Below are 72089 nucleotides of genomic sequence, written 5' to 3'. Positions count from 1 at the left end.
TGCCTCTGAGTCACCAGGAGAAGATCTGGATTTAGGCTCCCTGTCCCCAGCTCCTGGGAAAGACTGTTGTCCATTGCTCCCTGGAGCTTTCACTATAGGGGAAGCCACTGAGTTGGAGAAGGAAGGGTGTTTGTCTAGACCCAGCTTCCCACTCACTCTGTAACTGGATTTGCAAAATCTCAAATATCACCCAAACAGGATCCCTTTGTAAGGGCTGGTTCTGGACTGGAAGTCCAGGGGGCTGGGAAGGCATCAGCTAAAGATTAAATGGGAGAGGTGAGCAGGGAAATAAATGGAAAGGAAAACACTGAAATGGGTAGTTTCTGTAATAGTTTCCGTGATCAGTTCAGGGTGATTACCTTACCCTAAAACATAATGGATTGCTACCAAACTAACAATAGGTTTTGAAAATAACTGCTAACATTCTGAGTTACTAACATTTACTTCTTTTAGAACTTAACTCTGTTAACAGGGAATTTACAAGCCTTTCATTTTGTACATACATATATTTATGTATTTTGTATCTGGTAGATATATTATACATGTTTGTATTTTACACATATACATTATATATATATGTAAATACACATAAATAAATATGTATATATAAGCATATTCATACATATTTATTTATAAAATTAGCTAACCCTCAGTTCAGTGCAGTCACACAGTCATGTCCAATTCTATGCGACCCCATGGACTGCAGCATGCCAGGCTTCCTTTTCCAACACCAATTCCCAGAACTTGCTCAAACTCATGTTCATTGAGTCAGTGATGCCATCCAATCACTGCATCCTCTGTTGTCCTCTCCTCCTCCTGCCTTCAATCTTTCCCAGCATCAGGGTCTTTTCCAATAAGTCAGTTCTCCACATCAGGTGGCCAGAGTATTGGAGTTTCAGCTTCAACATCAGTCTTTTCAATCAATATTCAGGACTGATTTCCTTTAGGATTGATTGGTTTGATCTTGCAGTCCAAGGGACTCTCAAGAGTCTTCTCCAATACCACAGTTCAATAGCATCAATTCTTCAGCATTCAGCTTTCTTTACAGTCCAACTCTCACATCCATACATGACTACTGGAAAAACCATAGCTTTGACTAGACAGACCTTTGTTGGCAAAGTAATGTCTCTGCTTTTTAATATGCTATCTAGGTTGGTCATAGCTTTTCTTCCAAGGAGCAAGCATCTTTTATTTATTTATTTATTTATTTTTAATTTATTAGCTTTCATCCAGTTATTTTATTTTATTTTTTTTAAATTTTATTTTGTTTTGATGCATGGCTGCAGTCACCATCTGCAGTGATTTAAGAGCCCAAGAAAATAGTCTCTCACTGTTTCCATTGTTTCCCTATCTATCTGCCAAGAAATGGTGGGACCAGATGCCATGATCTTCGTTTTTTGAATGTTGAGTTATAAGCCAGTTTTTTTACTCTCCTCTTTCACTTTCATCAAGAGGCTCTTTAGTTCCTCTTTACTTTCTGCCATAAGGGTGGTGTCATCTGCATATCTGACATTATTGATATTTCTCCTGACGATCTTGATTCCAGCTTGTGATTTATGCAGCCCAGTATTTTGTATGATGTACTCTGCATGTAAGTTATATGAGCAGGATGACAATATACAGCCTTGACGTACTCTTTTCCCAATTTGCAACCAGTCTGTTGTTCCATGTCCTGTCCTAACTGTTGCTTCTTGACCTGCATACAGATTTCTCAGGAGGCAGGTAAGGTGGTCATCTCTTTAAGAATTTGCCACAGTTTGTTGTGATCTACACAATCAAGGGCTTTGGTGTAGTCCATAAAGCAGAAGTAGATGTTTTTCTGGAATTCTCTTCTTTTTCTATGATCCAAGAGATGTTGGCAATTTGATCTCTGGTTCCTCTGCCTTTTCTAAATCCAGATTGGACAGCTGGAATTTCAGGGTTCACGTAATGTTGGAGCCTTGCATGGAGAATCTTGAGCATTACTTTGCTAGAGTGTGAGATGAGTGCAACTGAGCAGTAGTTTGAACATTCTTTGGCATTCCCCTTCTTTGGGATTGGAATGAAAACTGACCCTTTCCAGTCCTGTGGCCACTGCTGAGTTTTCCAGATTTGCTGGCATATTGAGTGCAGCACTTTCACAGCATCATCTTTTAGGATTTGAAATAGCTCAACTGGAATTCCATCACCTCTACTAGCTTTGTTTGTAGTAATGCTTCCCAAGGCCCACTTGACTATAGCCCACCAGGCTCCTCTGCCCATGGGATTCTCCAGGCAAGCATACTGAAATCGGTTGCCATTTCCTACTCCAGGGTACCTTCCTGATCTAGGGATCAAACCCAAGTCTCTTATGTTTCCTGTATTAGCAGGCAGGTTCTTTTTCTTCAAGAAAATTAGAGATACTAAGGGAACATTTCATGCAAAGATGGACACAATAAAGGACAGAAATGGTATGGACCTAACAGAAGCAGGAAAGATTAAGAAGAGGTGGCAAGAATACACAGAACTATACAGAAAAGATCTTCATGACCCAGATAACCACGATGGTATGATCACTGACCTAGAGCCAGACATGCTGGAGTGTGAAGTCAAGTGGGCCTTAGGAAGCATCACTATGAACAAAGCTAGTCAAGGTGATGGAATTCCAGTTGAGCTATTTCAAATCCTAAAAGATGATGCTGTGAAAGTGCTGTACTCAATATGCCAGCAAATTTGGAAAACTCAGCAGTGGCCACAGGATTGGAAATGGTCAGTTTTCATTCCAATCCCAAAGAAACGCAATACCAAAGAATGCTCAAACTACTGCACACTTGCACTCATCTCACACTCTAGCAAAGTAATGCTCAAAATTCTCCAAGCCAGGCTCCAACAGTACGTGAACCATGAACTTCCAGCTGTCAAAGATGGATTTAGAAAAGGCAGAGGAACCAGAGATCAAATTGCCAACATCCGTTGGATCACAGAAAAAAAAAGAGAATTCCAGAAAAACATCTGCTACTGCTGCTACTTAGTTGCTTCAGTCGTGTCTGACTCTGTGCAACCCCATAGACAGCAGCCCACCAGGCTTCCCTGTCCCTGGGATTCTCCAGGCAAGAACACTGGAGTGGGTTGCCATCGCCTTCTCCAATGCATGAAAGGAAAAAGTGAAAGTGAAGTCGTTCAGTCGTGTCCGACTCTGCGACCCCATGGACTGCAGCCTACTGCTTTATTGATTACACCAAAGCCTTTGACTATGTGGATCACAACAAACTGTGGCAAATTCTTAAAGAGATGACCACCTTACCTGCCTCCTGAGAAATCTGTATGCAGGTCAAGAAGCAACAGTTAGGACAGGACATGGAACAACAGACTGGTTCCAAATTGGAAAAAGAGTACATCAAGGCTGTATATTGTCACCCTGCTTATGTAACTTACATGCAAAGTACATCATACAAAATACTGGGCTGCATAAATCACAAGCTGGAATCAAGATCATCAGGAGAAATATCAATAACGTCAGATATGCAGATGACACCACCCTTATGGCAGAAAGTAAAGAGGGCAAGCAGATCCAATCAGTCCATTCTAAAGGAGAAGGGTGCCCACTTTCACCATTACTATTCAACATAGTTTTGGAAGTTTTGGCCACAGCAATCAGAACAGAAAAAGAAATAAAAGGAATCCAAATTGGAAAAGAAGAAGTAAAGCTCTCACTGTTTGCAGATGACATGATCCTCTACATAGAAAACCCTAAAGACTCCACCAGAAAATTACTAGAACTTATCAATGACTATAGTAAAGTTGCAGGATATAAAATCAACACCCAGAAATCCCTTGCATTCCTATACACTAATAATGAGAAAACAGAAAGAGAAATTAAGGAAACAATTCCATTCACCATTGCAATGGAAAGAATAAAATACTTAGGAATATATCTACCTAAAGAAACTAAAGACCTATTTATAGAAAACTATAAAACACTGGTGAAAGAAATCAAAGAGGACACTAATAGATGGAGAAATATACCATGTTCATGGATTGGAAGAATCAATATAGTGAAAATGAGTATACTACCCAAAGCAATCTATAGATTCAATGCAATCCCTATCAAGCTACCAACAGCATTCTTCACAGAGCTCGAACAAATAATTTCACAATTTGTATGGAAATACAAAAAACCTCGAATAGCCAAAGCGATCTTGAGAAAGAAGAATGGAACTGGAGGAATCAACCTACCTGACTTCAGGCTCTACTACAAAGCCACAGTTATCAAGACAGTATGGTACTGGCACAAAGACAGAAATATAGATCAATGGAACAAAATAGAAAGCCCAGAGATAAATCCACGCACATATGGACACCTTATCTTTGACAAAGGAGGCAAGAATATACAATGGATTAAAGACAATCTCTTTAACAAGTGGTGCTGGGAACTCTGGTCAACCACTTGTAAAAGAATGAAACTAGAACGCTTTCTAACACCATACACAAAAATAAACTCAAAATGGATTAAAGATCTAAACGTAAGACCAGAAACTATAAAACTCCTAGAGGAGAACATAGGCAAAACACTCTCTGACATACATCACAGCAGGATCCTCTATGACCCACCTCCCAGAATATTGGAAATAAAAGCAAAAATAAACAAATGGGACCTAATTAACCTTAAAAGCTTCTGCACATCAAAGGAAACTATTAGCAAGGTGAAAAGACAGCCTTCAGAATGGGAGAAGATAATAGCAAATGAAGCAACTGACAAACAACTAATCTCGAGAATATACAAGCAACTCCTACAGCTCAACTCCAGAAAAATAAATGACCCAATCAAAAAATGGGCCAAAGAACTAAATAGACATTTCTCCAAAGACATACAGATGGCTAACAAACACATGAAAAGATGCTCAACATCACTCATTATCAGAGAAATGCAAATCAAAACCACTATGAGGTACCATTTCACACCAGTCAGAATGGCTGCGACCCAAAAGTCTACAAGTAATAAATGCTGGAGAGGGTGTGGAGAAAAGGGAACCCTCTTACACTGTTGGTGGGAATGCAAACTAGTACAGCCACTATGGAGAACAGTGTGGAGATTCCTTAAAAAACTGGAAATAGAACTGCCTTATGACCCAGCAATCCCACTGCTGGGCATACACACTGAGGAAACCAGAAGGGAAAGAGACACGTGTACCCCAATGTTCATCGCAGCACTGTTTCTAATAGCCAGGACATGGAAGCAACCTAGATGTCCATCAGCAGATGAATGGATAAGAAAGCTATGGTACATATACACAATGGAGTATTACTCAGCCATTAAAAAGAATACATTTGAATCAGTTCTAATGAGGTGGATGAAACTGGAGCCTATTATACAGAGTGAAGTAAGCCAGAAAGAAAAACACCAATACAGTATACTAACGCATATATATGGAATTTAGAAAGATGGTAACAATAACCCTGTGTACGAGACAGCAAAAGAGACACTGATGTATAGAACAGTCTTACGGACTCTGTGGGAGAGGGAGAGGGTGGGAAGATTTGGGAGAATGGCATTGAAACATGTGTAATATCATGTATGAAACGAGTTGCCAGTCCAGGTTCGATGCACGATACTGGATGCTTGGGGCTGGTGCATTGGGATGACCCAGAGGGATGGAATGGGGAGGGAAGAGGGAGGTGGGTTCGGGATGGGGAACACATGTATACCTGTGGCGGATTCATTTTGATATTTGGCAAAACTAATACAGTTATGTAAAGTCTAAAAATAAAATTAAATTAAAAAAAAAAGAAAAAAAAAAAGAATTGATCGCTAAAAATATATTTAACAGCCAAAAAAAATAAAAATAAATAAAGGAGATCAGCCCTGGGATTTCTTTGGAAGGAATGATGCTAAAGCTGAAACTCCAGTACTATGGCCACCTCATGCGAAGAGTTGACTCATTGGAAAAGACTCTGATGCTGGGAAGGATTGGGGGCAGGAGAAAAGGGGACAACAGAGGAAGAGATGGCTGAATGGCATCACCGACTCAATGGACGTGAGTTTGAGTGAACTCCAGGAGTTGGTGATGGACAGGGAGGCCTGGTGTGCTGCGATTCATGGGGTTGCAAAGAGTCGGACATGACTGAACGACTGAACTGAGCTGAACTGAACTGAAAGAGGAACTAAAGAGCCTCTTGATGAAAGTGAAAGAGGAGAGTAAAAAAACTGGCTTATAACTCAACATTCAAAAAATGAAGATCATGGCATCTGGTCCCATCACTTCTTGGCAAATAGATAGGGAAACAATGGAAACAGTGAGAGACTTTATTTTCTTGGGCTCCTAAATCACTGCAGATGGTGACTGCAGCCATGAAATTAAAAGATGCTTGCTCCTTGGAAGAAAAGCTATGACCAACCTAGATAGCATATTAAAAAGCAGAGACATTACTTTGCCAACAAAGGTCTGTCTAGTCAAAGCTATGGTTTTTCCAGTAGTCATGCATGGATGTAAGAGTTGGACCATAAAAAGAAAGCTGAATGCTGAAGAATTGATGCTATTGAACTGTGGTGTTGGAGAAGTCTCTTGAGAGTCCCTTGGACTGCAAGATCAAACCAATAAATCCTAAAGAAAATCAGTCCTGAATATTGATTGAAGGGACTGATGTTGAAGCTGAAACTCGAATACTCTGGCCACCTGATGTGAAGAAGTGACTTATTGGAAAAGACCCTGATGCTGGGAAAGATTGAAGGCAGGAGGAGGAGAGGACAACAGAGGATGCAGTATTGGATGGCATCACCGACTCAATGAACATGAGTTTGAGCAAGTTCTGGGAGTTGGTGGTGGACAGGGAAGCCTGGCGTGCTGCAGTTCATGGGGTCACAAAGAGTCAGACATGACTGAGCAACTGAACTGAAATGACTGACCTGGGAAGATGATCACCATTCAAGTACCAGGGAATCTTTGCAGGACAACCCTTGATGCCTCAGTGCAGAGGGAGCAAAGCTTTCACTTGCAGGGTATATTAGGTTTTTCAAAGAAACAGCACCAGTGGACTATATCAGTATATATAAAAAGTATATAGGTGTGTAGAGATTTGGTTCACACGATTATGAAGGCTGAAAAGTCCCACGATTTGTTTTCTGCAAGCTGGAGGCCCAGGAAAGCCAGTCGTGTCATTCCCATCCAAACCCAAAGGCCTAAGAACTGGAGCCAAGGTGAAACCCCTGTCTGGGCCCCACGACCCGAGAACCAGGAGTACTAATGTCCAAGAGCATTAGACAATGGATGTCCCAGGTCAGTAGAGAGCACTTTTTCCCTTTCTCTGCCTTTTTGTTCTATTCAGGCCCTCAGTGGTTTGGATAATGCCTAACCACAGTGGTGAGGGTGATCTTCTCTACTCAGTCTACTGATTCGTATGCTAATATCTTCCAGAAACACCCTCCAGAAGCACCTAGAGAAATGTTTTATTTTTTTTAAATATCAAGATATTCTTTAACTGTACTGACGGGAGAATTTTGTGAACAGTGGTCAGATCAGTATCAAGGAAAGCAAATAAGCTGATGTTTCACACACTGCAGAGTTTAGAGGCCAATGTTTGCAGATGAAAATGAAGAGAAATCCCCCACAACTGAAGTGCTAAACAATGACTTAGAAATAATATTGTGCCAGATAGCTCAGCATCCTTTAGCCCAATCAAGTTGACACCTAAAATGTTTTAATTTTTAAATGTGAATTCTCACATGGATTAGAAGTTGCCTGATCAACAGAATATGTACACACTCATCTCACATAACCGGTGGAATTACTCAGAGCTGTCATCCTGAGCTCAAGATTCCTTCATGGTGAAAATTCATCTCTATAGAAACTGTAGGACTGTAATTCATCTCCATAGGAACAATGGATTATATTCATTGGAAAGACTGATGCTAACGCTGAAGCTCAATACTTGGGCCACCTGATGTGAAGAGCCAACTCATTGGAAAAGACCTTGATGCTGGGAAAGATTGAGGGAAAGAGGAGAAGGGGGTGACAGGATGAGATGCTTGAACGGCATCAGAGACTCAGGGAACGTGAACTTGCACAAACTCCGGGAGATAGCGGAGGACAGGGAAGCCTGACCTGCTGCAGTCCATGGGGGTCACAGAGAGTCCGACACAACTTAGCAACTGAACAGCAAAATAGGAACTATCTGCCTTTGGTCACCTAGGCCCAAGCATAATCAATTTCTCATTGGAACATTCCTCTAGCTTGTAAGGATTCTGGGTTTACTGTGGACAGAATGGTCTACAATCTGATTTTTGCTTTGATAAAAAAAGTGACATTTCTTGTTTCCACATCACAGAATACAGCAGCAAGAACATTTATCCACTTCTCCTATGTCTTAAAAGTCCATGCAAATATAAAAACAAGCCAACATAGCCAATGACCAAAATCAGTATTAATTAATTGGTTTTAGTTAATAAATCCTATAGCTATGCCCTCGAGTAGAAAGGCATGACCAGCTAGGGGCAAGTATGCCTTTGGAAAAAAAACTTTCCTGATGAAGGCTGGCATGGGTGTTTGTCCACAATGGATGTGACCATGACTTTTTTCAGAATTAGTGGCTACAGAGGCCTGGGCAGGGAGTCTGAAGTCAGTCTTCTTGCCAGTCCTGTCACTTCCCATTTTGGAAACCCCATCCGTTCAAAGACACAGTAAGCAAGCAATTCTTCAGGTAGACTCATGTCGTGGTAAGAGGACCAGCTGGAGCAGCTGGCTCTGTTGTGAAACCTCATCCCCCTCCTGTTTTCAAATGGGGGTGGAATGCCCCACCTCTGAGGCAAGTCAGCAGCAGGTGTCAGAGCAAGGGTGTTGATACAACAATATTGGCACAGCAAAAGCACTGTTTACTATACACATTACGGCTTTTGTGCACTCAAGGTGAAACAAAATAAAAGCACTGTTTACTATACACATTACGGCTTTTGTACACTCAAGGTGAAACAAAATAAAAGCAGTTAACTAGCCCATGTTATGGTCCTCTAAGAAATACAGAAACATTCCCACTTCAACTATATAGCATATAGAAGTCACAGTATATGAACCCAAGGGGACTGCCGTTTAAGATTTAACACCCGCCCCTGGCCTTCCATTCCTGGGTGAGTACGTGCTTGCTTTGTGTTTCATTTACGTTTCAGCATTGGTAAACTCAACTTTCATTTATATAAATGCACACTTTACAACAGGATGTTGTAGCAGTCTCAAAGGTTCTATTCACCATTATTTGAAATAGATTTATTCCCCTTCAATGACTCCTGCCAGAAAAAAATGCCAGCGCTTTTTTTTTTTTTTTCTTTTCTTCATGAGGCAGGAGCCACTTTGGGGTTGATGCAGCCCAGTTATTCTCTAATGTATAAATTACACTTATTTAGTCCTGGGGAGGAAAGTGGCTGGTATGTACATACAGGTCTCACCCTCTCAGGGGCTCTTTTATGTGATTTCATGTATGTCTCACTAAACCCCATGAGATACGTCATGTTATGGGTCTCATTTTAATAACGTTTAATAATTAAGAAATGAAAGCACAAGCAAAGTCCTGTCCTCATCTAGCAAGTAGTGTACCTGGGGGTTCAGCTCTCCTGTTATGAAAGCCAGTGCTCCTTTCAGGACACCACACTGCCTGCTTCCATTATGTGTGTGTGTGCTGAGTTGCTTCAGGCGTGTCTGACTCTTTCTGACCCCAGGGACTGTAGCCTGCTAGGCTCCTCCGTCCATGGGCTTCTCCAGGCAAGAATACTGGGGTGGGTTGCCATTTCCTCCTCCAGGGGATCCTCCCAGACCAGGGATCGAACCCACGTCTCTTGCATCTTCTACACTGGTAGGTGGATTCTTTACTGCTGAGCCACCAGGGAAGCCCTCCTCCATTTTAACACCTGTGTTTATTGTTCTTCTCTCACTTCCCCAGTCCCCCACATCAAATATAGGGTAAACCATACTATGGATGTGGTGTTTTTAAAGGGCAGGGAGTGCCAAAGAAGAAACTAAGCCCCTAGATTAAAAAAAAAGAAAAAAAGGTAATAAAGTAGAGTTATTGGGAAACCTTGTAAAACGAGGAAAGAGAGAGTCAGGGATACAAGGGATGAAGAGGAGAGAAAAGGGAAAAACTTGAAATGCTGAGGACTGGTTTCAATTTATTTTGAAATGAAGGTCAATGAGAACTAATACCATTTATTTTCTGATTTCTTGTAACTTCCCCACTGGTTGTGTTTTTTGTTATCCTAGTCTTGTACCTACTTGACGGGAGAAAAAAAAGTCCTTTCAAAGATTAAAGAATTTTCCTGTGGCTCTGCTGAGCTGAAAAGCAATTGGAAATTGAATTAGGGGTATAGTGTGTCTGACACCTGGTGAAAGTGAAAGTGAAGTCGCTCAGTCGTGTCCGACTCTTTGCGACCCCATGGACTGTAGCCCACCAAGCTCCTTCGTTCATGGGATTTTCCAGGCAAGAATACTAGAGTGGGTTGCCATTTTCTTCACCAGGACATCTGCCTGACCCAGGGATTGAATACAGGTCTCCCGCATTGTAGGCAGATGCTTTACCGTTGGAGCCACCAGGGAATGAAGACATCTGGTGGAAGCACCTAAATGGAACAGCAGGCAACGACCTTGGAAAAGGGCAGATTTGATCACCCCAAGACTTTGGGATAAGAAGAAAAGAGTTGCTCTATTCTTTTCAATAATAAAATGAGTTAGTTGACATTTTTTGAGTATTTCCATATTCCCAAAACTGTTGTAGGCATATGCTATCTTTTCATTTAATTCTCATAGAATCCCACGTGATCAGTTCAGTTCAGTTCAGTCGCTCAGTAGTGTCCGACTCTCTGCGACCCCATGAATTGCAGCACCCCAGGCCTCCCTGTCCATCACCATCTCCTTGAGTTCACTCAAACTCACGTCCATTGAATCGGTGATGCCGTCCAGCCATCTCATCCTCTGTCGTCCCCTTCTCCTCCTGCCCCCAATCCCTCCCAGCATCAGAGTCTGTTCCAATGAGTCAACTCTTTGCATGAGGTGGCCAAAGTACTGGACTTTCAGCTTTAGCATCATTCCTTCCAAAGTAATGCCAGGGCTGATCTCCTTCAGAATGGACTGGTTGGATCTCCTTGCAGTCCAAGGGACTCTCAAGAGTCTTCTCCAACACCACAGTTCAAAAGCATCAATTCTTTGGTGCTCAGCTTTCTTCACAGTCCAACTCTCACATCCATACATGACCACTGGAAAAACCATAGCCTTGACTAGACAGACCTTTGTTGCCAAAGTAATGTCTCTGCTTTTGAATATGCTATCTAGGTTGGTCATAACTTTCTTTCCAAGGAGTAAACGTCTTTTAATTTCATGGCTGCAGCCACCATCTGCAGTGATTTTGGAGCCCCCAAAAATAAAGTTTGACACTGTTTCCACTGTTTCCCCATCTATTTCCCATGAAGTGATGGGACCAGATGCCATGATCTTAGTTTTCTGAATGTTGAGCTTTAAGCCACCTTTTTCACTCACCTCTTTCACCTTCATCAAGAGGCTTTTTAGTTCCTCTTCACTTTCTGCCATAAGGGTGATGTCATCTGCATATCTGAGGTTATTGATATTTCTCCCGGCAATCTTGATTCCAGCTTGTGCTTCTTCCAGCCCAGCATTTCTCATGATGTATTCTGCAGAGAAATTAAATAAGCAGGGTGACAATATACAGCCTTGACATACTCCTTTTCCTATTTGGAACCAGTCTGTTGTTCCATGTCCAGTTCTAACTGTTGCTTCCTGACCTGCATACAGGTTTCTCAAGAGGCAGGTCAGGTGGTCTGGTATTCCCATCTTTTTCAGAATTTTCCACAGTTTATTGTGATCCACACAGTCAAAGGCTTTTGCATAGTCAATAAAGCAGAAATAGATGTTTTTCTGGAACTCTCTTGCTTTTTCGATGATGCAGCAGATGTTGGCAATTTGATCTCTGGTTCCTCTGCCTTTTCTAAAACCAGCTTGAACAACTGGAAGTTCACAGTTCACGTATTGCTGAAGCCTGGCTTTGAGAATTTTGAGCATTACTTTACTAGCGTGTGAGATGTACTGTTATTATCCCCATTTTTATAGAGAAAGAAACTGGGTCCCAGAGGAATAACTTGCCCACAATTATGTCAGCTTTTTTTTTTTTTTTTGGAGTCTTTTTTTTTTCTCTTCTCACCTCCCATATTTTCAACCATTTCTTGAAGGAGAAATAGGAATTTACTTACCTTCCTCTTACTCTTTAATCCAATAAAATTTAGCTTTCATCCCTTCCACTTGCCCCCAACAATATACACAAAGGGACCTTTGAGAAGCATTGCCTATGACCTCGACTTCCAACTCCAGTGATCTGTTTTTATTCCTCATCCTGTTTCACTTCTCTGAAGCATTTCATAATGTTGATACTTTTACTCCCTTTAAATGCACGGGAGCCTCCTATGCCTGGCTTTGCTCCCGTTTCACTGGCCACTTGCTTTCAATCCTCTTTTCACATTTTTGGACAGTTTCTGGCTCTGTCCTTTACCTCCTCTCTTCTAGTTACAACAAGTGGGTCTCAGTAAGACATCAGAGGTGGAAACAGAAGGACATCAAAATCATCAGGGAGAGTTTTTAAATTATTCATTCCCTCTTCCAAGATCCTGGGTGGTAGGATACACCCCACATCCTGTTGCGGAGTGGGGGCAGGGAGATGTATGTTACCCTTATGGAAATGCCAGTGAATTTAACCAAGTAGACATTTGAGAAGAAAGAGCTCATCTTTCTTCCTTTTTTTTTTTCCCCCAAAAGGTTATACCTCCCTCACTCCCACCTCCAAAATAGATGCTATCAAGAATCATGTTTGCTTTCCTTTCCCTCAGTTTTAAAAGTCTTTTACTTTGTGCATGTTGAAAATAATGAAAAGAGGGAAATAGAGATGGGGAAGAGAAAGGAGAGCAATGGATGGCCCCGGCAGTGTGTTTCTGAGGGACAACATTAGGGTAAATATATAAAGGGAGCTGTAGCCCTAGAATCCACATCTGTTCATCACAGAGAAGTGGGCTGAGACATGTAATAAAGTCGGATGAGTCCAGGATGTTCTGCTATGGGGAGGAGCTGGGTTATCTCATCTGAGATGAGAAAGGAGTATTTGAAATTTCAGCCTTCATGTGTACAAGCGATTCCCTCCCTTAATTCCCCTTCACTTAAAAATAACGGTAAATCACCTACTTGACTAGTTGTGTGTCAATGAGCCTAGTTCGTTAAATAGTCTTTATGAATAGTAAAACTTCTCTTTATTGGGCCATGTAATTTACTAAGAACTCTATGGGTATTCAGAGAAGGCAATGGCACCCCACTCCAGTACTCTTGCCTGGAAAATCCCATGGATGAAGGAGCCTGGTGGGCTGCAGTCCATGGGGTCGCGAAGAGTTGGACACGACTGAGCGACTTCACTTTCACTTTTCACTTTCATGCATTGGAGAAGGAAATGGCAACCCACTCCAGAGTTCTTGCCTGGAGAATCCCAGGGACGGGGGAGCCTGGTGGGCTGCCGTCTATGGGGTCGCACAGAGTCGGACATGACTGAAGCAACTTTGCAGCAGCAGCAGCTATGGGTATTATCTCACTTAATCTATCCAACAACTCCATGAAGAAGATACTATAATTTTATTTCTTTTGCAAAGAAGTCAAGAATCTTGCCAGGCACATTTATCCAGAGAAAACTCTAATTTGAAAAGATGCATGCACCCCAGTGTTCATAGCAGCACTATTTACAACAGCCAAGACATGGGTACAACTTAAACATCCATTGACATAAGACTGGATAAAGAAAATATGATACAATGGAATACTACTCAGACATATAAAATAATGAAATAATGCCATTTTTAATATGGGTGGACCTCGAGATTATCATACTAAGTGAGGTAAGTCAGACAAAGACAAATATCATATTATATCACTTATATGTGGAATCTGAGATATAATACAAATGAATTTATTTACAAAACAGAAATAGACTCACAGACATGGAAAAGAAACTTATGGTTACCAAAGGTGAGTAGGGTAGGGATGGATAAAACTAGAAGTTTGAGATTACCAGGTACAAGGTACTATATGTAAAACAAGATAAACAACAAGGTGTCTGACTGTACAGCACAGGGAACTATATTCAGTATTGTTAATACTCTATAATGGAAAAGAATATGAAATATGTGTGTGTGTATATAACTGAATCTCTTTGCTGTACACCAGAAACTAACACAACATTGTACATCAACTATATTTCAATTTAAAAAATAAAATAAGAATCTTGCCAGGGAAGAGTAGAGCAAGGATTTGAACCAGGGTCAGTTCAGCCTGTTCACTTAAGCAATGTTATTCCACACCTAAATATTATTACCCCATGTCATTAGTCATCCAGGAAATACAAATGAAACCCAGAGTGAGATGCTAGTACACACTCATCCGAGTGGCTGAAATTAAGACTGGCAACACCAAGTGTTGGAAAGGATGTAGTGCAACTCTAACTCATAAATCGTCGATGAGAGTATAAAATGCTCTGAGCACTTTGGAAGAAGTTTGGCAGTTTCTAGCAAATTTAAATATGCACTTGCCCTTTGACTCAGCAATCTCACTTCTATATATTTATCCAAGAAAAGTGTATGTACACATCAAGATGGACATATTTAAGAATGTACATAGCAGCTTTTATTCACAATAGCCCCAAACTGGAAACAGCCTCAGAAGAGATCTTAGACCCAGGTAACTTTGCAATTTCAGCCTGGTAAGACCCTGAACAGAGAACTCAGTTTAACCCACAGAAACCTTGAGACAACAAACATGTGTTGTTTTAAGTCACTAAGTTGGCAGTTACTTGCGATGCAGCAATAGGAAATAAATATTCCCTCCTGTCTCTTCCTTCCTTCCTTACTCTTCTCAATGCTTCAGTCACTCTGAACTTTTCCTCAGTTTCTTATTGACTGTGATTTTGCAAGGAATGCGCACTTTGCCTCTTTCTTCTTGTTGAACATCACCCACCCTTCAGCACCCGGATCAACTAGTCCTTTCCTGGAAGCCTTGACTGATTGTCCCGCACGGACTTCATTCCTTTCTGTTCTGTACTCCACCACCCCTTGTGAACTCTCTCTCTCTTTCTGTGTCTCCTCCCTCCTTCTCTCTCTTCCCTCCTTCCCTCTCTTCCCTATCTCTCTCTGTTTCTCTCTTTCTCTCTCTCTCATATGTGATTTAACTGAGACCAAGAACTTACATTATTCACATTCATGACACTTAGAACTAGGACAGTGCTTAGAACATAGAAGCCATTCCGTACATTGTTGTTGGGTTAATGCACCTATTATTTCCCATTCAAATGCTTCTGAAGTTTTTTTAGTTTAACAAATATTTATTTTGAGGGCCTCTTATAGCTGCCATGGACAATAAAAAGACTAGGGGGTCATGTTCCCTGTTTCAAGGAGGAGGCATAAGGTTTGCACACAAACAGTAATTCTAAGAGGCAGAACATGACCTGTGTCACCTAAAGAACTGAATCTGCACTGCGGGGGTCTCACGGAGCACGAGATGGGGTTCCGCAGGATGGAAGCGAGCACATAGTTCATCTTCCAGCCTCATCTGTGCTTTAGGGAGGAACATCTTTCCATCTTTATGAAACAGGTTGGAACAAGGAAGGGAAAAAAGGCTGCTCTTATCTCTCAGGTATAATAGATGGCTGGTGAGTTCCGCTCTCCCCACCATCTGCTGCTCTTCTGGGCAGGCTGGAGCAGGACAGCTGTGAAAAGGCGTAGCGGAAGAGGCAGGTCACAGAGGGAGAGAGGAAGGGGTGTTGGGCAATGTCAGCTTTGCCCTAAGACACTGTGGACAGCAGGGCCCTGAGAGCGACGCGGAGCCACAGAGACGTGCAGGATGCGATATGCGGTGCGACTCATATTGCGGGCTCAGCTGCTGCTGGTGTGAAACCCAAGAAAACGTCCCCGCAGCTGCTGATGTCAGCATCGCATCATGAGGCCTGCTTGCATTGTGAGTCAGACACCCACATCCTGTTGCCTTACAATCACATTCATTTTATTCTTTGAATGATGTAGGGAAGAGGATATGTCTTTTTTCATTTTTTCCAATAGTCGTCTTATTTTTTTTAGCAGAAAGAAGATGTGGGTAGTAAGTTCTGCAGAAATCCACCAAATGTGGGCCAGGCTTATTTCCCCCATAAAGCTCCAAAACCTGTGCCACAAGCCAATTGGTAACTCAACAGGCTTAATCATTTGGTATCACTTAAGCACGTTCTTCTTCCAAAAACTCTCCTCTAGTTACTTTGTACCATTCAAATAAACTTGCCGAGAATTACAAAGAACATCTGTAATATTAAAATCCACTTAAACTTTAAATGAATTAAAACATTTTGATCCAGTTGTTTCTCTGAGCTTACAAAATGTTGTGAATATAAAGTTGCCATTATGTTTAACTCAACTCCATGTTTTTTGAATCTTAGCCACTGAATTAACCAGGCTCAAGCAGTTAGCAGATAATTGGATCAATGTAGGTGCCCATAGTGAGCTCTTTATTTTGAATTGAAATTTTTTAGCTCTGGAGGGGAGAGGAGGATGGAAAAAGAAGTCAAGACTTATTGGAAATAAACCAAGACTGTACTAAAACTTACGCTGTTTTCTCTGGTTTGGGAGTATTTCCTCTGTTCATACTTCTTTGAATCACTTATGAGCTAAATTTGATAGTACCCCGGTTACCTGGGGTAAGTGTCACAGAGAAGAACCCACCTTGTCAGCCACCTCACTGGGGGACCTTCCAACACTTTCCCCAGTTTCTAATGCACTCATTATAGCGATGATGAAACATGTCTTGGCAAAACATCTCCGTATTCAGAAGTAGAACAGCTCCAATGTTCTTGATTCTATTTTAGACTTGTACTAAAGTTATCTGCCCACCGCAGTCTGACTTTTTTAAGCCTCATCTGATTTTTTCGAACTTAGTTTGGTCAGCCATACTAATTTCATAGGATAGAGAGATAATATTGCCTTCCAGAGTTGGAGCTAAATATTAGTGACTATACTGTGGTGTTGCTGCTGCTGCTGCTGCTAAGTCACTTCAGTCATATCCAACTCTGCATGACCCCATAGATGGCAGCCCACCAGGCTCCCCCGTCCCTGGGATTCTCCAGGCAAGAACACTGGAGTGGGGTGCCATCGCCGTCTCCGATACTGTGTTAAGCCATACATTTTCAAACCTGGTGGTCTCATTTATGTTGGTAGATGCTTCTGAGGCCAGCATTGGTTTTCTCACAAAATGGCACATGAAACATAGCTTATAAAAATATACTCTCATGATTTGGAAGGTATCAAGGAGTCCTTACAAAATGTTCTACATTTTGCTTCTGTTCCTTCACTAGTTTTAACCTTTGTCAGTGGACTTTTATAATGAACCATAAACTGACTAAACTAAATTCCAGAGCTTCAGAGATCATTTGTGATGGGAAACAGAACAAATAAAATGGATATTATGCAAACCAGATAATCCTTCACTTTCATAAATTAATCTCACACACACAAAAAATCATCATACTTTACTGTATAGTAACATCCCTTTTGGAAGTAGGTAGATCAACTGATAAATGAAAAACCATTTTTGATTTTCCAATGAAGGGATACTTTTTCACTCATCAAATATTTTAGGTTTGGAAACATTGATTTTTGTATAGCTGAGTTTGTTTTTTCACATCCCTCTGAAAGTTAATAAATAAAAATAATAACATTATGAACTGCAAACTTTATAAATCCAGTATGATTGAATAGACATAAGATCATTATGCTAAAATAGCATTAGATAGCTATTGTACTAAATCAGGTCAACTGTTTAAGAAAAGTAAGTCGCCAAAGATTATTCTAATAGCAGGGACTTATTTAGGAATATCATATTTACTTGAAGCTCTGAAAATAAACTAGTATCTATTCAGTTTTCATACTTTAGATTGTTGTACTTACTTTCAGAGGCACATAATATATAAAAGAGGTGTTTATTATATTTGTTTAAAAGATAGGTTTAGAAATCAGAACAAATCTGAGTTAAAAACCAGCTCCTCCACTTACCCAATGCAAGTTATTAATTACCATTGAGTCTTAGTATCCTCATCTGAAAAAGATCACCAAATTTGTTTCTTAGAGTTGTTTTTGAAAGGAAAAAAATAACATATTTTTGGATATAGAAGACCTATCATGGTACTTAGCATGTATATGTGTGTGTGTGTGTGTATATATATATATATAGAGAGAGAGAGAGAGAGAGAGAGAGACGGAGAAGGCAATGGCGTCCCATTCCAGTACTCTTGCCTGGAAAATCCCATGGATGGAGGAGCCTGGAAGGCTGCAGTCCATGGGGTCACTAAGGGTCGGACACGACTGAGCAACTTCACTTTCACTTTTCACTTTCATGCGTTGGAGAAGGAAATGGCAACCCACTCCAGTGTTCTTGCCTGGAGAATCCCAGGGATGGGGGAGCCTGGTGGGCTGCCGTCTATGGGGTTGCACAGAGTCGCACTCAACTGAAGTGACTTAGCAGCACAGAGAGAGAGAGAGAGAGAGAGATCATATATGTGTTTGTATTTATTTTACATATGTACTAACTGCAGACTAATTTCTGAATATATTCCCAAGATAAACTGGAATGGATTTACTAAATACTAAATAAATAGCGGAGTCCATTTTATGCCAGTAAACCAGGGAATAAGAAGTATTGTCATGCACTGGAGAAAATAAGATTCATTTACTCTTAGCCACTGTGCCAACACCTTGAGAAAGCTCACGGAGCCTCTTCCTGTCCGCCTGGGTCCCCTGACCTACAAAGACGTGCCAGGCAAACATACTCTGGCTCATCTCTCAGCCAGTTCACCCAAACAAAGAGTGGAAGCATCCTACGTTAGTCAGGGTTCTCCAGAGAAACAGAACCAATAGGATGTGTATGAACAGAGAAGTTTTATTTTAAGGAATTGACTCACGTGATTATGGAAGCTGCAAAACTGAACTCTGCAGGTGGGCCAGCAAGCTGGAGAGCCAGGGGAAAGCCAAGTTGCAGTTCAAGTCAGAGCCTGTCTATTAAGGCCTTGAACTGACTGGATGAAGCCCACTTACTTTATGGAAGGCAATCTGCTTTAGTCAGTATCTACTGAATCGAATGTTCATCTCATCTCAAAATACAGAAACATCTTCACAGAAAGAGCTACAAAAATGTTTGACCAAATATCTGGGTACTGCAGCCTTGTCAAGCTGACACATAAAATTCACCATCACCCATTCCATGGACATCATCCTCAACAGTTAAGATTACAAATGTGTAGAAATGTGTACAAACTTTGAATCTTCAATTTATCAGCTCTGTGAAAATTCTGTGGAGTTTCTAAGCCTTATCTGTAAAACAGGAACTGAATGCCCACAGCAAAGGATTGTTAGAATTATTGTAAGAAAAAAGTTATATCACAATGCAGGTGATCTGTTTAGAATTATACCCAGCATACACTACACATTCAATAATGAGTAGCATCTTTTCCTGGTGAAGACAAAACAAGAAGTTTGGTTAAAAGGAGACAAGACCTGAAGATCTTCTGATGATTCTGTCTTACTTGGCTCCTGGACCAATCTCAAATTATAATTCCTCTAAGTAATGCCTTTTTTGTTGTTGTTGTAAAAATAAAATAAATAAAACACTCCATTTCCTATTTTGTAAAATGCACTTCCCACCCAATCTGTCTTCCTGTACCTTTTCCCTCATGTCTCTCTGCTCATTGCTATTCTCTTCTACATATTTTCGTTCCAGAGAATTGCTAGGTGTAGGTCAGTAGATGTCACAGGGATAACAAAGGTAAGGAAAAACTTTCTGCACTTCTCTCCTTGTAAACACAAAAATTAATCATGCTTTCTTTATCAGTAAAGAGGCCAAACAAGTTAACCCTGCACTTGAACTTATTCCCCCCAAATAAAGTGTTGAGGTGGGAATGTTGATGAATGTATTCAAACAGAAATGTAATAGTGTGACTTTCAAAAGCAGATCACTGTCTTCATTTCCTTACAATTGGACCCACCAGTATGCACACAAACACACAATCACAGTTCACACCAGTGTTACAGAATGTCTTAGCAATGGCCTGTTTTTACCCAAATGGAGACTAGCAGTTTCATTTGTGTGCTAATCCTCAAATTAACTTTGCAACAATCCATTCTCTATCCCAACCTACATCATCAGGAAAGTATGCTGCCACTGCTGCTAAGTCGTGTCCGACTCTGTGCGACCCCAAAGATGGCAGCCCACCAGGCTCCCCCGTCCCTGGGATTCTCCAGGCAAGAACACTGGCGTGGGTTGCCATTTCCTTCTCCAATGCATGAAAGTGAAAAGTGAAAGTGAAGTCACCCAGTCGTGTCCGACTCTCAGGGACCCCCTGGACTGCAGCCCACCAGGCTCCTCCATCCATGAGATTCTCCAGGCAAGAGTACTGGAGTGGGGTGCCATTGCCTTCTCCGAGGAAAGTATGAGTGACTGAGTAAAAAATGTTTGACCTCAGACTTTTCCCAAGTTTACTATAATTATATATGCATGTGGACATTGCTCCTAGACCGGGTAGTTCAGATGAGAAATTATAATTAGCCTTCGTATCCAGGTAGTTTAAAATAACAACAGCTACTGAGCGTTTAGTATGTGCCAGATACTTTTCTAGTAATATGTGTTTGTAATTTAATTTTCATAACAACACTCTGAACAAGGAATTATTATTAGGTTCATGGCACAGAGGGAGGGCTTCCCAGGTGGCACTAGTGGTAAAGAACTCACCTGCAATGCAGGAGACATAAGGGATGTGGGTTCGATCCCTGGATCAGGAAGATCCCCTGGATGAGGAAATGGCAACTCACTCCAGTATTCTTGCCTGGAGAATCCCATGGACAGAGGAGCCTGGTGGGCTATGGTCCATGGGGTGAACCACAGATGGGGGTTCCCAGGTGGCTAAGTGGAAAAGAATCCACCTGCTGGTTTTGATCCCTGGGTCGGAAAGATTCCCTGGAGAAGGGGACATGGCAACCCACTCCAGTGTTCTTGCCTGGAAAATCCCATGGATAGTGGAGCCTGGTGGGCTACAGTCTGTGGGGTCACAAAGTGTTGTACCTGACTGAGCATGCACACATGCATACCACAGATGAGAAAACTGAAGCTTTTAAAGATAAGGCGCTGGACAAGGTCACAACAGTAGTAGGTGCTAGAAACAGGCTTCAAGTCAGGCATTCAGGTTGCAGCAGTCCAGGCACCAACTTCCCCCATCTTCAAGGTTAGGACTTGAAGAACCCACTGGCTCATTTTGTAGAAGATGACCCTGAGGCAAAGCAAATGCAAAGTTCCCTAAAATACTAGACACATACAAGATGTCTGTCCTACCATCAATGTTTTCTTCTCTAAAGGGAGACAGTAGCCAGGAGAGCAATAGGAAATTGTTCACTTCAGTGGAAAGCCAGACCCAGATAGGGAGATTAGAAGCCTGTTACAAACATAGCTTTGGGGCTGATGGAAGAGAGAATGTGAAGCATATAGATAAAAGGGCAGAGAACCTTAAAGAGGTGAAGATTTTAATTTCTCAGTTTCCTTTTTCTCTGCATTATTCTAGAAAGGATAGCTGAAGGCTGGGAAGTTCTGTTTGAGCTTTGGTGTCAAGCCTGAGCCCAGATCCCTGGTGTACGAGGATCGTAAAGCAAGACTTAATCAAGTATTTCCACTCCACGCTTAGATTAAAATATCGGCCTTTTTTTTTCTCCTTTCTGGATATACTGTTTTGAACTCTTCCAACACTTAATTGCCACAATGAGAAATAATAAGAAAATTAATAATAAAACGATGCTTTTAAGATTTTCCTGACAAGTTTGAAAAGCAGATCTAGCTGTAGACGCTTAGCAGTGATGAACTATTGAACCCTGGGGAGTGACTGGTTGATCCTTGGGAACAAGTTACAGTCACCCACAGCTGATGACTTCCAAGGAAGTCATATGGTGACAGTTAAGTATCAGCCTTCAGTTCAAATAATTTATTTTATATTTTGCCCAGTTCACTTGGGAAATTTCTGTACCTTACATGTAAGTCAATAAAGCATAGCTCTCAAAAATTTAGAGAAACATTTATCAGTTTTATTTGAAAATTGAGACGATGGGAATTTGACTAACATAACTCCAGGGGGGAAAAAATAGAGAAAAAAATTGAATCACTTATAATGTTAAAAATCCACTCTTTCAGTTTTGTTCCAAGTATCACAATCTGAGGAAGGATAGTTCATTTGTGTTCGGTTATTTATTCAATCGATCTTTAAAATAATTTTAAAGTACTTCCTTTCTCAGTACCATCCCCAGGCATAAGCACAAATCAAAAGAAAATATTAATTAAATTGCATAACAATCAATACTGTTACAATTTTACAGCTTAAAATTGTACATGAAAATAGCTTTTTAAAAAAATGCTACCATATTAAAAGTTCCCATCTTATGGAGAATTCTGATCTTTAAAAGGTACTTTGCATTGGGCCCTGATGACCAGAAACTGGGTTTAAGTCAAACTGACCCAGGGCTATAATCTTACTTCTTTTGACAGAGAAAAATAAGAGCATGATAATCATGGGGAGCATTTCATCCAGAGCAGCCGAGCTGTATTTATTTCCATCCCAGTGGAGAGTCATTCTGCAAACAGTATTGTTTGCTTCTTTGTAGGCCTGACTCCCTGGGGAAGGAGTTCCACTCACATCTGTATCTCTCTCAAAAAGGCAAAGTCTTATACAATGTAAAGGCTTAATACCAATGAAAGCAACTACCATTTATTATTAATAAGTACCTACTATGGGTCTGTAGTCCTATTTTCTCCTTTGATCCTCATAACATTTTGGGAGTGCATTAGTATCCTCATTGTACAGATGGAGAAACTGAGACCTCAAGAAATTACACATCTTGATTAATTAACTCTTACAGTGATCATGCCTATGGTCATTATTAGTAAAACATGAAATGACTTGATCCTGGAGTGGTGTTATATCATAAAAGCTAGAGGCTCATTATTTCACACAATGGATTATCTTATTCCCTGAAACATTAACATCCATCTGTGATTTTGCATGGGCTTCCCAAGTGGCTCAATAGTAAAGAATCCACCTGCCAATGCAGGATACGGGTTCGATCCTTGGGTTAGGAAGATCCCCTGGAGGAGGACATGGCAACCCACTCCAATATTCTCGTCTGGAAAATCCCATGGACATAGGAGCCTGGTGGGCTACAGTCCATGGACTTGCAAAGAGTCGTAACATGACTGAGCGACTGAGCACACAAACACACACATGATTTGCATAAGGGGAAAAAAACAGCTCTGGCAAACCAAGCAGGAATCCTGACAGTTGTTAACCTTTCCGATATATATTTGGACAAGTTTCCTAGGAATAGTAAACCACAGAACTGTGCTTTGAAAAGTCCGTCCATGATGTAAGTAATGATCTGTCTTCCCATTGCAACCTCTGCAGGTATAGGCCTTCACTGTTCAGTGTGTCTAGAAGGGAAATCTCACAGTTGAACAGACTTTTGAATCAGAACAGAACAATAGGCAAGACAGTACAGTGCTGGGAGGTACTTCCCACAGAAAACTAGACATGTAGGTCACTGTCGAACAATGGAATCTGTGCCTACAATATAATTTGGTTGTTTAGCGTCCTCGAGCCTCAAACCTCTATGCCTTTCCCTGGAGGTCTGTAAAGGGATGGTATATTTCACCCCACTTTAATAAAATTAAAAACAAAAAAAAACTTAATTTGAGCATAAGAATGGGAGTCAAGTGATTCCCAATGAACCACATGCCATTTTGAAACAATGCCTTTGCCCAGTTTGACATGAAATGCATGACAGATCACACGTGTTTCTTCTCTAATGAAAAGTACAACACTATCCACCATGTACTTGGGGCCCTTCCTTTCTTCCTTTTCTTTTCAAGCTTTTATCTTTTTTGTGTCAACCCTCTCACTTTGCAGTGTTAATCTCTAAAGTCACTGGGTGCTTATTATTGGGTTTTTTTTTTTCCATTTAAATAAAGCCTTATAAAAGGAAAACATGTTAAAAAACTAAGATCATTGATATTCAAGTACACACCCAGAGCAAATGAAAAAAAATTTAATCAAGCCATGCTGTTTGCTGCAAAGTGTTAGATTGGCTGACAAGAGACTGTTTTATAATTTTACCTTATGCTTTTTATAGATTTTTTTTAAAAAGCATCCTTATCTAATTCTAAAAGAATGAGCAATTCGACTTTTTTTGGAAAAACATAACTTACACAAATCTGTTCAAAAGGAATAACTATAGTAACATTTAAAGCTTGCTTCCAGAATATACTTTTTAAATAGTTTAAGAATATTTTATTTAATGTCTTATATTTGAATGTATATTTTAATAGCTCAGTTTCTGAAAAAGAAATGTAATATTTAAATCTTCAATAGTTGAGAAATTATTCAGAAATAAGTAAGTCCTAGAAGTGCAAAATGAATTGTACCCTTTCCCAACAAATTCTTTCATAGAGTTTAGCAATATATTTGAAAAAAAGGGTGGTATTAATTGTTTGATAGGGCCTCTCTGAATTCTGAGATTCCCATGCTTTTTTCACTTTAATCAAAGTGAAAAGTACCTGATACAGCACAGACCTCAGGCACCACTCGATTGTTGCATGGAACAGATGTTTTAGAATTCACATAATGATAGATGGACTTCTTTTATGAAAGGTTCCTAGAATGAGGACTTTGGGGAAACTGGTCATACTTGTATTAAAGCTTTTCATTCAGCAGGACAGTATTTGCATTTTTGCATTTATCTCATCTGGCAATCGAAGAAGGCAATGGCACCCGACTCTAGTACTCTTCCCTGGTAAGTCCCATGGATGGAGGAGCCTGGTAGGCTACAGTCCATGGGGTCGATAAGAGTTGGACACAACTTCACTTTCACTTTTCACTTTCATGCATTGGAGAAGGAAATGGCAACCCACTCCAGTGTCCTGTCTGGAGAATCCCAGGGATGGGGGAGCCTGGTGGGCTGCCGTCTATGGGGTCACACAGAGTCAGACACGACTAAAGTGACTTAGCAGCAGTAGCAGCATCTAGCAATCTCATCTTGATTTTTTTTTTTTAATCAAATTTCTTTTAATTTGACTGTATATTCTATTTTTCTCAAATTACATTCCTAACATTTGGAATGTTGAGTCATCAGGGCTGAATCTAAAAGTTAACTTTTTTTTTTTTTTGAGCTATCATCTCAGATAATAATCAAACAAAGAAATAGTGTCAATTAGAATCCATCATAAAACAAAGACCTTTGAATAACTGGCACCCCAGCCTCTAAATAAGCCAGAGACAAATGGGTGACCTCTCCTAGGTTAAACCCTAGATGACCCCAGAAGGGTATAAAGGGCACATGTCTCTTGTGTAAAGAAAATAAGATTCATCCTCTCAGAGTTGAAGACTAATGCCAACTCACTCCCTCACCAACCCTGCAACCTGTGAACCAATCCCTCCCAAGTGTCCTGGCCTGGATTGTTGATGAGATTGTTGAGAGTTTGAATATTTTTTGTAATCATCTGCTATTGCTAATGTTTACTTAGCCAGTCCCTGGGTATGGGGTATTTTCAGAGGCATGCTGACTCATTTATGTTCTAAAGTACAATTTAGGACATTGCGCCCATACTCTAGTAAATGCCACCTGGGTCTGTGCTTAGGCAAGCTGCATCCCCAGTTCCCATCTTTGATTTTACTGAACCGGAGGAAGGTCGACACATGGCCTTTACAATAGAAAGGTCTGTGCTCATTCTTGTTTGAGAATTGGAATTCAAAATTTTCTGAATTTTACCTAACTTTAATTCCTATTACCCAGTGGACTCAACACATTATTCCCTGATTTTACGTAGTTTCAAGAAGCAAATGCAAAACAGTGCGCTCCCGGAACTGTGTGTATATATAGAAGGAAACACAGTTGCCAAAGGAAATTTGCTACTTGTAGCCATCTTTTCTCTAGTCATACAGGAGCTAATGGTTAAAATCTTCATTTATAGCACTAGTGTACTTACAGCTTGCCTTTTATCAGTCTAGCGAGTGGGCTGTAGATTTGTTTCCTGGTTTCTAGAGTTTTTGCCAAAAAAATTTTTACAAATATGCATTTAGTCATGGTTGCATAACATCTGAGGTCCAGAAAATCAACTGCAAAGGAGACAGAACCTTGTTTTATGCTCTTAAGAGTCTTACGTGTGTGTTCTACTTTAGATCTACTACATACATGCTAAAGAGTAAAACATTCCGTATTGGAATATTCATCCATGATGCTACATTTCAGAGAAGTTACAGTGAAATGCTTTCAGCTATAAGTATTTATGGTACATTTTACATGATGGCATAATATTCTAAATATATATTTATAGATAAACTCATAAAACTCCTAGACTCCAGGCTTTGTTAAACTGTTAAAGTATGAAATAAATAATCTCAAACTGGCAGAAATCAAATTGCCAAGAGATTCTCTAATTCATTGTTCAGAAGGAAATAGCACTTTCGTTATTAAATGCTTACAAACATAAGCCATATATCAATTGTTTCATATGCATTAAAGTATATAAACCAAAATAAATTGCTTTGAAAACTATTACATTTATTTGTCAATCAAAGAGTATTTAGATTTTGGCCTAGAAATTAGAAAGTATAAAACAAACTTAGACGTAAGTGGGAAATTTAAATTTAAAAATCTTCAATAACCGACCATGTTAAATTCTTCTTTTTTATTGAAAGTATTTTGGGTTGAATAAAACAAACTTAAAATTCACTTAGATATTCTCCAAATATTAAAAATAAGTGTTAGTCATTTAGTTCAGTTCAGTCGTTCACTCTTGTCTGACACTTTGCAACCCCATGGACTGCAGCTGGCTTCCCTGTCCTTCACCAACTTCTGGAGCTTGCTCAAACTTATGTCCATCGAGTTGGTGATGCCATCCAATCATCTCATCCTCTTTCATCCCCTTCTCCTCCCGCCTTCGATCTTTCTCAGCATCAGGGTCTTTTCTGATGAGTCAGTTCTTCTCATCAGGTGGCCAAAGTTTTGGAGCTTCAGCTTCAGCATCAGTCCTTCCAATGAATATTTAGGACTGATTTCCTTTAGGAAAGACTTGTTGGATCTCCTTGCAGTCCAAGGGACTCTCAAGAGTCTTATCCAACACCACAGTTCAAAAGCATCAATTCTTTAGCACTCAGCTTTCTTTATAATTCAACTCTCACATCCATACCTCACTGCTGGAAAAAGCATAGCTTTGACTATACAGATCTCTGTTGGCAAAATGATATCTTTGCTTTGTAATATGCTGTTTAGGTTTGTCATAGCTTTTCTTCTAAGGAGCAAGCATCTTTTAATTTCATGGCTGCAGTCACCATCTGCAGTGATTTTGGAGCACCCCCAGAATAAAATCTTCCACTGCTTCCAGTTTTCCCCCATCTATTTCCCATGTAGTGATAGGACCACATAGCATGATCTTAGTTTCTGCATGTTGAGTTTTAAGCCAACTTTTTCACTCTCCTCTTTCACTTTCATCAAGAGGCTCTTTAGTTCCTCTTCACTTTCTGCTATAAGGGTGGTGTCATTTGTATATCTGAGGTTATTGATATTGCTCCCGGCAATCTTAATTCCAGCTTGTGCTTCATTCAGTACAGCATTTCTCATGATGTGCTCTGCATGCAAGTTAAATAAGCAGGGTGACAATATATAGCCTTGACATACTCCTTTCCCAATTTGGAAACAGTCCGTTGTTCCATGTTCGTTTCTAAATGTTGCTTTGACCTGCATACAGGTGTCTCAGAAGGCAAGTAAGGTCACATATTATTCCCAGCTCTTTAAGTCTGTTGTGATATACACAGTAAAAGGGCTTAGGGTAGTCAATGAAGCAGAAGTAGATGTTTTTCTGGAATTATCTCGCTTTTTCTATGATCCAGTGGATGTTGGCAATTTGATCTCTGGTTCCTCTGCTTTTTAAATCCAGCTTGAATATCTGGAAGTTCTCAGTTCATGTACAGTTGAAGCCTAGTTTGGAGAATTTTGAGCATTACTTTGCTAGCATGTGAAATGAGTGCAATTGTGTGGTAGTTTGAACATTTTTGGCATTGCCTTTCTTTGGGTTTGGAATGAAAACTGACCTTTTCCAGTCCTGTGGCCACTGCTGTGTTTTCCAAATTTGCTGGCATTCTGAGTGCAGCACTTTAAATGCATAATATTTTAGGATTTGAAATAGCTCAACTGGAATTCCATCACCTCCGCTAGCTTTTTTATAGTGATGCTTCCTAAGGCCCACTTGATTTCACACTCCAGGATGTCTGTCTCTAGGTAAATGATCATACCATCATGGTTATCTGGGTCATTAAGATCTTTTTTGTATAGTTCTTCTGTGTAGTCTTGATACCTCTTCTTAATATTGTCTGCTTCTCTTAGGTCCATACCGTTTCTGTCCTTAATTGTGCCCATCTCTGCATGAAATTTTCCCTTGATATCTCTAATTATCTTGAAAAGATCACTAGTCTTTCACTCAATCATGTTCAACTTTTAAAGATCCCATGGACTGTAGCCACAAGGCTTCTCTGTCCATGGAATTCTCCAGGCAAGAATACTGGAGTGGGTAGCCATTTCCTTCTCCAGGGGATCTTCCTGACCCAGGGATAGAACCCAGCTCTCCTACACTGCAAGCAGATTCTTTACTATCTGAACTACCAAGGAAGGCGAATATCACCCTACTGTCTGGGATAATTTGCTGTCATTTGGGGTTGACTTGACAGAGTAGTTTACACAGCAACTCAAAAAATAAAATAAAATGCAAAGCAATATTTAAGTGCCTGAAATTATTACTGTCTCCATATGTGAGAACAATAAAGCTTCCTCAGTCTTTAACTTTTCCAGATTACAGATGTCACTTGCCATGGAGACTTTGGCCAAAGGATGGGAGATTACAAAACAGTGTAGTGAGTGAGTCATGAGAAACGAAGCAACAAGCTTATCATCCTTTTCTGGAATATTCTTTTACTGTGAAAGCAGAGAAAGGAAATCTGTACATTGAAAAGCCTTAGTCAGCAAAGAAAGGAATATACGTTAAGGTTTCATTTTCCAGACAAGATCGCTTTGTATAACTATAGAATCCAGTAAAACAGACACAAATATCTCTATGAGTTCATGTGAAAGCAAGCCCTTCCCTGCTAAGTAGCACAATGTCTTCCTTTTCAGAATTACTTTATAAGAGAAGGTGAAGATGGGTAGTTTCTCCTTCCTGTGACTGATACCCAGTCTGAATTACTTTGGAAGGACCATGAAGCAATGTTGATAATAATTCAAATTTCAGCAAATATCCCCTGTCTTACAAAATGATTGCTTCTGTTTTATAGCATTTAATCCCAGATTTTGGGTAGGTGTTGCTGTCATCCCTAAAAAAAGAACCGGAAGTTTGAAGGGTAAGTAACTTACCCAAGGTCACATGCCACACAGCCATCACTTGGGACTCTGCTCCCGGATCTAAGCCTTCTAAGCCTCCGATGAGCTTCTGCATAAAGGATAAATTCCCTCCCTTCATATATACAACCTAACTTGAGAAAGTTTCAAAAAAAATTGTAATATATGAATTATACTAGAAAATTCCTGTATTTTTAAATTATTTTCCTCTCAAAAAGCTTATCAATCTTTGAAGATACCCCCAAGAATTATTGTCAAGGTTGTTCTCAAGTGGGCAATTTATGGAGAGATATAGTAACAAAACAAAATGAAGCTTATGTCTTCTGTCTGTTTTCATTCAAACATTCAAAAATAAGAGTGATATAAATCCCTGTATCGAAATAATGAGAGCAGATGCTGCAAATCTGCTCTGTCCAAAACAGTATCCATTAACCTTATGTGGTTATTAAAACAAATTAATTTTAATAAGTTAAAAGACATAAAAATAGCAGTCCCTCCATCACACTAACTATATTTCAAGGATTTTGCAGCCACAAGGGGCTAGTGACTATTGTTTTGGACACCACAAATATAGAACATTTCTCTCATTGCAAAAAGTCCGGTGGGACAGTGTTGGTCTAAACTCTAGCTGTGACGAGTATCAGCCTACTCAAGCAACTCTAACTCAATGATGCTGTCCTCTAAACTGAATAACATCAAAAGGGTGTGCGTGTGTATAAAATGAACCATTCTATTCTCCCAAACAACACTAGGAAAACCAGCAAGTCAGAAATAAATATGGGCTTTTTATATGGCTTCCCTTATGTTGGAAGAGACTAAAATCTTTCTCTTACTATCAGTCAGTTCAGTTCAGTCACTCAGTCGTGTCTGACTTTTTGCGACCCCGTGGACTGCAGCATGCTAGGCCTCTCTGTCTATCCCAACTCCTGGAGTTTACTCAAACTCATGTCCATTGAGTTGGTGATGTCATCCAACCATCTAATCCTCTGTCATCCCCTTCTCCTTCCACCTTCAATCTTTCCCAGCATCAGGGTTTTTTCAAATGAGTCAGTTCTTCACATCAGGTGGCCAAAGTATTGGAGTTTCAGCTTCAGTATCAGTCTTTCCAATGAATATATAAGACTGATTTCCTTTAGGAAAGACTTGTTGGGTCTCCTTGCAGTCCAAGGGACTCTCAAGAGTCTTCTCCAACACCAGTTCAAAAGCATCAATTCTTTGGCACTCAGCTTTCTTTATAATCCAACTCTCACATCCATACATGACTACTGGAAAAACCATAGCCTTGACTAGACAGACCTTTGTTGTCAAAGTAATGTCTCTGCTTTTTAATATGCTGTCTAGGTTGGTCACAGCTTTTTTTCCAAGGAGCAAGTGTCTTTTAATTTCATGGCTGCAGCCACCATCTGCAGTGATTTTGGAGCCCCCCAAAATAAAGTTTCTCACTGTTTCCATTGCTTCCCCATCTATTTGCCATGAAGTGATGGGACCAGATGCCATGATCTTTGTTTTCTGAATGTTGAGTTTTAAGCCAACATTTTTGCTCTCCTCTTTCACTTTCATCAAGAGGCTCTTTAGTTCTTCTTTGCTTTCTGTCATAAGGGTGGTGTCATCTGCATATCTGAGGTGATTGATATTTCTCCCGGCAATCTTGATTCCAGCTTGTGCTTCTTCCAGCCCAGTGTTTCTCATGATGTACTGTGCACATAAGTTAAATAAGCAGGGTGACAATATACAGCCTTGGCATACTCATTTCCTGATTTGGAACCAGTCTGTTGTTCCATGTCCAGTTCTAACTGTTGCTTCCTGACCTGCATATAGGTTTCTCGGGAGGCAGGTCAGGTGGTCTGGCATTCCCATGCTTTTCAGAATTTTCCATAGTTTATTGTGATCCACACAGTCAAAGGCTTTGCCATAGTCAATAAGGCAGAAGTAGATGTTTTTCTGGAACTCTCTTGCTTTTTCGATGATCCAGTGGATGTTGGCAATGTTGGTTCCTCTGCCTTTTCTAAATCCAGCTTGAACATCTATTAATAGCAGTCAACCCTTAAGACCATTTCAGTGATACATTGTATATGTGTGTGTATACACACACACACATTTTTACATTAACAGCTTGTATGATAGAACACCCCGATGCTGAACAGAGAAACTCCAGTTTCTGAGGTTTTATAGAGAGGGAGAACAAATAAGAGGGATTAGCCTTCAGAGATGGGTTGTTTGGGGCATGCAGCAGGGAGAAAGATCCTTCTCATGAGAAAGGCTCAGGAAAAAAAAGCCAGCATAGTACAAGGAGCATCCAGGGAATATGCTCCATCAGCTCTACCTGGGGTTTCTCTCTAAGGAACCAGATGGTTGCCTTGGCTGGAAGAGTGAAAATAGGCAGAAAGATGAAAAACTCCATAGAAAACACAGAATACTGTTGTTACCGAACTGTCTGTCACAGATGGCCAGGCATTCCTGAACTTTTAAAGTAGGTTAATCTGAAGAGGCAGTGGTTTGGAGAACAGGAAAACGTTCAGGCCAGAATGCTCCATCTGCCACTTTGTATCTCCCTAGCTTTGGCCACATTTAACCTCTCTGAGCCTTAGTTTCAAATCTTATTTGTTCTACTGAAGGCTGCTGCTGCTTCTGCTAAGTCGCTTCAGTTGTGTCCGACTCTGTGCGACCCCGGAGACGGCAGCCCACCAGGCTCCCCCGTCCCTGGGATTCTCCAGGCAAGAACGCTGGAGTAGGCTGCCATTTCCTTCTCCAGTGCATGAAAGTGAAAAGTGAAAGTGAAGTCGCTCAGTCGTGTCCGACTCTTAGCGACCCCATGGACTGCAGCCCACCAGGCTCCTCCATCCATGGGATTTTCCAGACAAGAGTACCGGACTGGGGTGCCAGGTAAAAAAACATGGTATAACAGAAGGGAAGGAATACAAAGAGCTCACACAATTAGATAATCAACCTATCATTCCATGAATGTGATGACCAACATAGGCACAGTCTCAAAAGACTTTGTGGTAGAGGAAGTGGTATCTGGGCTAAATTATTAAGGATCAACAGTGGCTGAAGAAGGAATAGGTAGCTCATGGGGGAAAGAGGGTGAGCACAGAATGGACAAACATATATACAAAAAAAAAATCCTTCTCTGGTATGAAAATAGAGAGCCATTTATAAAGTAGGAGAACACTTCAAGCCTGAACATGTGAAGAATTAAAGAAACTGGGGGGAAAAATTGTTTAAAAAGGAAAGAAAAAAAAGGAAGAACTGGCGATCCCAAATAAATTCCTTTGACACTAAGAAAAGCCTTTTCTTTCTTTACATTCTGCTTCCGCTTTTGTGATTTATTTGCAGCTACACAAGGCCATTTAGCAGCTGTGTTCATAGAAACTCCTTCTTTCTGGTGGGACAGGTTGCACCAGTGAATTTCTGATAACAGACAAAACTAGGCAGGCGCGACTCTTCCAGATCCCAGTAGCAGCCGCCCCTTCCCCCTCCCGCCCCCCACTACACACACACACACACACACACACACACACACACACAGCTTCTCACTGCGTTGCCTGTGTGATCCCGTTTCACCTGCACTGTGAATCCTTCTCCTATTGCTCTCAAAATGAAGGCTGAACAATGTTTGACCTCTCTCTCTTATGGCCAGTGCAGATTATTGAGCAAGAAGCTTCTCTTGGATTCCTTTAGATTTCATTGATAATCAGAATCTACACCCTCGCTATTCACCTCCTTCAGACTCCAGATGTCTCATGAGGCTTCATGAGTATTTGGTGTCTAGACACGTATTATTTGGAACCACAGGGTCCCTGGGTAATGTTCAGAGACTAGCAACTCACTGATTGACCCCTAAAGAGACTCCATGTGAATCATTGACCCATTTCCCACAGGAAAGGTTTTTCTGGAAGCAAAGAATGACACACTCTCATGGAGAGCTGTCCCACTTGGTGATCTCAATTTATTTTTTTATTAACAATAACAGCAAACCAAAAAAAAAAAAAAAAGAAAACAAAACAAAACTGAAAAACACTAACTCATTTCTGACACTATTTGCTATTGATTATTTGTGACACTTGAACAATCACCTTTAAACTGAGACTCCTTGAGAATGTTAAATTAAAAGGAAGATATTCATATTCTCGCTAGGATTGTTGGTGGATAGGGAGTGGTGGAGAGAGATAGTCTGTATTTATCCTCATGGCTCTCTTTACTCTCCTCCCTGCCACTTCTGCCATCCAGAAGCGGGAGAGACAGATCAGCATCACACTCACATTTGGGGAAGGGACTTGGGCCACTGGCAAACGTCAGTAAACTTCAGTCTGCAGGCCAAATCCAGTCCATCACCTGCTTTTTGCGGAAGGAGTTTTTTTTTGGACTCTAGCTGCCTTACAATGTTGTGTTAGTTACTACTGTAAAGCAAAGTGAATCATCTATACTTTCACATATATGCCCTCGCTTTTGGATTTCCTTCTTATTCAGGACACCACAGGGCATTGAATAGTTCCCTGTGCTACGCAGCACATTCTCATTAGTTGCGTATTTTATATACAGTATCAATAGTGTATATGTGCTAATCCCAATCTCACACCCCACCCACCCCTCCTTTCACCCTTGGTATCCATACATTTATTCTCTAGGTCTGTGTCTCTATTTCCGCTTTGGAAATAGAATTGTCTCTACCGGTTTTGGTTTTTTTTTTCAGATTACACATATATGCATTGATATACAGGATTTGTTTTTCTCTTTCTGACTTACTTCACTCTATGTTACAGTCTCCAGGTCTGTCCACATCTCCACAGATGACTCAGTTTCATCCCTTCTTATGGCTGAGGAAGGTTCCATCTTATACATGCGCCGCGTCTTCTTTACCCATTCCTCTGTTGTTTAGCTTGTTTCCGTATCCTGGCTATTGTACACAGTGCCGCAGTGGGCATGCTGCTTGCTGCATGTGTCTTTCTGGATTATGGTTTTCTCTGGGGGTATGTCCAGGAGTGGGATTGCTGGGTCACACGGTAGTTCAATTTTTAGATGTTTAAGGAACTTCCACATTGTTCTCCACAGTGGTTGTATCAATTTACATTCCCACCAACAGGGCAAGAGGGTTCCTTTTTCTCCACACCCTCGGTAGCATTAATTGTTTGTAGATTTTGTAATGACGGCCATTCTGATCAGTGTGAGGTGATATCTCATTGTAGTTTTGATTTGTATTTTTTGTCACTTTTTTTTTTTTTAATAAATACATCATCCCTTGGCGTTTACTAGGAATTGGTTCCACAATGCCCTGAAAGATACCAAAATCCATGAATGCTCAAGTGCCTTATATAAAATGGAAGGATACAGGCATAGCTCATTTTGTTGTGCTTCTCTTATTGCACTTTGAAGATATTACATTTTCTACAAATTGAAGGTTTGTGGCAACCCTGCATCAAGCAAGTCTATCTGTACCATTTGCCCCACAACTTTGTTCACTGCATGTCTTTCCATCACATTTTGACTTCATTCATTTGTTCAACCTCTCAGTCGTGTCTGACTCTATGTGACCCCATGAACTGCAGCACACCAGGCTTCTCTGTCCTTCACTATCTCCCAGAGTTAGCTCAAACTCAGGTCCATTGAATCAGTGATACCCTTCAACCATCTCATCCCCTGTCATTCCCTTCAACTCTTCCCTTCAATCTTTCCCAGGATCAGGGTCTTTTCCAATGATTCGGTTCTTACCATCGAGTGGCCAAAGTATTGGAGCTTCAGCTTCAGCATCAGTCCTTCTAATGAATATTCAGGGTTGATTTCCTTTAGGATTGACTGGTTTGCTCTCCTTGCAGTCCAAGAGACTCTCAAGAGTCTTTGCCAGAACCATAGTTCAAAAACACTATCAATTCTTTGGCGCAAAACCATCTTTATGGTCCATCTCTCACATCTGTACATGGACTAGGGGAAAAAACATAGCTTTAACTATACAGACGTTTATCAGAAAAGTGCTTTTTCATACGTTGTCTAGGTTTGTCACAGCTTTTCTTCCAAGGAGCAAACATCTTTTAATTTTATGGCTGTAGTCACTGTCCACAGTGATTTTGGAGCCCAAGAGAATAAAGTCTCTCACTGTTTCCATTGTTTCCCCATCTATTTGCCATGAAATGATGAGAAGAGAGGCCATGATCTTCGTTTTTTGAATGTTGAGTTTTAAGCCAACTTTTTCACTCTCCTCTTTCACTTTCATCAAGAGGCTCTTTAGTTCCTCTTCACTGTCTGCCATAAGGGTGGTATCATCTGGTAGTATCGTAGGGTGGTATCTAAGGTTATTGATATTTCTCCCAGCAATCTTGATCCCAGCTTGTGCTTCATCCAGCCCAGCTTTTTGCATGATGCACTCTACATGTAAGTTAAATGAGCAGGGTGACAGTATACCACCTTGACATACTCCTTTCTCAATTTGGAGCCAGTCCATTTTTCCATGTCTGATTGTAACTGTTGCTTCCTGAGCTGCACACAGGCTTCTCAGGAGGCAGGTCAGGTGGCATCATATTCCTGTCTCTTTAAGAATTTTCCACAGTTTGCCATAATCCACACAGTCAAAGGCTTTAGCATAGCCAGTGAAGCAGAAGTAGATGTTTCTATGGAATTCCCTTGCTTTTTCTATGATCCAATAGATGTTGGCAACTTTATCTCTGTTTCCTCTGTCTTTTCTAAATCCAACTTGTACATGCCAAAGCCTAGCTTGAAGGATTTTGAGCATTATCTTGCTAGGATATGAAGTGATTGCAATTATGCATTAGTTTGAACATTCTTTGGCATTGCCCTTCCTTGTGATTGGAATGAAAACTGACCTTTTTCAGCCCTGTGGCCACTGCTGAATTTTCCAAATTTCCTGGCATATTGAGTGCAGCATTTTAACAGCATCATAATTTAGGATTTGAAATAACTCGGCTGGAATTCAATCTCCTCCACTAGCTTTGTTCATAGTGGTGCTTCCTAAGGCTCACTTGACTTCACACTCCAGGATGTCTGGCTCTAGGTGAGTGATCACACCAATGTAGTTATCCAGGTCATTAAGATCTTTTTTTTTTACAGTTCTTCTGTGTATTCCTGCCACCTCTTCTTGATATCTTCTGCCTCTGGTCCACACCATTTCTGTCCTTAATTGTGCCCATCTTTGCATGAAATGTTCCCTTTGTATCTCTAATTTTCTCAGTTTTGTGTAACATAAAGAAACTATGAGCCATGCTGTGTAGGGCCACCCAAGACGGAGAGGTGGAAAGTTCTGACAAAACATGGTCCACTGGAGAAGAGAATGGAAAAACATTTCAGCATCTGTGCCTTGAGAACCCCATGAACAGTATGAAAAGGCAAGAAGATATGAACCTTCCAGGTCAATAGGTATTCAATATGCTACTGGAGAAGAGTGGGGAAATAACTCCAGAAGGAATAAAGAGACTGAGCCATAGAGGAAACACCAGCCAATTGTGGATATGTCTGGTTGTGAAAGTAAAGTCTATTGCTGTAAAGAACATTATTCCATAGGAACCTAGAATGTTAGGTCTATGAATCAAGATAAACTGGACATGGTCAAGAGGAGATGGCAAGAGTGAACATCAACATTTTAGGAATCAGTGAACTAAAATGGACCAGAATGGGTAAATTTAATTCAGATGACCATTTTATCTTCTATTGTGGTCAAGAATCCCTTAGAAGAAATGGAGTAGCCCTCACAATCAACAAAAGAATCTGAAATGCAGTGCTTGGATGCAATCTCAAAAACAACAGAATGATCTCGGTTCATTTTAAAGGCAAACCATTCAGTATCACAGTAATCAGCCTACACCTCAACCCCTAATGATGAATAAACTGAAGTTGAATGGTTCTATGAAGACCTACAAGACCTACTAGTTCAGTTCAGTTCAGTTCAGTTCAGTTGTTCGGTTGTGTATGACTCTTTGTGACCCCATGAATTGCAGCATGCCAGGCCTCCCTGTCCATCACCAACTCCCAGAGTTCACTCAAGCTTGTGTTCATTGAGTTGGTGATACCAGCCAGCCATCTCATCCTCTGTCGTCCCCTTCTCCTCCTGCCCCCAATCCCTCCCAGCATCAGAGTCTTTTCCAATGAGTCAACTCTTCGCATGAGATGGCCAAAGTACTGGAGTTTCAGCTTTAGCATCACTCCATCCAAAGGAATCCCAGGGCCGATCTTCTTCAGAATGGACTGGGTGGATCTCCATGCAGTCCAAGGGACTCTCAAGAGTCTTCTCCAACACCACAGTTCAAAAGCATCAATTCTTCAGTGCTCAGCTTTCTTCACAGTCCAACTCTCACATCCATACATGACCACTGGAAAAACCATAGCCTTGACTAGACGGACCTTCTAGAACTAACACCAAAAAAAGGTTTCCTTTTCATTATCAGGGACTGGAATGCAAAAGTAGGAAGTCAAGAGATACCTGGAATTACAGGCAAGCTTGGCCTTGGAGTACAAAATGAGGCAGGGCAAAGGCTAGCAGAGTTTTGCCAAGAGAATGCATTGGTCATAGCAAATACACTTTCCAACAACACAAGAGACTACTCTACACATGGACATCACCAGATGGTCAATACTGAAATCAGAATGTTTATATTCTCTGTATCCACAGATGTGGAGAAACTCTATACAGCCAGCAAAAACAAGACCAGGAGCTGGCTGTGGCTCAGATCATGAACTCCTTATTACCAAATTCAGACTTAAATTGAAGAAAGTAGGGAAAACCACTAGTCCATTCAGGTATGACCTAAATCAAATCCCTTATCACTGTACAGTGGAAGTGACCAATAGATTCAAGGGATTAGATCTGGTAGACAGAATGCCAGAAGAACTATGGATGAAGGTTTATAACACTGTACAGGAGGTGGTGATCAAACCATCCCCAAGAAAAAGAAATGCAAAAAGACAAAATGGCTGTCTGGGGAGGCCTTACAAATACCTGAAAAAAGAAGAGATGTGAAAGCAAAGGAGAAAAGGAAAGTCATGCATATCTGAATGCATAATTCCAAAGAATAGCAAAGAAAGATAAGAAAGCCTTCTTAAGTGAACATTTTGATTATTCTCAAAATATTACTCTTATATTTGCATATCCTCCCAAATACTTTAAATCATCTCCACCTATAATAATACCTAATATAATGTAATTTCTATATAAATAGTTGCAAATACAATGTAAATAGTATGGTAAATAATTGCTAGTGTGAAGCAAATTCAATGTTTGTTTTTGGAACTTTCTGAATTTTTTTTCCTAATATTTTTGGTATGCAGTTGGTTGAATCTACAGAGGCAGAACCCATAGATGTAGAGGGCAGGGTATAAAGTTTAATTGCAACACAGCCATACTCATTGGCAAACCACCACCACCAAGATAAAGCAGAGACATACATGGGAAACAATTTGCTCAGTATCTGCCACATTTGGGTTCATCTGACAAATATTCGTGAAGCACTTCCAGGAGGGAGGCCCTGAGGGTACAACAGGGAACAGAGCCCATAGAGTTGATGCGTCACAAAGCTCGCAATTTTCTGAGGCTTTATTGTCCAACTTTTTTTCCCTCTATGTTTGTTAAAGCATACAGACAAGTATTATGACTCAATAATAGGCATGGAAAAGGGTACCAACTGGAGTTATCAAATTAAATATAGGATGCCCAGTTAAATTCAATAAATATGTACTAAGCTGAAAGAGCTACTATGAATGAAGCCAAGGGCTGTAATATTATCCTCTTTCTCACTGGGCATCAAGAGAGGGCCAAAATTCAATACATTTAGGATGTCTTTACCCCATTATCAAGGAGACAGAGGGTAGTGATAGAGGTGATTGATGGATTGTAGGGCTTCCCTGATAGCTCAGTTGGTAAAGAATCTGCCTGCAATGCAGGAGAGCCTGATTGAATTCCTGGGTCAGGAAGATCCTCTGGAGAAGGGATAAGCTACCAACTCCAGTATTCTTGGGCCTCCCTTGTGGCTCAGCTGGAAAAGAAACTGCCTGCAATGTGGGAGACCTGGGTTTGATCCACAAGGACAGAGCTAGTTTTATGTAGATGCCATGTGTCAAGCTATTTTTAAAATGATGCTAACAAATATTCCATTTTAAAAAGTACAAGTAAAAAGAGGAAATATTAAAAAAAAAAGAAGAAGAAGAAGAAGAGCAAGACAGAACTCTTTCCTCCTTTCTAGTAGGAGGGAGAAAAGAGAAACTTGTACACAGTGCATAGAGAAAAAAAGCCCAGTTAAATAATTCATGAGTGTTGAGAAATGTGAGGAGTGCTCATGTGTGCAAGTATATGTCTCATACTGAAAATACCTGGCTTAACAAATCTGGGATCTTAGTCTTGTAATAACAAGAAAAAAGAACAGAGGGGAGAAAATCTCGTGGTGGCTGAACTTGTCACATATGGTTAAAACCTAGACCCAGAGTGTTAGGATGGCCAGAATGGAAACCTTCCTAGCAGTGTGACTTTGAGTCTTGCACAGCCAGTCCCTAGAGATAGAGAGCATACAAAAGGTCATGGGGTATTTATGAATGCATCTCATCAAACTAATATTTATGTTTACAGGTATCAGTGGATAATTTAACTCACACACAGAGATAATATATAAAACCAAACACAGAAACAGAGTTTGTTGTGGCATTTTAAAAATCAAACCTAGACTATATTAGCTAAATCTTAAGCAGTCCCTGAATTTAAACCGTAAGTAAGAAGTGTCTTATTTCCGGGTCATCCCTGAAGGATTTTCATCAGGCCTTCAGTTTGCCACAGTAGCAGATTGTAGATTTCTCCTCCCAAGCCTTTCCCAAGAAAGACTTTCTGATTTGTCACACATGTTCCCATTCATTGGTCCAGTGCCCTGGCAGAACCAGAGATTCTAAACTTGTCCAGAAAAGGTTTCATAATTCATCATGCATACCACTCGGCTCAGCTCCAAGAGCAGTGGCCTGTTCCAAGTGCATGCTCTCAGACATTCACGGTTGACTAAAGGGACCAGATTTTTGATAAACTAATGTAGGACAAAGGGAAAGAGCCTGATTGCATAGAGCCTGAGGCTGAGACAGAGGAGGGGGAAGAGAGGGTGGGGAGTGAGGCTGCAGTGCAAGGAGAATTGGGTCTCCTCTTAAGGGGAGTCCTAGGAGACAAATGTGTGGCAGCACTGGTTGAGGAAGCTTGCTCCCTGAAGGGGGAGGGGTGTTATGCTAGTGAGAACTTAGAAGGGTAAGAGAGAGGAGGACAGGAAAATGCGAAAAGGAAGCCTGGAGAGAGAGCAAATGTTCCAGGACAAATCATTTTGGAAAAATGGGGCCTGCCAGCCAGCCCAGGAAGTTCATGTTGAGGGCCATTTTCTGCACAGGGTAGCCATTCACCTTGGCTTTGATAAGGCTGGAAAAGAGACGATAGAACTGATGCCCGGGGCCCACATCATGCTAATATTCTTTAAAAATGCCCATTTAACTATAGAGGTAAGACATTCTAAAGTTTCTCATTTCTGCTGTGTTGGTAATGACTTCAGCAGTGAGCCATCTGAATTCAAAATTAAGATTTACTTTGTTTGAAATGTTTCACCTTTAGAAAGCTGCAGCAGAATCATAAGAAAAGGAATATGTTTAACTATTGTTGTTAAAGCTAAGTATTCAGTCAGCCTTCTTCTCCTGCTGAATATTCAAATTGGAGAGCCACAGAGGACAAAGAGAAAAATAAATGCATTTCTGATTAGAAAATGCAAATTAATGCCTGCATTCTGCCTAAATTCCTCCAATATATCCTTTCAGTTGTTTTCTTTCATTACTATCTAACCAGAAAACTTACATCATGTTGTTGTTGGTAGGTGAGTGGGAGTCTCTCTGTAAATGTTCCTATTAAAAACCCTTACACTGATAATTAAAGAAATGCAAACTGAAGTTGCAAAGTAACAATTCCCCTATCAAAATGGTGAAGATCCAAAACATTGATAATTCTCCAGGGCATTTTTAAAGAATATTAGCATGATGTGGGCCCCGGGCATCAGTTCTATCGTCTCTTTTCCAGCCTTATCTCCAAAAACTCCATAAAGTCTCGATGGCCTTATCAAATAATATCACAGTTTGGAATGACAATTTGGAAATTTACCTACACTCTAAATAAATCCATTTCTCCCAAGAATTCTACATCACTGGATTTAGTCTACAGAAATATTAATTTGCCCTGGGATTGATCATACATATGAACAATATTCACTACTGAATATTTCATGGGTGCAAGAACTAGAAATGACTAAAACATTCACCATGAAAGAACTAGAAGCATTATGTTATCCCCCGCACTGCCTTCACCAAAAATTCTGAACAGCATTTAAAGGAATTGTTGCAGGAAGGGGGACCCCTTCCAGGGCCTGAAACTGGGCTCTTGTCTAACACTTGGAAATGAATTGTCCAAAGAGACACATCTGCTGACAAAGCAAGAAATTTTATTGGGAAAGGGGACCCGGGTGGAGAGTAGTAGGGTAAGGGAACCCAGGAGAACTGCCGTGCCGCGTGGCTCACAGTCTCGGGTTTATATGGTGATGGGATTAGTTTCCGGGTGGTCTTTGGCCAATCATTCTAATTCAGAGTCTTTCCTGGTGGTGCACGCATTGCTCAGCCAAGATGGATGCTAGCGAGAGGGATTCTGGGAAATGGACAGACATGTGGTGTCTCCTTTTGACCTTTCCCGAACTCTTCCGGTTGGTGGTGGCTTATTAGTATTGCTTATCAGGATCTCCTGTCATAAAACAACTCATGCAAATGGTTACTATGGTGCCTGGCCAGGGTGGGTGGTTTCAATCAGTGTGCTTCCCCTAACAACTCCCCCCTGAAAGACTTCATACTCAAGATACTTCTTGGGAATTGAGGCGGAGGTCTTTCTTCTGTAACTTCTTCCTGCTGTGCATGGGCGTAGGCCTGCCTTGCAGAGCAGAAGTCTCTCTCTACCTGATCTAAGTCAAGGTATTTTTTGCCTGAAACCAATATTCACTCTTGTAATAACAGCAATTTAGTTTGAAACTGTTGGCCCCTCTCAGAGATGAAATAGACAGGGGCCAAACCGGAGACCTAACAGGATGGTCATCTCTGGTCCCTGGAAACAGAAGGCAACATTTGGGGTGAGGGCTGCAGGGTTTGTGACCCTTTTTGATTCGTTGGTGATGAGGCAACAGAGCTGTGCTCCAGGAATCTTGTGTTCAGTCTGAAATTACCATCCTCCACCTGGGTGGGGGCTCCACTTCTGTAGAAGAGCTCAAAGACATTGTTATGCATATTTCTCTGAGTAGGAACCAGGACCCTGTCTGGAGGCTGTACCAACCTTTGATTGTTTCTCCTGTTTCTGTATCCCCTCCCTTCCCTGCTTAGCAATTGTTTGAATTCACCCTTTGGAACTCAGGGAAGGTCAAGGAGGCTGAATGAAGCCTATATCCTACAGACAAGCAATAGAGAACACAGAACAGATCTCTACTCCAGAGCCCCACCGAGTTCTACTCAGTTTTAATTTAGGGAACTAGGCAACTATGACTGTGATAACGTCCTGTCAAAATGGAGCATCGGACTGCCTCAGCTTGGAGTACAGACACTGAATTGGAAGTATTTCTGAGTTCCAAGTTCTAGATCTGAGTATTGTATGATTAAAATCTCAATCCCTTGGTCTGCCATTTTGCTGTAACAGACCCAATTAGAAGTAGTTGGAGGAGTGATAACCGGAATTTAGTGGACAAAATAAATCTCATTTCTTTTTAGAAGAATAGGCCTGAAATCCAGTCTGGACCTGGCACTTTGGGGAGACTTGTAGCCAGGTAGTCAGTTGCCTAGTTTTACAAAAAGTAAGCAGACATTGTTTTGAGAATAGTGGCATCCAAGCCTGACATGACTCAGAAAACTCAAGTGTTTAGCAATACAAGGTCTAATCTGAAAGTACACCCATAGCATCACCTGGTTATTTCCCAGGATATCTGAACCATAGCTACTCTATTTTGACTTTTAATTGTAAACTTTTCCTTAATAGCCAAAGCAGATTTCACCGTTAATGACGTCAGTGTTTCTCTAGGTATGAGAAGATGCAAAAATTGGGACTCATAAAATCTTCTCCTGAAAAGATCTAACTATCTGAAGGTCTGTTCTGACAGTTTTTCCCAGAGCACAGAGTGCCTCATTCCTGGTTTTCACCCTGAACACCTTTCAGGGGTGTTGTAAGTCAGCAGTTGCAGCGGCCATGATTTAATCTTTGTAGATGTAGATGGCAAGTGTCAGTCTTCAGTTGGCAGAGCCCCTTTTTGCTCATAAATTTGACCATGATTTTGAGGGGGGCATTTCATGACCATTTTATCCCATGGTGCTGAGAATGTCCATTCTCAGGTTTGGCAAAGACTTTGTTGACAGGCCACTCCATGTGCTGTTGGTGGACTAGGCCATAAAACAGTATCCAAAATTCTCTGGACCACCTGTCTTACTAGTCTCTTGGTCCAGGAAAATATTCCCTCTTGTTGCTACTTCCCATATCTAGAGTTACACTGTTACCATCATCGATCTCATATGGAACAATATATTATTCTATTAGAGGCCTCAGACACACATTTGACAGTGTAATAAACAGCAATTTTGTAAAACAAGTGAAATACAAATAACATAGCCAGCAGTATTAGTAAAGTCACAAGTAAGACTTAAGTTAAGAGCTTCCATTAGATGGCCCAGTATATCTCAGGTCATCTGACTTAGTCTGCTCTGTAAACTCTTTATCTTCCAGGGAAATTATATCTGGGCACTGTCTATAAGGCACATAGCCCAGTTTTCTAGTGTTACTAGATTGATTGTCCTTAGTATAATTTAATTGTTTCCAACACAGAGGAGACTTTAAGCCTAAATTACCATAGCCTGGTGTTATCTATATAAATCCATCCCATAATTGTGGGAGATTCTTTCCTCCTTTGCTGAAACTTTTCTTGTTGCTCTGATTGAGCTTGAGTAATAGAAAAAAGCTCAAATTTATGGCCAGAGTCAGAGCAGGCATTATTACTTGGCCTGGTGTGGGGATGCCATCTAGTAATATCACAGTGACCTGAATATGACTATAATTTTTTTTTAATTGAATTTTCTCAGGGCCAACCAGTTAGAGTCTTGTAGTAGAGAAATTTACCAAGGTAACCCAGAACTAGACACAGGTAATTGGCCACAAACCCAACAATTGAATTGATTTCTAAAACGAGCATAGAATCAGGCCTATGATAGAAAAGCCTTTGATTTATATGCAAAGGTCTAAGAAGTCAAGAAAACATAAATGATCATATGAACCAGGTCCAGCATCTTGGGCAAGCTGTCTACCTCTGATGTTGTCATCTTCTCATCCTGGTGTAGTGTAGTGCTTGAGCATCATTTTAAGGTAAGATCAGGTTAGCTGTCTTCTCTATAGACCAATCCAGTGTAGGGGCCTTTGGAAGTGGGAATTAATCTAAGAGTTAATTTCCCTTCAGTTTCATTGTGCATGAGCTAGTTAAGAGTACCTGATAAAAAAAGTCCCTCCATCCAGGTTGGAGACAGTCCCTTAAATTATGTCTTTTTCCAGTCCTGGTTGCAGGTCATGAGGCATCTGCTCTTCATCCAAAGATAGATTACTGAGATAAGCTTCAGAAACAAACTTAGGGTGTTCTTTAAGAATTCAATTAAATTTTACATTAATATCACATAACAGCAAAGAACTATCTAAGAGATGAGTCCTATAGATGCAGACCTCCATTAACAAACTGGGATTCAACATTTTTTTGAAATGTCTTTTTCTCCCTAGAGTTACCCTCATTTTTATCAAATATAACCAAATTAAGGCTAGTTTGTTTGCAAAATAGGTCTGTTCTCACTAATTTTGGTCTGATGATTTATATAACCATAATTGATTACAGACTTTTTATTTTGCTGAAACATTTATAGAGTCTCAGACTGAACTTTTCAAATAAAACAGGGCTGGGAAACTCACACCAAAGGCTTATCACAGATTTTGCTTAATAAATCTAGTTGAATTCTTCCCTTTTTAAGGTCTCAAAAATTTCTTGCGAGTTTTGTACCCATGAGCTAACCTTCCTAACTCATTTGATAAACTTACTGGAAACCTAAGAATTTCCAATTTTTGGAGAAGTCAGATAGAAAATATAATTGTTCTGTTTATAACGTTTAATTTTACCAAAGTATTGTCATAATTAGTTTGAGAGGAAGGTTTTACCTACTCCTGAAAACATAAGATTCAAACCCTTAATTTTTCAGATAGAAACCATAAAAGTTATAAGCATATTCGCTGGTCCATTCATTCCTTTTGTTAACCTTTGTGAAGGCATCAGGTTTTCCATTAGAATACCAGGACATATCAGAATGTTAAGAACTCCATATAATTTCTAGGATATCTGTATTAGTAATTTTACCATACATTATAACACGAGAAGATGTATTACTCATTTGATAATCTTTTTCATGTAATTTAACCAACCAAATAAGCACAGTTTAATATCTCTCTTTGGGATGTTTCTGGGGCCCTCTGAAGCACCCCAAAGTTAGCTAGAGGTCAAAAGAACTTCAAAATAATTCTATTTAGGAAGTTTTATCAAAAAGATCAATTAAAAGGGTTTAGAACATTTGGTCAGATTTAGTCAATGCTGATGGATGTATCATTTAGCTTGTTGATATAGCACAATAGGCCTAAATACCAAGGCTCAAGGTCTAGTGAAAGTCAACTCTGCCATCTTGGACCTAGTTGACTCTAACCAGTTTTCTTATGGCTGTGTCATTTCTAACAAAATCCATTTATCTAATTGTAATCCAATTTTAGAAAATCCTGATCATGCATAACTCTTTTTAGTATTTTTTCATACCTTTTTGTTTGTTTGTTTGTTTCTTTTTTACTGAAAATACACTTCCTACTTTCCTTTAGCAACCAAGAACTAACTTTTATATTAGCATTTTATAGATTGGTGAGCATAAATACCAGTGATAATTTCTAAAACCCTTGCTTTCTTCGAACATTTTAGGATGGCACCAAACATTATTCATTTATGTCCCAAATCTCTTTAGTTTCTCTGTAAAAAGCAATTTGTATTTAGTAGTAAATGTTTCAAAATCTTATTTCATTTGGAAATGACCTAACTATTCAATAGACTTAGCATACTTGGCACAACCCTTAGAAATTTAAGTTATGCGAATCTGTAGAGACTATTTTAGACAGATATTCCTAAAGAATAATTATTCTTAATAGAGTTTATAGAAAAGCTCATATCTCGTTTACAGTTTTTCAGAAGTTTCTTCACTCGAGGTAATTTTCTTGTTGACAAACTTGTAATAGATATAATATTTAACTTATATTAAACCTAGGTACAATGAAAATATTCTACTTAATGTTAATTACTCTAAGACATGTCTATATTAGATAGGTCAACAAACAAATATTAATATCAGGTATTTAATACTGAATATTTCCCAGTTCACATGAACCTGGAATTTATTGTTTAATTTAGAATTATTTGATTTGTAAGCACTTACCTTTTTTTAAGCCAAATAAATAGAGCTCATTTACAAATTAACCTCAAAAATATTACTCAGAGACAAAGACATACCAAGACATATTTAGACAGATACAGTGCAAAATCTAGCTTCATTTTCTGTTTAATACTAGTTTACAAAAAACAGTTGGAATAAATAAAACTTTTAAAGGCTTTTTCCCATTTTTCCTCAGTGTCAGGAGTTAGAGATGGTCTAGATAAGTGTTCCTGAGAGCCCTGGTCTCAAGGCACAGGGAAAGAAAATCAAGTTCTAACAAAATGGCAGCAGGTCTAAACCAAATGGTGGCCAGACAAAGCAAAATGGCTGTCAAAAATCACAACACAGAACACAGAGTTAAAACATACATGTAAACCTGGCAGTCCTCATCAGACACTTCCTTAAATACAAGAACTAACAGCTTCAAAGATTTCAAAGGGAGGAAAGGAAGCCAGGCTGAAAGAAGAAAGGGGAGGAGGCGGGAGAAAGGGGGCAACAGGGGTGGCCTTACAGACGTCTCCTGCCACCTTCAGATACCCAGACGTTATGGGACTTTACTCTGGGCCTCCAGAGAACGGAAGACTGGAACTCGGCCCTACCAGAAATCAGACCAGACCAGAACCAGAATTCAAGTTCTCTGCCAAGAGGAGGTGATCAGTCTCTAATCCTCAGCTCAGGCTGAGGCCCTTTGACCAGATTCCTGCATCCAGGACCTGGGGAATAGAAAAATGGGGAAGGATAGGAAGGGTTAAGGAGAGGAAAGAGAGAGGGAAGGGGCGAGAGGTCAATAAAGTCTCTTGTTCCTTACCAGTTGGGGCAGTCGGGCCAGTTGTCCGTGTCAGGAGGAGACCAGGGACAAAAGGGTCCCAGTTGCCGCTGCTGGGTCTGGTCCATTGGCAGGCAAGCTGGCCCTGAGTACCCCGAGTGGTCAGGATGTCAGTCTCAGCAAAGAAGAGTCCCACCAAAGTCGCCATTTGTTGCCGGAATGGGGACCCCTTCCAGGGCCCGAAACTGGGCTCTTGTCTAACACTCAGAAATGAATTCCCCGAGGAGACACATCTGTTTACAAAGCAAGAGATTTTATTAGCAAAGGGCACCTGGGTGGAGAGCAGTAGGGTAAGGGAAACCAGGAGAACTGCTCTGCCACGTGGCTCTCAGTCTCGGGTTTTATGGTGATGGGATTAGTTTCTGGGTGGTCTTTGGCCAATCATTCTAATTCAGAGTCTCTCCTGGTGGCGCACGCATCTCTCAGCCAAGATGGATGCTAGCGAGAGGGATTCTGGGAAGTGGACGGACACATGGTGTCTCCTTTTGACCTTTCCCGAACTCTTCTGGTTGGTGGTGGCTTATTAGTTCCATATGCCTTACCAGGATCTCCTGTCATAAAACAACTCATGCAAATGGTTACTATGGTGCCTGGCCAGGGTGGGTGGTTTCAATCAGTGTGCTTCCCCTAACAGAATGAGCTACAACATGGTTCAGCATATATTACATATCTTTTCAATATATTAGATGGGGGATGGGCAAAGGGAAAAGGTTACAGAATAGCATAATATGATGATTCTAATCTTATTTTTAAAAGCATTATCAGTGGATAGGTTTCATGAATATTTTACAGAATTGTTAATGCCAAGAAAACATCGGCTAGGATTCACAACAAAATGTAAGCAGTGCCTACTTGTGGAAAGCAGCAGGTTGAGTTTGCAGAAATGGGGGACTCTTAGTTTCTTTTCTTACTCCACTGTGTATTTGCTTTGTATCCATAGGCCTGTGTGATTCCACTATTCACTAATATCAATGAATATACTCAGATATTTTAGTTTACTTCTTTTCTGCAAAATCTGAGAATTTGCAGATTCTCCTAGGTAAGTGTCATCATACCTGAAAAGTGCAACATTGACCATTCAACGCCAATCCTGGTACTTTCTCTCAGTGAATTTTTACTCCCTGGAATTCATAAAATTGTCTCAGTTCAACTCTCTCATCCCTGCTCCATTCCTTCATAGACCCCTCTACCATAATCCCCTCTACCAAAGTCACATGCAAGCTTTTACGGAGACTGATACAGAAAGCAGGGTGAAATTCCAACCCTCATTTCCAAACTCTCACCGAGATAAAACTCTGCAAATTTTATCTCCGGTTATAAAGGTGGATGATCTACCATTATATAAGAACCACTGTTGGATCATAAAATAAGTGAGCTAGAAAATGAACATTATCCAGGTGGGTGGTACTCAACCTACAGTGCATGATAGAAACACCGAGGAGCTTTGAAAGCATAGAAACACTTGGGCTATCCCTAGACTAACCAAAACAAAGTCTATTTTGAAACTTATCAGAAAGATAAAGACACTGAGTAGCAGAGAGGATGAACGACTTGCCAAAGGTCCCAAAGGTCATTGAGGTGCCAGTTGGAGGATGTGTTAATAACCAGATTTTATTAGCTTGTCTAGGATGCATGGCAATGAATAATATAGATACTAGAATTAAGCATAAACTTTTTATTAAAATTAGAAAATCAGAAGATATACTTTTCTACTCTGGGGTATACACTGCTTGAAAATTACCATTATTAATGACACTAGTTCATGTTAGTCCAATATTAGAAAAATAGATTTTATGTTGCCTGATTGTAAGTAAATAATTTCTTAGAACCTTGTCTCTAGAAAGTGTAATTGCCCTAATGGTTTGCATCGTAACTCATCAGCCCATCAAACTCATCAATATGTAGGCTCAACAGTAGATGTAAATGCCTTAATAGAAGAATATTATAGAACCTATATTACTCTTTTTATAGCTCAGCATAAATTAGGTCAGATGTAATTTTTAAAATTATCCTCATATGTTTAAATCTAGAAAACCATCTAAAATTAATCAAATTCCCCCAGGAATTAATGCACAAGTCTTACGTTTTGAGTTGTTCTGCCAACAAATCCCAGGGCATGCCTAGTTATTATGGATATTTTTAAGAAGCCATTTTTTCTCTCAGATAATGTTTGTATCTCAACCCCTTATACAGTGAAGAATTTGAATTCAAGTTCTTATACTAAAAGTAAAAGGACCTCTCCCAGACATCCATACAACATTGTTGCACAGCTCATAAATCATAGTTGTTCTGCTTTCCCCTCAAAGAATTTTGGGAACCAGAGTTTACTACTGAAATCAAGAAGTACCCTGTAGGGCTCGTGGGCACAAAAGCCCTTTTGTCCCGCATTTCATACAAGCAAGACTCCAGCCACCCTGACCTTCCCTGAGCTCCACAGTGCATCTTCAAACAGTTGCTAATCAAGGGAGGAGCAGCCAGGAAACCACCAGAGGCAAGATTAGAGAACAGAGAGACTCCTGGAGATTAGGAGAGGACCACCTGAGAGGAGATTAAGGGAGTGCAGGCTCTGCACACACCCTAGTTTTATCAGCACCTCACCCTTGAACTATTGCTATAAAACTCCTCTCCAGATCCTTCTGGGTTGGGACCCATAGTTTTTGAAGGCAGGAGCCTACTGTGTCACCCTTTGTCTGGAAAACAAATGATGATCATCTTTTCTGCTTCATCCAAAACTCTGTCTCCGAAATTCAACTTGGCACGGGTGCAGAGAGGCTGAGCTTTTGGCATCACTATTGACAGTTTTCAGGCAAAATTATACAATTTCTCCTGTAGTAGTCCCAGCCTCAAGAGCTCAGATCCCCGCCTCATGAAGCCTGTGTCATAACCAATACTCTCAGTTGAATAAGAGAGAATCTTTAGAGGAAAGACTCAATAACCCACAATTAACCCTTTGGGATATATTTCATCAAATATCTCTTAATCCAAACATGGCTCAGGGTATAAGGCAAGAAAGGAAGAAAGTTCCATAGTGGAATCATAGCAAACTTATGTCCATAGAAATTGGAAAATTCACTTATGTCCCTCATCCCAACATGTATGAATCAGCCACTCTAAAGATATAGGAAATGTCTTTGATCTGCTGCTGCTTTTTGTTTGTTTGTTTTTTCAGAGAAAACATCAATCCCAATGAACTTTTCAAACTTCTCCATGAACAATATAAATAAAGCCAGGTTCCAGCTTTAAGCAGTAAGTCCTCACAGTTTCCTGCTCTTTAAATAAGGACATTTTAGTCACTGCCCTGAGAGAAGTCATTATCTTGCTGTTGTTTTGTTCTAAAAACTCATTGTTTTGTTTATATTTGTTTTTGCTCATTGTTTTCCCACACGAGCAAATAGTTAACTTAAAAATGGGCTACTATTGGTAGTTGGGGCAGCCTCATTAAATCTTTCAGAACATTAAATTCTCCATTTTTTATTTTCCTTTCAATACTATGATAAATCCGTGGATCTTTGCCTGAGCTAGACAATGTGGCATTTGTTTAATCAAAAACATTTCCCAGGAACTACCTAAAAAAGTTTCTAAATTCCTTAATAATATTATCCTAATCCATCATGTTGCTCGCTATTTGCATAGTCATTTCATTGAATAGTTTATGATAAATGGAAGTGAAAGGATTTTCTTACACCATCATTTTTCACAAGGCCTGCTTTCTGATTAGAACATGAAAGGAAGTTTCCTTCCAAAACCCCTGAAGTGAGTTTCAACTTTCTAAAGAGATTCGGGGCTGTGCTGGCAGCCTGCTGATCTTATATACTGATCTGTCCTCCTCTGTTAGGCTCCTCTCCCACTTTGACTCCCTAAAGGCCATCTTCTGGAAAAAATAATCATGAAACCTCCCATTCAGGTCTATGCAGCCAAGAGCACAAGTGCTCAAGATTCTGTCACACCCAAAGCTTCTGTGAGTCATTGTACTTCTTCTGTTACCTCTTCCCAAGTACCGTATGACTAGTATGGCCTGTCCAAACTTCCCACAGCATATTCATCAATGGCTAAAGAGCATTTTTGTTATGGACTTTAGTTATATTCTCCCCAAATTTGTGTGTTGAAGTCCTATTCCCTGGTACCTCAGAATGTGATTGTATTTGGAGATAAGGTCTTTAAAGAGGTAATTAAGGTACAATGAGGTTATTCAAGTGGGTCCTAATCCAATGGGCTTCCCAGGTGGCACTAGTGGTAAAGAACCCGCCTGCCAATGCAGGAGACATAAGAGTCATGGGTTCAATCCCTGGGTCAGGAAGATCCCCTGGAGGAGGGCACAGCTAATCCACTCCAGTATTCTTGGCTGGAGAATCCCATGGACAGAGGGGCCTGGTGGCCTATGGTCCATAGGGTCACAAAGAGTCGGACAAGACTGAAGTGACTTAGCACATACACATGTCTAATCCAACATGACTGGTGTCCTAAAAGAAAAGGAGATACAGCAAGACAACAGACGTGCACAGAAGGAAAACCATGAGAAATCCTAGAGAGGAGTTGGCCATCTACAAGTCACAGAGAGAGGCCTCAGAGGAAACCCTGCCCAAACCTCCATCTCAGATTGCTCGCCCTCAAAACCAAGAGAAAATACATTTCTGCTGCTGAAGCCTCTTAGTCTGTGGTATTTTGTTCTGGCAGCTCCAACAAACTAATACAAACATTTTTCTCTAATCAAGTTTTAGCACCTATTTGAGGCCAAGGGGAAACATGGGGAAAAGTAAGACTGAAAGAAGAACTGAGCCAAGATCAGATATAGTCTTACAGGTATGAAAAGGAATTAGAACTTAATTCTAAGTGAGATTTAGATGGAGGAGGGATATGGGATTCAACAGTATAGCCAAATTCCTTTGAGAAAACAAGATTTGAGCAATTGTGATAGGCAATGATGTCAGCCAGACAAGCAGTGGATTAAAAAAAGGCTAAATGGGTGGTAAGAACATGAACTCAAGGAACACAGGTGACCATGAAACTACCTATGTCTTTCTCTAACAATAACCCACATCACACCAGTGAGTATTTAGTATGAGAAATTCAGTAAAAGTTTAATGCCTTGATCTAATAGAAACAATTCTGCTTCCTCGGTGGAAAAAAAGCAGCAGCAGCCCCCTGACAAACGGCGGCACCTACAACCGAAGCAAGCACGTTCCTTTCTCTTGCAAAGTTGACTACTTGCAGAACAAATTATAATTTCTCCACATCTTACTTACATTTAGAATAACCTAAAAGTATTTTCCCTAGAGACAGATATTTATGGACTCGCACCATTATGCTAAATAGATGTAGAATGTTAGGAAGCTGTAGGTCAGAAGATTTCATTTTCTCTTGCCATTAGTCATTAGGTGCCATTAACAGTACACCCCTAGTCATTGTACTTCATAAGTGAAAACTAAAAACCATAGTTGTGCTGCCTTGTGACTACTCTATCGCACACCAAAATTCTCAGGTGACTATGTGAAACCTTAAATAGGTCATAATAAGGGCCAGAGATTATCGTCTGCTTGCCAGTGCAGTCTTAGAAGAGAGCTCTGAGTTTTATAAAGAGAAACTTTTTTTTAAGCTCACCTGGCTGACAGTAGTCATAATACGATTAGGATTTCACTTGAAGGTCTGCATGATAGCCAGACTCAAGTCTCCAAAATTTCCTGAGATGTTGTCAAAATATATTAAGTGTTGCCCATTGCTTTGCTATTTGGTTGATTGGTTGTGGTTTAGACTTCTAACTAAAACTCACTGAGATAACCTTATCTCACTATGCAAAATGCTTAACACAATGTCTGGTAGACACTCAAAAAAATGTGTCGTGAATGAGTTATTAAATGAGTAAATAAATACATCGTAGTTAGAATAAGAATGCACCTGGTTATCAAGGAAACAAACTATGTCTTAAAAGGTTGCCAGGAACTCATGCCCATATATTTTCAATGAAGCCATTATTTCCACTTCACTGTTCTCCACCACCTGGCTTTCTCTGCCCCTCTGTTCCTATGGCTTTCCTAGTGCTCCTGAGTTTAACTCTTTTAACATGTCAACATATTATTATTTATCTACCATTCAGAGATTATTTCTTGTTCCAAGTTCTAAAACTCTGTGATGATATGATTGGTTCAGCTTAAAGGAAGTGCTACCCAGGGTCCAGCTGACCTTCATCAGGAGAATGGGTTTGCATGTGAAAATCATAGTTCCTGTGTAAAGTATCTACATAAATGAAAGACCAGTTTCCAGAGAAAAAAGAATTGTTTTCAGTTGAGCAGATAACCAAATGACATCTTCTGATGATTGTGAGGAGGAAAGTTAAATTTTACTGAAAGATAAATAAATGAAAGGACATCAGGACAAGATGCAAAGGAAAGATGAGAAAATGATGATTGAATCAAAATGAAGAATGAGATTTGGAGTCAATATCACAGAGCAATTATTTCTAATTGAGAATGTCATCTCTCTGCTAATAGTCCTACATGAACTTTAAGTTTTGCCAAATATGTGTTTTAAATTAATTGTATTTTAGAAATTCCATTATATTTATCTTACTATGATATATAAGTGATTTATTGTCAAATGTATATACATAGTATATACTTACATGAGCATTCAGTTAGTTCAGTTCAGTTGCTCAGTCATGTCCCACTCTTTGTGACCCTATGAATCGCAGCACGCCAGGCCTCCCTGTCCAACACCAACTCCCAGAGTTCACTCAAACTCACATCCATCGAGTCGGTGATGCCATCCAGCCATCTCATCCTCTGTCGTCCCCTTCTCCTCCTGCCCCCAATCCCTCCCAGCATCTTATCAGAGTCTTTTCTCCCAGAGTCTTTTCCAATGAGTCAACTCTTCGCATGAGGTGGCCAAAGTACTGGAGTTTCAGCCTTAGCATCATTCCTTCCAAAGAAATCCCAGGGCTGATCTCCTTCAGAATGGACTGGTGGGATCTCCTTGCAGTCCAAGGGACTCTCAAGAGTCTTCTCCAACACCACAGTTCAAAAGCATCAATTCTTCAATGCCCAGCTTTCTTCACAGTCCAACTCTCACATCCATACATGACTCCTGGAAAAACCATAGCCTTGACTAGACAGACCTTTGTTGGCAAAGTAATGTCTCTGCTTTTGAATATGCTGTCTAGGTTGGTCATAACTTTCCTTCCAAGGAGTAAGCAAGCTTTTAATTTCATGGCTGCAGTGATTTTGGAGCCCCAAAAATAAAGTCTGACACTGTTTCCACTGTTTCCCCATCTATTTCCCATGAAGTGATGGGACCAGATGCCATGATCTTAGTTTTCTGAATGTTGAGCTTTAAGCCAACTTTTTCACTCTCCTCTTTCACTTTCATCAAGAGGCTTTTTAGTTCCTCTTCACTTTCTGCCATAAGGGTGGTGTCATCTGCATATCTGAGGTTATTGATATTTCTCCCGGCAATCTTGATTCCAGCTTGTGCTTCTTCCAGCCCAGCATTTCTCATGATGTACTCTGCATAGAAGTTAAATAAGCAGGGTGACAATATATAGCCTTGACGTACTCCTTTTCCTATTTGGAACCAGTCTGTTGTTCCATGTCCAGTTCTAACTGTTGCTTCCTGACCCGTGTATAGGTTTCTCAAGAGGCAGATCAGGTGGTCTGGTTTTCCCATCTCTTTCAGAATTTTCCACAGTTTATTGTGATCCACACAGTCAAAGGCTTTGGCATAGTCAATAAAGCAGAAATAGATGTTTTTCTGGAACTCTCTTGCTTTTTCCATGATCCAGCGGATATTCACAATTTGATCTCTGGTTCCTCTGCCTTTTCTAAAACCAGCTTGAACATTGGGAAGTTCACGGTTCACATATTGCTGAAGCTTAGGAAACATGAAATCAGCTTATAAATATTTTTACATTTTCTATTCTAGTACATTTATAAATCAAGAGTAGCACAATAATCCACTTCAGAATACATTTTTGACTTTCCTTAATTATTGAATGAGAGTAGCTTTTATATGTGTGTGTGTGAGTATATATATATATATATTTTTTTCTTTTTCTTTTTAAATCAGCTAAACTTTGGTTTGTTCTGAAGCAGATGAGGATCCAAGATGCTCTAGGCTACAAGCTGAAGTTTGGAAAAAATTCAACCTGCTGACTTTTATCCTTTCTTTTGGATAAGATGGTTACAGCTAATTTGGGCCCCTGGCAATAAAACATGAACCTGTCTATCTGCATTATTAATGGACGCTTGATGGGATGAGCTAACAGTGATTTTGGTTTCTTTACAAAGAGACTGAGAGGAAATTTATTGAAATGGAAAAAGTCAAATGGGCAGAAATGTGATGATAATAACAATGAACGTTTATAGATTGCTTATGTTGTGCCAGGCATTGTGTTGAGTTACTTCAAATGATTCATTTGATGTAATATGTACAATTAACCTATGGCACGGATACTATCATTACCCCATTTTAAAGGTTAGAAAACCAAGTCTTAAAGAAGCTGAGTAGCTATGCAAGATTACAGCAGCTAAGAAAAAGGTGGAACTGCAATTTCATCTCAGGTAATATAGCTTAAGAACCATCATTCTCCTATGCTGCTGCTGCTGCTAAGTTGCTTCAGTCGTGTCCGACTCTGTGCGACCCCAGAGACGGCAGCCCACCAGGCTCCCCCGTCCCTGGGATTCTCCAGGCAAGAACACTGGAGTGGGTTGCCATTTCCTTCTCCAATGTATGAAAGTGAAAAGTGAAAGTGAAGTCGCTCAGTCGTGTCCAACTCTAGCGACCCCATGGACTGCAGCCTACCAGGCTCCTCTGTCCATGGGATTTTCTAGGCAAAAGTACTGGAGTGGGGTGCCATTGCCTTCTCCATCATTCTCCTATAGATCTTAATATATAGCTTTACTGCATCCTTCAAGTTGAAAATTAAGTTCCTGGCAGAGCCAACAAATCATGCAAGTCCTGGGGCTGAAATTTTTTTCTCTGGGCTAAACTATTTCTTGATTTTCTTAAGCATGAGATGAGGAGAGGGCTGTAACATAAATGATGCGGAATACAGATACAACTAAAACCACTTTTAAAAATCCCCAGAACAAGTAGAATGGATACACATCTGTGTATGATTGAGTCCCTTTGCTGTCCCCCTGAAACGATCACAATATTGTTCATCAACTATACTTTGATATAAAATTAAAAGTTTTTTTTTTTTTTAATTTAAGAAAGAATTTAGGGGAAAAAAGTCTCCAAAACAGTTTTCAACAAACAGTTGAAAAAGTTTCATGTGTCCTTATTCCCTGGTTAATATAATACACAAACAGCTTTTAGATATTACTTGTACTTCAGCCATTTCAATTTTTCTGAGGCCTGAAACTGGGATTCTCATTCCCATATAGGGATAGAAGCAGCAGGTTGATAGGGGGTTATGCCAAGACTGTAATTAATTCTCCATAGGAAACACCCAGGAACTATTCCACAAGACGGGGAAACATCTTCCTCTCTTACTCCATAAAGAGGAAGAAAGTTCTGGGTAGATTGTAAATGCAGATGCAAATTTACTCACAACCTCCAACCTTTCATAATAAAACCCAATTATGACATCCATCCATGGTGAAATCATAGTAAAACTTTCTTTTGCTTTATTTTACACAGAAATGGGGATCCTTATCCTTAACTATGTATATACAGCTGTCACTCAGCATCCATAGGGGATTGGCTCTAGGAGCCCCCAGGACACCAAAATCCGAGGGTGCTCAACTCCCTTTTATGAAACGGCGTAGCATTTGCATATAATCTAGGCACATCCTCATACCGCAGCCCTCCATAGCTACAGATTTCACATCTGTGGATATGGAAGGCTGGCTGTACTCATTGTTCAGTGCCACTTTATAAAAGGGATCGGAACATCTGTGGATTTTGGTGTCCACAGGGGCTAGAACCAACCCCTGAGAGATGCAAATGGATGATTACACTTTAAACCATCTCAAAATTTCTTATAATTCCTAATACAGTGTAAATGATAAATAGTTGACAGTGCACATAATTTAAGTTTTCCTTTTTGCAACTTTTTGGGATTTTTAAAAATATTTTTGATATAGATTGGTTGGATCTGCAGAGGCAGAACTCGTGGATATAGAAGACCAACATGTAAATGAATATGATTATGGCTCTGTAGAGATACAGGGCCTTCCCTGGTGGCTCAGCTGGTAAAGAATCTACCTGCAATGTCGGAGACCTGGGTTCAGTCCCTGGGTTGGGAAGATGCCCTGGAGAAGGGAAAGGCTATCCATTCCAGTATTCTGACCTGGAGAATTCCATGAACTGTATAGTCCATGGGGTCACAAAGAGTCAGACATCATTGAGCAACTTTCATTCCACTTCACTTCAAAGGTACAGATATATCATTTAAAATGGATAACCAACAAGGACCTATTGTATAGCTAAGGGAACTCTTCCCAATGGTATGTGGCAGCCTAGACGGGAGGGGAGTTTGGGGGAGAATGGATACCTGTATATGTATGGCCGAGTCCCTTTGCTGCCCACCTGAAATTATCACAATATTGTTAATTGGCTATCAGTTCAGTTCAGTTCAGTCACTCAGTCATGTCCGACTTATTGTGACCCCATGAATCACGGCACGCCAGGCCTCCCTGTCCATCACCAGCTCCCGGAGTTCACTCAGAATCACATCCATCGAGTTGGTGATGTCATCCAGCCATCTCATCCTCTTTCGTCCCCTTCTCCTCCTGCCCCCAATCCCTCCCAGCATCAGAGACTTTTCCAATGAGTCAACTCTTCGCATGAGGTGGCCAAAGTACTGGAGTTTCAGCTTTGGCCTCAGTCCTTCCAAAGAAATCCCAGGGCTGATCTCCTTCAGAATGGACTGGTGGGATCTCCTTGCAGTCCAAGGGACTCTCAAGAGTCTTGTCCAACACCACAGTTCAAAAGCATCAATTCTTCAGCGCTCAGCTTTCTTCACAGTCCAACTCTCACATCCATACATGACCACAGGAAAAACCATAGCCTTGACTAGATGGACCTTTGTTGGCAAAGTAATGTCTCTGCTTTTCAATATGCTGTGCTCCAATACAAAATAAAAAGTTTAAAAATAAAATAAACTGATACTTTAAAATAAAAATAAAAGAACCAGAATAGTAAAAAAAAAAAAAGTTTAAAATAAAAACAAAGATACAGATATATCAAAAATATTCTGAACAAAAAAGGAATTTGCATATTTTTATCATTTCTAAATGAAATAAGCAGATATCTTACTGATATGATCTCTGTTACCTTAATAGTCATTCTTTGCTTAAAATAATGGTAATAATTTATTATTTCACCTATTCTTTTTTTTTTAACTTTACAGTATTGTATTGGTTTTGCCATATTCTCCTATTCTTTTAAGAAGAAAAATATCAGTATATGGGTGTTCCAGGAAATTTAGGCCCATCTGTTTATTTTCTGTACACTTCCCTCCCACAAGCTTCTAGATTTGCTCCTGGAGTGTGACTGGGAATATAGAGGAGACAGAACCTCTCCCAAGGGGCACACTGAATATGGGACAAGACGAAAAAGGGCAAAGAGAATTTCAAGGGAAAGAGCAGATGGTTTTGGGTTTAAAAGTTAAAAACCAAAATCCTGAAACACAAATTCTTCTAACCCTACTGCAGAAGTCTTCATTTTGAATACTCTGTTTGGTTTTAAATCAAAGTAAACAGCATTCATCCTAAGCCTTTTTCAAATGCACATTTTCCCCTCTAGGCTAATGTGCAGATTCAGAATTGGAAAACATAATTAAATTGTATCACATGAAGTATTTTTAAGTATTTTATAATACAAATTTGAAGAGAATTTGAATGGGTTTACTGGCTGTTAACTGGGCTTCCCCTGTGGCTCAGCAGTGAAGAATCCGCCTGCAATGCAGGAGCTGGGGATTCGATCCCTGAGTGCGGAAGATCCCCTAGAGGAGGGCGTGGCAACCCATTCTAGTGTTCTTACCTGGAGAATCCCACAGACAGAGGAGCCTGGTGGACTCATTCCATAGGATTGCAGAGTGGGACACGACAGAAGCGACTTAGCATGCACGCAGCACATTGACTGTTAGCTATGCTTCTTTGCATCATTTTTTAATGATTGCTTTTGGAAGTCAAGGCTATGGTTTTTCCTGTGGTCATGTATGGATGTGAGAGTTGGACTGTGAAGAAGGCTGAGTGCCAAAGAATTGATGCTTTTGAACTGTGGTGTTGGAGAAGACTCTTGAGAGTCCCTTGGACTGCAAAGAGATCCAACCAGTCCATTCTGAAGGAGATCAGCCCTGGGATTTCTTTGGAAGGAATGAAGCTGAAACTCCAGTACTTTGGCCACCTCATGCGAAGAGTTGACTCATTGGAAAAGACTCTGATGCTGGGAGGGATTGGGGGCAGGAGGAGAAGGGGACGACAGAGGATGAGATGGCTGGATGGCATCACACTCACATCGATGGACGTGAGTGTGAGTGAACTCCGGGAGTTGGTGATGGACAGGGAGGCCTGGCGTGCTGCGATTCATGGGGTTGCAAAGAGTTGGACACGACTGAGCAACTGAACTGAACTGAACTGAACTTGGAAGTACAATATACACCTGTAACTTTTCACAGTCTTCTTTGAGTTAATATTGTGCAGAAATTTTCAACCATATAGGTCCATTCACCCTTTTCCCTGTCCTGTGTATTATAATTGTCATATTCATTACATCTTCATACAGTAAATACCTCATAGACAATATTGCAACTTTTCCTTTAAACAGACACATATATTTTAAAGAAATTAAAAATAAAATAGTCTTTATGCTTATCTAGACCTTTTCTAATGCACTTACTTGATTCCTGAGTATCTGAGTTTCTATCTGCTTTTATTTCTCCTAATACTGAAGAATTTCCTTTAGCCATTTTTGTAGCACAAGTCTGCTTGGTAACTGATTATTTTTATTTTATGTAAGAAGGCCTTTTTTTGGTTCTATTTCTTAAAAGCAATTTGTATTTCTTTTCCTGAATATAGAATTCTGGGTTGAAGTCTCAATTTTCAGCACTCTTAAGTATGTTGTTACACTGTCTTCTGGCCTTCATAGTTTTTACTAACAAATTAGCAAAAATTGATCATTGTCCCACTATGTATACGTGTCATTTTCCTTTGGCTACTCTCAAGATTTTCTTCTCAACTTTGATTTTCTAGCAGAATGACTCTGATATACATAGGTATAGTTTGATTTGCATTTGCCCTTTCAAGATTACTGAGCTTCTAACATCTGAAAATTTGTCTTTTACCAAATTGGTTAATGATTTTGGCCATTATTTCTTCAAATATATTTACTGCCTTATTCTTCCTTCTCCTTCAGGAATTCCAATTACATATATATCATATTATACCCTTTTATACTGTTCCTTGGGCCCCTGGAACTCTATTTTGTATTATTTTGTTTTGTTTCTCAAAATAAATAACATATCTCTCAATGTCCATTTTTACCAGTTTATTTCTCTATCATTTTTATTCTCCAATTAGCCTATCTGGTGTATTTTCATTTTAAATTGGAAGTTTTCATTTATAGAATTTACAAATGGTTCTCTGATATATTTTCAATTTCTCTGCTGAGTTTTCTAGTTTTCATTTCTTATGTGTATATTTTCCTTTATTTTATCATGCTTAGTTGTAACAGCTGCTTTAAGTTCCCTAGTTTGTGAATTCCAACATCTGATTTATTCTTTACATTGGTCTTGGTTGACTGCCTTTTCTCTTAAGGTTGACCTATACTTTCCCTAATCTGTGTACTTCAAATTATCTTGAATTGTGTCTTAAACATAGTGAATGATCCAATAACGATCTTTGTTGTTCCTATTTTAGCAAGCAATTAATTTTCTTGCTCTCACACTGGAACTTATGTCTTTTGAGTGGCAACTAAAACATCAGTTGTATTCTTTCATCCTCAGTTGGACTGCTTTAAGTCTGTGCCACAAATGTGTAGTTCAGGAGTCAGTCTAAGGTTTGAGTAGAATGTATGTACAGAATCTGGAACCTCTCACCTCTAGCTCTCTTCTTTCCTAATTCCCTCTCCCTTCAATTTCCCTACGGCTGTGCTTTCCTTCATCTCTGCCCTCTCATTTTTCAGGCCAGAAAGACTGATTTCACACGTAAAAATGAAACACTTACCCATGTCATTCTATTCATCCAAGGGTCAACTACCGCCCAGAATTTGCTCAACATTCTCTATTCTCCAGTATAGTAAAAATTATTCTTAAAATTTTGTCCAGAGTTATTATCTATAAGAGGGTTAGATCAGTAAGAGATGACTCAGTCATACCAGAGGCCAAACTCAAGGTTATACAGTATAGACACTAATTGCTTTTATTATTTCTTTCCTTCTTCTCTTCTTCCCTTAAACACACACACACACACACAACAAATTGCTTTATTTGATTGTAGAAAGAAACTTTAAAGAGCATAGTTCAATGATTTGGTGGGGGGTTGTGTTGTTATTTTAGTTTTTCATCTCTTTTTAATGAAATGGGTAGTTTCTCTTCTTCTCAAATACATAAAGTGAATTTGCTATGAAAATTAATGTGTTTGAAGAGATTGTAATCAAAGAAAAGGAAGCATCACAACAGAGTAGAGTAGGAGTTTACTCCAAATACATTGATTAAACATCACATAACAGAGCAGTGATAAAGATGGAAAGTGAACCAAGAAGAATTTGGCTCCAAGGTGCATGCTCTTGACCAACAATGCTATACTGAGAAAGCATATTAAAACTGAAGATGGGAAAACACCATTTAACATGGAAGAGAAGAGAGAAGCTGGTGAATCTTTTTTTTTTTTAATTTCCCAAAGACTATCAAGAAATCAGCATAAAAATTATTTTAGAAAATAGTGCTGTTTGTATTACCTAATAACAAAAGCCAGTTTAAAAGTGGGTTTCTGAATTCTAAAGCTGAAATCACAAGTTCTTTGAATTGAATTGGGCAAGGATCTTGAATACTGCAGAAAAAGAGCAATGAGATTTATTAAATATATTTAAAGAAGCATTCTTCCTCTGGGGTATCATCTTTATTGCCCTTTATTATGATTTGCTATTATTATAGAAAATAAATATTTTGAGCATCTACAAAACCTTCAAGAATCTTGATTCCTAAAGACAGTTACAGCAACTTCTTTAGAAATACCTATTAGTTTATCAACAGAAAAGCTCTTTCTGACCAGCTATTTACAGGCATACTCTGCTGTTGAGTCATTGACACATTAAAGACCACATTGATGTAGGTTGACAAAAACAACCTACTGATCAACCTGAACAAGTGTTTGCATTAAATAATAATTTATACTGTGAAAAGCAAAGGTAGGTGCATTCACGGTAGGGTGGCAGATAGAGAGACTAGCAGTTTCTTGTTTAGACAGAAAGACCTGACAAGGAAGAGCTCATTAGGGTCTCTGGAGAGTGGCTGACAGCTAAGGAGCTGTCAGCTCTGTCAAAAGACCTTTGAAAATAATTCTTGTTTTCGAATCAGAATTTTCTGAATCACCAGCAGGAAGCCAGAATCACATTTGCTTGCTTCCTTGCCTATTTCCTCAGCCTTCAGTACTGGTAGAATTTGCCCAAAGCCTTAGCTGCCTTCAAAACTTTTTTTACTTTGGTATGCATGCCCACAAACTGGAATTTGTTTTCTCAGAAATCCTTTTATTTATCCTTGCTTCCATTCTGGCTAATTAAGTCAGTGCTTGCTTTGAAATATGTCAGTGTGTGCATAAGAAAGACACACACGCGTACAAACACAGAGATTAACCTTGACTTTATGTCTCTAAAAATGAATAAAATGAAGATTACAGGAATACAGTGCTAGATTTGCAAAAAGAGAGCTTATTCAAACGGCTAGTGTAAAACCCCCAAATCCCTGCAGACAAATCCAGTGTAGGTTACATACTTTAATGGCCTGCCTCTCATATTTCTTCTGCTTAGGCATAACAGATTTTAATTTTCTATCCCAGAACCAGGATAGAATTCGAGATACACACACGTCAGACCTCAGTACCACCATTCCTAAACTTCCTGTCTATTCAGCTTGGGTATCTTATCTTCCCACAGAGCTTCATCCCTGCCCCTGACACATGTACTCTTAATATCTATCCTTGGCACATCTACTCTCAATATTACCCCCATAGCAGTGTACCCACACCTCCACTAGCAGCTTTGTATGTCCCAACAGCTTATACCAGCACTCAGCTTGGATAGGAAGAGTCATTTTCATAAATATGCTTGTGTACTGTTTTGAATTCTTTAATAACAGTTATTATAAAAGATAGAAGAATCACTTTACAGTGGTGAGAACTGAGGAATGTACATCACTAGCTCAAGGTTATAAAGCCAATAAGAGACAAAGTCTAGATTCCTACTTGGTTTTGGCTCCCCAAATCTTGCTTTGTTTTAGCCACTATACCAGAAGCAAGCCTCTTTATGCTTGGTGGTTGTAGCTTCACTGAAGTTAGAAGATACATGGGACCTCGCCGCCAAGATTCTGAGTAGTTCAGAAATGCCTCCTTGATGACCCTACCACTGCTGGATGCATCCCTTTAAAGAAATCACAAAACTTCTGGGGCTTTCCTGGTGGCTCAGACAATAAAGAATCTGCCCACAGTTCAGAGACCCAGGTTCGAACCCTAGGTCAGGAAGGTCCCCTGGAGAGGAGAATGGCAACCCACTCCAGTATTCTTGCCTAGAGAACTGCATGGACAGAGGAGCCTGGCAGGCTATAGTCCATGGGGTCACAAAGAGTTGGCCACGACTAAACAACTACCACGACTACTACAAAACTGTGTCACCTTAATGTGTGGTTTCCTTGATTTCCTTTATTATCTGACTGCTCTGGAGGCATGGTAGTGGTTGAGCTACTGATCAACCTGAAACAGATACAGTCATCTTTTCCACTTCATAGACAAAACAATTGAGGCTTAGTAGAGTGATGTGCAGCCTAGATCAAAGCTGCGGTCTACTTGTCAACAAAACTACAAGTAGAGAAGCTCATCTTTATGTTACTCAGAGCTCTGGTTCACACCCAAAATATTTGCTAACTTAAATTACCCTAAATAACTACTTTCAGCACAAGCTCTTTCCTGTGCCAATTCTTTCATGCCGAGTAGGAACCTCTGTGTTTCAACACATTCTGACATCTCTCAAAATCTTTTCTTCCCTGCTGTATCAGTTAAAATCCCTATAAGGAAAAAAAAAATAGTCAAAGGTTTTAGATTTTTATAGAATGACTTTTCTTTTTTTTTTTCAGGAACGTGCATGGGGCTAAGAGGGCCAATGCTTCATGGAGAAGAAGTGCAACACGAGCATCAGCAGTTCTCCATAATCACCCTCTGAACCTAAAAAGGCGGGGATGAAGAATGTTGTTGGTAGAACCAGTGAGAGCCAAGGTCTTGGAAGAGTGACTGCCCAACAGGAGCTGTGTCTGTCAAAGCTTGGGACCTCTCTGTCGGTGGTGGTGAAGTAGGGAGACGACAGAAGGAATAAATACTCTGAGCTCTTTCTCTCTGTTCCCCCACTATGCAATCAAATGCTGGGGATCCTGTTGACTAAATCCAATCAGGAGCCAAAGTATAAGGAAACTGGAAACTAGGATGATTCAGGACACAGAGTAGGAAGAGAAAAGCAGAGCATCGATCTATAGGGGCAAACAGAGCGCCACCAGCACCCCTCCCATCAAAAATACCCTCACAGTAAGGCCACAGCACCCCACCCCAGTACTCCTGCCTGGAAAATCCCATGGACGGAGGGTCCCGGTAGGCTTCAGTCCATGGGGTTGCGAAAAGTCAGACACGACTGAGAGACTTCCATTTCACTTTCATGGATTGGAGAAGGAAATGGCAACCCATTCCAGTGTTCTTGCCTGGAGAATCCCAGGGATGGGGGAGCCTGGTGGGCTGCCGTCTATGCGGTCGCACAGAGTCAGACACGACTGAAGTGACTTCGCAGCAGCAGATAGTCTGGGCACTTTCTACTAAAGCTAAACCAATGTATATTCTATGGTCCAGCAATTCCACTCCTTTGTATAAATGTGAGTGTGTGTGTGTGTGTGTGTGTGCGCGCACGCATGTGTGTGTGAAAAATGTGTGCATATATCCACCAAGCTACATGGACATAAATGTTCATATTGTAAATAATCAAAAACTAGAAACAACCCAAATGCCTACCAACAGTAGAATGGTTAAATTGTAGCACAGTCATAAAAGAGTATACACCAGTGAAAAAGAACAAGCCACTGATAAATGCAAAAGCATGAAGGGATCTCACACATATAATATGCAGCTGAAAAAGCCAGACACCAAAGAGTACATACTGAATGATTCCATTTATAAGAAATCCTAAAATAGGCAAAACCAGGCTGTGGTGATAAAAGTCAGAATCGTGTTTACCTTTTGGTGTGTCAGGGAAAGGAGACAGAGCTGTGTATTGACTGGAAAGGGAAAGGAAAGCCTCTGGGTGGTGGTTACTTGGCTAGATATATGTGTAAAAATTTATTGAGCGGAACACTGCTTCACTTCATGCAAGTTAAATTTCAATTCAAGCAATAATAACAAGCACCACTGCTATTATTACTACTCTCCCATGTAGCAACGTCATTCTGAAATAGATTGTCTGCCAGGTGAAAACAGCAAGTGATAGATAACCAGAAAATATTCCCTTCTGGTTTGTAAACTGGATATATCTCACTGATAACAAAAAAGAACAAATTATTGATAAGCAAACAAATATAAAAACCCTTTCAACTCCAGAAGAGATTTAGGGAGTGAATTCAACTTTCAGAAACAAGAAGACCCTGGGTAGAGTTAACATTTTGCAATGGGCAGGCACTGGAACTCCTCACATCATGCCTGGCTAGCTAATGCCTGCATAAGCCTGGCTCACAGCTCTGTCCTAAAATGTTACTATGTCACATGGGGTTAAAGCCTCAGAGAACTGTGAGAGATAATCCATTTTCATGAAAAGTGGCCAGAATATTGCATGACTGATTTTCAAACATAATTTATTTTTTGCCTGGTAAATTGTGTAGAACATAAAATTGAGTGAAATTATACAAACCCCCCTTGCTTGCTGTTTTCTCATTTTTTGCTAGCTTGGTTTTCAATACAATCATTATTAATATTTCTAAACAGGAGTTCCAATTACATGGCATTTTAATATCCTGACCCATAGATAAGAATTTAACAGAGATCTTTGCTATGCTGCTATCTCAATGATCCTGAGCCTGTGATGAAAAAAAAAAAAAAACCCACCCTGAGAGCAAATTGTTCCCTGTAAGAGTGGAATTAATGTTTCTAAGCACCATGGCTCTATTTTGTAAATTGCTTCTACATGGTACATTACTGGGCAACCAAAGAGAAGTGTGTAGAATTGGAACACAAGAAAGGAGACAACTGGAGGTGATACTAGACAGAAGCAAAGATTTTAAGGTTGCTCTCAAGGCCAGAAGGAGAGTCAGGCCTGTCATTTTTGTGTAATTTACATAATCCATGAACCCAGGGCCTTAGTAGTTTGTAGACACACAGTGTACAGTATTTCTCTGATCTGTTCCCACTATATGTATGAAAACTTCATCCCAAGTTCCCTTCAAATTCATATTGAAGTTCCCAGGAGTCCTTTCTTTGGGACCCCGTGAACAAACTTGCAAGACTCCCATCTGTCCTTCACTATTTTCCTCCTTTCTACCCAGATCAATCCAGGCATGTCTCCTGCTGGTCTAGCGCTGTCTTCTGCAGCACATACATCTGTGCGGAGTGCACTGTCTTAGATAGTGTGGCCCTGTACACAATGTTGCTGCTGATGTCTGACTGCTTGCTCAAGGTCCTAGAGAGATTTCAGTGAAGTTAACATTAGGGGGTTTGGAGTTTGTTTGTTTTTAGCTTCTTATAAAATATATGACTATTACCAAAAAGTATCATTTATAATTACTCTTAAATAATAATACTAATAAATAAAATGAGGCTCCTGTACCCACAATTTAGTTTGAAAAACAAAACTTTTCCATAGCTTTGAAGCTCCCCCTACATTCCTAAACCCCTTCTTTGGCTCCCACGTTTGCAATTAAACTTTATCCAAGACAAACTCTTTCAGGTATTGTTGATTTTCAAAGTGAAGGGAGAGTTTTATGAGTACACCCCCCCACCCCCCCCCTCAAAAAAAAGGTTGGCAGAACTAGAGAGGAGCTTACACTGGAACAGCAGAGACTTGGATGTGGCAGCTGGCCTGAAGCCTGGATTCCATAGCACACAGCTGTTGGGACACTGAGCACAGAGCCAGAACACAGGCGATGAAGACTAATTTGACCCTAAAACTTTAAGGCTACAATGATGTCTTCCTGGCTACTTGTGAAAACAGAAGCAGAAATAGAAGCAAACCCCCTTCGAAAGAAAGATGCCTTCATTTCAGTGTATGGACGTCACACGTATTAAAATCAAAGTAAGTTCAAAATCACAGAACACCAAGTACACTAGAAGGCAAAGCTACAAAGAGTATTAACAGAAATGTAAACAATAGTTATGAATGCCTCCCCCTTCAAAGATTGGAAATACTGGAATTATTAGGTATGAAATAAAAACAAATATGTAGGAAATGCTTATTGAAATCAAGGACACAAAAATTAAACAGAGAAACAAGAATTATCTGTTTTTTAAACGATCTGAGCCTAGCATTTTTAATCCTTTTTGTGTGTGAGAATATTTTTTTCTGCTGTTCTGATTTCATTGCTCCTTTAGAAACATTCAAGTTTCTAAACCTTTATGTGTCAACTTTAATAATTATATTTTTCTGTGATGTGTTCTTCCAAACTTATAAAGTTGTTCACATTTCATTACATTTGTTATCTTTGCTGCATCTTCAGCTACATGTTTTTCATTTCTAATATTGGTTTTTTTCCCCTCTCTTTTCTGCCTCAAACTTGCTGAAGTTTTATTGTATTTGTCTTTTCAAAGAATAAAAATTGAGTTTTGTGGTCCTCTTCAACAAATGTTCCTATTCTATTTTATATGCTTCTTCTCTTCCCTCTCTTATTTCTACCCTATATTTTCTTTTGACTTATTCTGTTGCTATTTTCTGAAATCTTCCACTGAATACTGTGCCAGGTACTAGGTTCCAAATTTTACACTCTGCTTTGTGATTGCAGTTCTGCAAACAGCAGGCAGTTCACTGTATTGGAAACTCTACTGTTTCCTTCAATAGGAGGAACTAGTGGGGACACTGGATGGCAGGAAGAAAAAAGGGATTTGTCTATTCATGCTTGCTGAATTATCCTATCGGGTCACCCTACTTGCCTTTTATCCCAGCCGCAGAAGGATACAAGTTTACAATAGCAGTTGGACAGTGCCTACCCATGACGTCAGAATGACACAAGACCTCTTTTAATCTGCTGAAGGACCAGCACCGGTTGGGCATCATCTGCTCAGAGCATCCCCTGTTCCTTTCTTTAAGCCCCTAAGATACCAGCAGCAGCCAGCAAGGTGGCACCCTCCCTTGCAATCTTGAGTCCTAACCTCATAGGCTCCTACCATGAAGCTTCTAGACTCTGATAATCTCATCCTCTTCTTTTGACCTCTCCACCCCTAAGACTGAGAGCAGCTTTTTGTATTGATCCTTTCTACTGTTCTCATTTTCCTCTTTCAGTTGTCTAGCCCTTGATTAGCAAATTCCTTCTGTTAAGTTCTTTCTGTTGAAACACTTAAGAGTAATTTGTTTCCCTGAATGAACCCCAACCAATGTTCCGTTTATTTATTTTCGTACCTTTTCTTATTCTAAACATTTGAAGATTATGCTAGAAATTCTCTGTTGCAACTCCTTTCTTGCTATACCTGCCTAGCAGAGGAGAATCTGGGAACTGTATCTCCCAGGATAATCATATCCATATGTTCTGTATGCGAGTGTGGATTAGAGTTTTTTTCTTTAAGAAAAAGAGAGGCTATTACTAGAAGCATGGGCATATACCTGATGTAAAATTCACAGTGCTTTCTGGGTGGGCTAGGCTGTTCCTGTGCTTCAGGATGCTGAAATAATCAACAGGGGCATCCTGGAGGTTTTTTTTTTTTTTAATTATTTGGGGCTTCTGGGAAAGCTCCTGATAATCAGCTGTAAGAGGAATCAAATGTAAGAGGAATTCCTCTTACATTTGTGGGTTTCTTTTTCTTTTATTAAAATAGTCTGGCTCATTCTCAGGCCGTACTTACTATTTCTTTGGGCTTCCATGGTGGCTCAGATGGTAAAGAATTGGCCTGCAATGCAGGAAACTTGAGTTTGATCCCTGGGTCAGGAAGATCCCTTGGAGAAGGGAATGGCTACCCACTCCAGTATTCTTGCCTGGAGAATTCCATGGACAGAGCAGATGGTGGGCTACAGTTATGGGGTCGCAAAGTCAGACATGACTGAGTGACTAACACACAAGCAAGACAAGATTATTTCTTTAGGGTTATTTTTGTTTCCCATTTAAATATAACCATATTGAGATAAACTGATTGACACCTCTTATTTTTTTCTCTACTAATTGACTTGTTATTACTGAAAGAAAGAAAGTGAAGTCACTCAGTCGTGTCCAACTCTTTGGGACCCCATGGACTGTAGCCTACCAGGCTCCTCCGTCCATGGGATTTTCCAAGCAAGAGTACTAGACTGGGTTGCCATTTCCTTCTCCAGAGGATCTTCCCAACCCAGGGATCAAACCCAGGTCTCCCTCATTGTAGGCAGATGCTTTACCCTCTGAGCCACCAGGGAAGTCGTTATTAGTGAAGGGATTTCTAAATGGCTATTGACAAGAAAGTGTACTGAATATATAGACATATGAGCATTTAGAAGTCATAATAAATAAAAAATTATGAGCTCGTTTTTTCAAGATTACACATACAAATTAAAATACACAAATAAGCTCCCCCTGTATTAGCTTATAAATTCTTAAGCAGCAACTCTAAACTGAAACTGATCATCAGAATAACCATGGGAAGTTTTTAATAGATGCTTGGGCCTTATTCCTGGAAGCTCTGCCTGAAATTGGGTTCAGGTTTATATATATATGGGGCTTCCCGGTAGCACAGTGGTAAAGAATCCACCTGCAATGCATGAGACACAGGAGACTCAGATTTGATCCCTGGATCGAGAGGATCCCCTGAAGAAGAAAATGGCAACCCACTCCAGTATGCTTTGGAGAAGGCAATGGCACCCCACTCCAGTACTCTTGCCTGGAAAATCCCATGGACACAGGAGCCGGGTAGGCTGCAGTCCCTGGGGTCACAAAGAGTCGGACATGACTTCACTTTCACTTTTCACTTTCATGCACTGGAGAAGGAAATGGCAACCCACTCCAGTGTTCTTGCCTGGAGAATCCCAGAGACGGTGGAGCCTGGTTGGCTGCCGTCTATGAGGTCAGACATGACTGAAGCGACTTTGCAGTACCAGCAGCCAGTATGCTTCCCTGGACAATTCCATGGACAGAGGAACCTGGCAGGTACATACAGTTCATGGGGTTGCCAAGAACTAGATACGACTAAGTAACTGAGCACATTATATATATATGTATATATTATATAAAAGCTCTTCAGGTGAATTTGACTGACCAGCCTTGTTTTGAAAGCACTACTTTGCCATCAATATTACCTTTAAAATAGTCCTGTGATCATGTGTTCTTAAATTTAATCCCAAGTTTTCTCCATCATTTTTTTTTTCTTCATTGGCCTCAGTATCGAAGTATATTTCATATAGTCACTTGTAAACTAGTGCTTTAGGAGGTAGGAGATTTAAAAAAAAAGACTTCTACTGTCTGACATCATCTCCCAAAACAAGGATTCCTTATTTTGTACATGATGTCCCTGACTATGTTTATTTCAGAATGAATGATAATGATAGGCTTGTGAAATCAACATGTTGGACTACATATTTCTATTTTATAAATTCAGAATACATCAGGAATGCCAAGTGGCGATGTCACAATCCTTCTGTTTTCTGCCAACTTATTTGCCTTATGGACTTAAATCTGTTGCTCTTGAAACAGATGGCTCTCCGTACCCTCCAGGTCGTTACATAAGAAGGTGAGGTGCGGTGGGTTGGGTATGTTCAGTTTCCAGGAAGACCGGCACAGTGCATGTGGCAGGGCCCCAGCTTCAGAGCCAGACATGCCTGGATTTAAAGCTTGGCTCTGCCTCCTTCTGATCATGTGAACTTCAGCAACTTGGCTTGTTTAGCCTCCACAGCCTATTCTCTATAAGAATGGAGATAATATTTCCTTTGTGTTCTTAT

This window comes from Bubalus bubalis, chromosome 4, assembly GCF_019923935.1.
Source record: "Bubalus bubalis isolate 160015118507 breed Murrah chromosome 4, NDDB_SH_1, whole genome shotgun sequence".
Taxonomy (NCBI): Eukaryota; Metazoa; Chordata; class Mammalia; order Artiodactyla; family Bovidae; genus Bubalus; species Bubalus bubalis.
Note: the sequence above shows the minus strand (reverse complement) of the source record.